The 72,089-nt window shown below is 46.0% G+C and overlaps 1 protein-coding gene across 1 annotated transcript; it reads right to left on the bottom strand.

Annotated features, from left to right (window-relative positions):
* Nucleotides 1-30,714: 30,714 nt before the first annotated feature.
* si:ch211-286o17.1 (hematopoietic progenitor cell antigen CD34) lies at nt 30,715-53,330 on the bottom strand. The gene is made up of 7 exons (XM_056301206.1): nt 53,303-53,330; nt 51,917-52,161; nt 36,365-36,457; nt 34,240-34,360; nt 33,827-33,879; nt 32,444-32,593; nt 30,715-30,903 (listed from the first exon to the last, which is right to left on the bottom strand). Exons 1-7 carry the CDS (start codon nt 53,328-53,330, stop codon nt 30,715-30,717), a joined length of 879 nt encoding a protein of 292 aa, XP_056157181.1.
* Between the last annotated feature and the right edge of the window lie 18,759 nt (nt 53,331-72,089).

The raw sequence follows: 72,089 nt of genomic DNA, 5'->3' as shown, positions 1-72,089 counted from the left end.
ACGTAATCGAATTTACCCGAGATCTCTCTCTGCCAGATCTCTCTCTGTCTCTCTCTAATCAGTACGCACTCAGCTCAGCGCAAAAAGTTCAAATATCTTCATTACGGATCTTCCCTCAAGTACTTCCAATATTTTCATGAATAAGATGTCAGCTTCTGGGGTGACTGAGGCAGACATGGACAATGAGGTCTGAGAAGCACAAAAAGCTCCAGTCATCATTCCTCCCCTAGTTTTTTGCTATTGTCATCCCTCCTTCCGCTGGATGTTCCTATTCATAAACTCCGTCCGCCTCTCTTTCACTCTTTCGAGCCCTCATCTTTCGGAACGCTCGTTCCCTGGCTGCAGTTTGCGTTTGCTCTTCTGCGCTTCAGAGCAGTTTGTTTCAGTTAACTGCATCACCTGACCATCTGAAGCTCTGTAAAGGCACATCGGACCCTTCGAAAACCAAAACAAAAGTTCTGTGGTACTTTGATACAGAACTGCAGCCCTGTACCGAATGCGCTGTTCTTTTTGTGACCATACATACTCTTTCCTTTTTAGCAGGAAACTCCACGGATGGAAATGTAACATCACAAATTCTAAGATTAACTGATGGAATGGCTCTGATTGCTAAAACAAAACAAAACAAAAATAAACACAAGTTGAAACGACTAAATCTAACAGAACCACTGGGATTCTGCAGGAGATGTGATCAGTACATCTGGTGGTATGCTTGGCAAAACAGGTTGTTGGCAACAAAGGTAGGTCACAGGTGAAGTCTGTGGATTGGTTCACTTCAGACTAGGTCATTTGCATTAGCTATAAATGTAAAATGTAAAATGGACATTGTGGCTATGTGTGTGTAGGTGTGTGCGTAATGGTTGGGGCTGGGTGTGTGTGTGTGTGTGTGTGTGTGTGTGTGCACGTGTAAAAGGGGTAGGTGGTTAATCCTCTTACAGATTAGAGGTCCTAATTTATCAGGAGTGAGAGGGGCAAAAACATTGAGGTGATGTTTTTTAACCACCACGCCATGCACCATCGCATTCACATTCACGCTAACAAAGGACAATATTTTTGACTGCAACTCCCCGAACATTTCTTTCATAAACCTGCTAAAAGTAGACACTATGATCCTATCAAGTTGGTCAATTTCATCAGTTATATATCAGTTAAGTTTCGATGTGGAGTTTTAAGATTAATATTGCCATTTTGCCATTAAGATAACAGAGGTTATAAGGGTGGCAGGACACTGACTTGACCCCTCGTCATATTCTTCATATATTTTATAATTCTGTTATCCTTTTTCAATGTTGTATTCTGTAAATGTTGTGTCTGTCCGTCTTGGGAGAGAGATCCCTCCTCTGTTGCTCTCCCAGAAGGTTTCTTCCTATTTTTTCCTCCCAGTTAAAGGTTTTTTTTAGGGAGTTGTTCCTTATCCGATGCAAGGGTCTAAGGACAGGATGTTGTACTGCTGTAAAGCCCACTGAGCCAAATTTGTAATTTGTGATACCGGGCTATACAAATAAAATTGACTTGACTTGGTTTGACTTAATTATGCTGCCAAAAATAAATCTAAACTATTCAAAGTTAAAGGTGGCATAGCATCACTTCAACACATATGCCTCGATTACAGATTACCGTATAGGGCGCACATTTGTCTGTGTAGTATAAATTCTCAATTATTGGCTTCTGGGTCTGCAGCTTCCCTGCAGACTAGCTTCTTATGAGTGATGAGAGCCCCTGACCAACTCTAGGGGTGCTGAAGAGCCCGGTGTTATCTCGGTTCATCAGCTGAAGGTATGATGGAGATAGCCTGAGATTGACACTGATGGGAGAGTTTGCTCATGCCGTCTCCTATATGAGAAACATAAGCACGTTGAATGACCAAAGCTACGAAAGATTCCTGTCCGCGTGCTTTCATTTTGAAAGACTTGAAATGGATTAGTTTACGATTTACGTGGGGGGGGGGGTTGAACAACACAAAATCTTTGATGCAGATGTATTCATCCAAGAGCAACAATAATCTTGGTCACTCTTGCTTCTTCTTTTTTTTTTATTATGAGGCGATAATTGGGTGGTTGACAGATATACCTAGAAAGAGAAACACCAAAACTTCCGATGCGACTTACAATGAGCAATACATGTTGATTTTAATTCAGTAGGCTGGCATATATCATACTAGATTTGTTTTTCCCCCATTATAGTTTTTTAGCTGTCTTGTTGCTAATGATACTCGCAAATGAACGCGGTTTTCCACTTGTCTATTAATACATCGTCATCTAACAGGGCAGGCAGTGCTCCAAGTTTAATTTTAGCACTGTCATTGCTCGGCACTGTGCCACCCCCCCACCCCACCCCATCCTGTAATCTCTGTGTAGGAGGGACCTGTTTTAAAAGGCAGTAGGTCGCTCGCCATTTTCTCTGCATGTTTATGCGAGCTACAGGTGATGCAGGCCCCTGCTGCAAACAAATGCATCAGTATATTCTCCCAGGCTCCCCTTTGAAGGTTTCTGTTTGCTGCATCAAGTCTTGGCCTTACTGCATCTGCTGAATTGCATGTAGTTCAGCTGAATAAGCGACTTTTTTTGGTGTGTTTTAGTTCGTGATAATAGTGTCATTGTGACATTTCCGCAAGACCTCTCAATAAAACAAGACAAAGCTCATTCAGCCCTACTACTAGCACACTGTGCCCCTCTGTTTGTTTGACTTGAGAGGCAGTGTCGTCGAGGCCTGCCGGAAGAATATGAAACAGCTATTGAGGCCATGTTTCCTTGTCTGTGAAAGTGGGTCACTTGTTTCACTGGTCAACCTGGGGCAGACCTGGTACAACATTATAATCCCAGAGGGCATACAACCTTCCCTCAATACCGCATAAACGTTTGTCGAAATGTGTCATCTCCAATATTGCTGCAACGCAAATCGCCCCTCGGGGATAATAAAAATAATAATCCTGTGGATAACCTGCTGTGGTGTGCCTTGATTGCCCAATCTTATATTCTGTTAGTGCATTCAATTTGAGAGCAACTCCTCGGGATTTTGCAATAGTCAAATTAGCGTTAAGAAATACTGTCAAGCCATTCTTGGCATGTTTTCAGTGTTATCTTCTGCTTGTTTCAAACCTGTCGTATTCGCATTCTCCTGAGAGTCTAGTTTCTATTCAGAACACCTGATTGAAGGTCTAAAGCCCCACCCATTCTCCCTATCTCCCTCTCTCTCTCTCTCTCTCTCTCTCTCTCTCTCTCTCTCTCTCTCTCTCTCTCTCTCTCCCTATCTATCTATCTGTATCGCTGTCATTCTTACTCTCCATTTCTCACCCTCTCCACTTCCTTGGCAGTTGTTTATCCACCTATGAGGTCACCCACTGTCTGTACAAATTCACCCACTGACAGTGCAAATTCACTTAGCAGGATGGAAGAGTTCCCTGCTGTGCGTGTCTAATTCTCACATAAAAAGCACCGAGAGACGAACAGGGATATGAAATACAGTGGGATCCTGTGTGTTTGTCTAAGAAGGCATCTTGCCCTCCTGCTCTCCAGAGGTACAAAGTGGTGGGGAGGTGCTCTGTCTTCCAGGACTTCGGTCAGCAGGAAGGTACAGCGGACCGACGGCCTCAGTGGCAACAACAAGCAGTGGCACCACAACAGGCGTGTCAGCCTCTGATTGTACTCCGGCAGGTGTAGATTACTTGCTCAGTTAAAGAGAGACCTGCTCAGAGGTCTGGTAAATAACTCTCTCACGGTCAAGCCCGGCTGTGGAGAAAACCCTTGTTTAGTACTATAACTCAATTTCAAGGGTCACTTTTTAGAGTCACTTGCATGGAGTTTATTTTTAATCAGCCATATTTTTAACGACAATGAAGTAACACGAACTAGGTGCTTCAAGATAGTTTGTAAAGCATTAAGCGTTATTGGAGAGATAAGGAATCCTTTGGATAATAAAGCCTTGGGAATGTGACGCTCAACAGCACCCCCTATGTTTGAGAAGTGGAGCTTGTTTACACCATTTCAAGTGCGCACCAACATATGTTATTACAGAGTTTCAAGACTGATTCTCACCACAAAGATCATTTGATACCAAAAACGAGATATAAGCAATGTCGCCATCACGTCGCTCACTCGCAGGCTTTTAATTAATAACAAAAGCAATAAAAAACGTAGATACTCTAATTAGAATTAGTTTCTTTTTTAGAATGTTCCTTTTACGTCTATTTCGATAAGGTCAGGAGTAAGTTGTGCAGGATAAGACTGTGAAATAAGGCCATGAGGTGTTCAAGTGATCGTGCCAATAAGAACTGCGTAACATCGTGCTCTCTCACAACAGGATTACGCACGGTCCATCTCTTGCGCAGCATCCTATTCCAAGCTCTTCCTTAACACGCCATACCCGCCGTTTCCATGCTTTGTTTACATCCGATTTTTTTCATCTTTTCATTTGCTCAGCGGGAATAAAGAGCACAAGTTTCTGTCCCCAGAGAGAGTATAACGTTATGTCGCCGTGACATATTATAACCCAACGCAGTGGAAACTCCCGCTGGATTTCATTCGGTTTGCAGCGCGTCTCGCACCCTCATGCTGACGCACTTTCATTTACCTGTTGTCATTTCCATGATGAGACAGTCTTCGCAACAAACTATCCACAGTCTTTTCATTCACAGATTCCCGTTTGATTTCTATTTCGGCGCAAATCAAATGCAGGACTTTTCCCTCACTTTTGTAAACACCCAGCTTTGACTCACCATCTCTCCTTTTCAAACCAAGAGAGCGCGATTATGAATTGTGGGTTTCTTTACGTAAACTACGTACGCTTAAGACGTGCTCTCAGCCCTATAATGACATACATTACTTACGTGTTTATATCCCGAAGCTGTTCCCCTTCTTTGGACACGCTCGCCGTCCACCCTCAGTCAGACCAGGTCCCGAGTGAATGGGGTGGGTGCTCAGTCACCTGTTCCCCTCCAGCCCATTCTTACGATTCCAAATCTTGAGGCGCTCCACTCATAATTACAGTAAATCTATCGATTTTTCCATAGCGCAACACGCAAACCCCGCCCCTGACACTCCCCCGGTTTCTGGTTGGACACCGGACTCTGAAGTCCTTCCCCACCGTCACAATCACATGTGGCTGACGCATGTTTACAAACATCGGTGAATCACATGGTAATGGTTGCCCTTTTTTTTTAAGCCGTAATCTTCCTCAGTTTGACGCAGCTTCCAATTGTTTGTTTTTCTTTTTCTTTTTCTTTCTCATTACAACATATCCTGTCTGCCGCGAGGAAAAATCATTTTACCGTATCCGGTAAATGTTTCTAAAACCTATATTAATTATGTGTAGTCCGGTTTTATGGTGTGACATCTTACATATCCGGTGATATCCAGCACTACAACAGCGTTACAAGATATCACTACGACTACAACTAGTGCAATAAATAGATGAGTACAATTATTATTATTTTTATTACTATTATTGTTGTTGTCGCTGTTATTGTTGTAATTACTGTTAATTATAATAATAATGTTGGACTGTATATGCAGTTTGGCCGATTAGCATGCAGAGGTCCAGTGATCACAGCAGATGGCGCTGCTACACAGGTGAAGGATATTTGTTTTATTTTATTTGTCTTGCTTAGTTGCCATGTCGTTTCTATTGACTTACGCCTTCAAGGTGCTTGAAAATATCAGTAGTCCATCCTTCTTCTTTTTTTTACGGGGGAGGGGGGATGTGTGTCACAATGCCCTTGCTTGTTTTCAGGATTGTTTCAGGGCTGAGCACACAAGCAAGCAGTGAGTTATTGAAAATGAAACAGAAACCGTCAGACATCCCCCCGTTGTACAATTTATCTCACTGCACAAAAGTCCAACAGCCCACCCACCCAACATCCAACCACACGCATACGGCAGCTTTTGTCTTTGTCCTCACCCCGCCCCCTCGCTCTCTCCATCTCTCTCTTGCTCTCTCTCCAGCTCTCTCTCCCCCTCTCTTTCAGCATCAAGCCATGGCAGATGCCTTGAACACATTGGGTAAAAAAAAAAGTAAAACAATTTAATAATAATAATAGTAATAATAATAAGCACAGGCTGGAATAAAGAGGAAGGCTTAAAGGCTGGATCAGCTTATCCAAAATTGAGAATGTGCTGGAAGCTCTGGGCCACCTTCATGACTTTCCACGCACTCTGACGCTGAGCCTTGGACTCGATTAGTGAGCTTTGTGTGAGAACTAAAGAGATATAGGTCATTAGCCCCTGCAGTCTAACAACAGCGATACATGTGATATTAACCAAAGTGAGAGCAATAAATGATTTCGCTGGGACAATTTGTAGTTAATGCATCAGCAATTCTAAACACGTGCATATACACACACATTCTCTCTCTCTCCCGCTCTCTCAAACACACGCACCCCCCCCCCCACACACACACACAGATGCACCCTTAAAAGAACAAGCGCATGTTAAAAGAAACGCTCAACAGTAGGGGAAGTGCTCAACAAATAAGGAGCAAAATAATCCAGTGAGTCAAGTCAATACTTTATAAGACAGTACAAGCCTGTTTCATGCCATAAGCAATCATCAGCCGTCAATAAAGCTACACGGGAAAGAACACACCATTAACCCCCTCGTCATGCACATCACTTGCACAACGTCCAATGGGGAAGGGAGAGGTGTCTACATTCAAAAATTCAAAAACACGCGACCGCTAACGGTCCAGTTTGGGGGGAGGGGGCGTCGATATTTGTCTATTGACATGATTTATTTATAATTACAAAATAGGTGCTTATATCTATGTCTGCAACTGCTGGCCAATTCATTCCTGTTATTCAATGGGGACATTTCTGTTAGGTTTTGTGGAAGACCCCAAGCGCACGACACCAGACAGAGATGGGGTTAGCCGAAACTGGCGTACTTTATTCCTTGCGCGTACAACAGTCAAACACAGGAAGGCAATAAGCGACAAGAAAACGGGAAGTCCAAGGGAAAAAACTCGCGGGTAATCCAAAACGGGAACACGGCAGGATACTTCCACGGGGAAACTTTGCAAGGGAAACCATAAACCAAGGGCTGGGGTGAGCTCGGAGAGAAAAGCACCGTAAGGGAAGAGTAGCCGCTACCGCGAGGAGGTTACGGCACGAACTGACAACGGGCGCTGGGAGACCACCAAACTTAAGCCCAGCCCTGACGGCTAAGCCCGGCCCTGGTGAGCTGATTGGCTGCCGGCGCGGGGTGGGCGGGCCACGGTGCGGGGTGGGCGAGCCGTAACAGTACCCCCACCTCCACGGGAGCCACCAGGCGACTTGCCCGGCTTGTCGGGATGGGAATGATGGAACTCAGTGAGCAGCCCAGGGTCCAGGATGAGCTGGCGGGAGACCCAGCTACGTTCCTCCGGACCGTAGCCTTCCCAGTCCACCAAATACTGGAACCCCCGTCCTCGGCGCCGGACGTCCAGCAGCCGGCGGACCTTCCACTGGGGGTGCTCATCCACGATCTCAGGGGGAGGCGGAGCTGGGGCCGGAGGCATCAGAGGACTGTGGGAGACAGGCTTAACCCGAGACACATGAAAAACGGGATGGATCTTCAAGGAAGCCGAAAGCTTCAGACTCACCGCCGCGGGGGCTGAGAACCTTCCTGATCTCAAAGGGCCCGACAAACTGGGGGTTCAGGCTCTTCGCGGTGGACTGAAGCGGGAGGTCCTTCGAGGACAGCCACACCCTTTGGCCTGGTTGGTACGTAGGCGCTGGGGACCGGCGTTGGTTGGCTCCCCGACTGGCGCGCTCAGCTGACCGGAGCAGAGCAGCTCTGGTCACCTCCCAGGCGCGACGACACCGGTTCAGATGGGCCTGCACGGAGGGAACTGCCACTTCCGACTCCTGCGCAGCAAAGAGAGGCGGCTGGTAGCCCAGGGACACCTCAAAAGGTGAGAGGCCGGTGGCAGAGCTGACCAGGGAGTTGATGGCATACTCGACCCAGGGGAGGAACCGGCTCCAGGAGCTGGGCTTCTTGGCGGCCACGCACCGGAGGGCAGACTCCATGCTCTGTTTCATCCTCTCCGTCTGCCCGTTAGTCTGTGGGTGATATCGAGAGGTGAGACTAACAGAGGCACCCAACCCCTTACAAAAGGCCCGCCATACCTGGGAGACGAACTGGGGCCCTCGGTCCGAGAGGACGTCCAGGGGAAGGCCGTGGAGACGGAACACGTGGCTCGTCAGGAGGTCCGCCGTCTCAAAAGCCGATGGGAGTTTGGGGAGGGCCACCAGGTGCACTCCCTTACTGAAGCGGTCCACCACTGTCAGGATCACAGTGTTACCCTGAGAGGGAGGCAGTCCGGAGACAAAATCCAACGCCACATGGGACCAGGGCCGGCTTGGAGTTGGGAGGGGCTGCAGCAGACCCGCGGGTGCCTGGTGAGAGGCATTGCTGCGAGCACAGACGGAGCAGGCCTTTACGAAGTCCCTGCCGTTGTTCCTCATGGTGGGCCACCAGAAACGCCGAGCCAGGAAAGTGAAGGTGCGGTGGATACCCGGGTGGCAAGCAAACTGACTGGCATGGCCCCACTGAAGAGCCCGGGACCGGACTGAGTCCGAGACGAACAGGCGGCGTGGAGGCACGTGGCTCGGGGCGGGATGGGAGCGCAACACCTGCCTGACCACGGTCTCGATGCCCCAGGTAACCACGCCAACCACCCTGGCCTGATGGGAGTCGGCTCCTCCGTAGCTGGCTCCCTCCTTGGGTGTTGTCAGGACAGGGAGTCTGCCTTCGTGTTGCGGGACCCGGGGCGATAAGTCAGCGTGAAGTCAAACCGACTGAGGAAGCTGGCCCACCGTGCCTGCCGACCATTGAGGCGCTTGGTTGCGCGGATGAACGTCAAGTTCTTATGATCAGTCCAGATGGTCAACGGCTGTCCCGCCCCCTCCAGCCGATGGCGCCACTCCTCCAGAGCAGCCACCACTGCCAGCAGCTCCCAGTTCCCGACATCGTAGTTCTCCTCGGCGGGGAGGAACCGGCGAGAGAAGAAGGCGCATGGATGGACCTTCTGGTCAGACGCTGACCGCTGGGAGAGGACAGCCCCCAACCCGGTGTCCGAAGCATCCACCTCCACAATGAACTGACTCTTGGGGCCGGGGTGGAGCAGGACCGGGGCGTTGGTGAACCTCTCCTTGAGGGACTGGAACACAGAGCGGGCAGCCGGGGACCAGATGAACGGCTGGGAGGGGGAGGTCAGCCTGGTGAGAAGTTCTGCCACGCGGCTGTAGTTCCTGATGAACCTCTGATAGAAGTTCGCAAACCCGAGGAAGGTCTGTAATTCCTTCCGTGATGTGGGATCGGGCCAGTCCACCACAGCCTGGATCTTGCGGGGGTCGGACCGGGTCTGTCCCCTCTCAACGACGAAGCCCAGGTAGTCAACGGAAGGGGAAGGGAACCAACACTTCTCTGCCTTGACGAAGAGCCGGTTACGGAGGAGACGTTCGAGTACCCGGCGGACATGCTGGACATGTTCCTCGAGGGTCCTGGAGAAGATGAGGATGTCATTGAGGTAGACCACCACAAACTCGTCGAGCATGTCGCGGAGAATGTCATTCATGAGAGCCTGGAATACCGTCGGGGCGTTGGTGAGGCCGAACGGCATGACCAGATACTCATAAGGACCCCGGGGCGTCTTAAAGGCTGTCTTCCACTCGTCCCCCTTCCGGATCCGGACCAAATGATAGACACACCGTAGGTCCAGCTTAGTGAAGACTGTAGCCTGGGTGAGGGGCTCAAGGGTGGAACTCATGAGAGGAAGGGGGTACTTGTTCTTGACGGTTATCTCATTGAGTTGGCGATAGTCAATGCATGGTCGGAGGCCCCCGTCCTTCTTCTTCACGAAAAAGAATCCAGCTGCCACCTGGGAGGACGAGGGCCGAATGAGCCCCGCTGCCAAGGACTCGGAGATGTACTCGTCCATCGCAGCTTTCTCGGGGATGGTCAGACTGTACAGACGACTGCTGGGAAGGGGTGCCCCAGAGTGGAGGTCGATAGCACAGTCATAAGGCAGATGAGGAGGAAGAGATTGGGCCCGGGTCTTGCTGAAAACCTCACCTAGCTCATGGTACTCAGGGGGAACAGAGGAGAGGTCGGGAGGCGGGGCACTAGGGGCACGTCGGGGGGATGGGCCGGGAGCAGCCTGGAGACATTGGGCATGACAGGAGGAGCTCCACTCCATGATGGTACCGGAGGCCCAGGCGATGTGTGGCTCATGCTGCACGAACCAGGGGCGCCCTAGAATCACAGGGACAAACGGGGACTGGATGATGTAGAACCGAAGTCTCTCCACATGGTATCCTGCCATGGTGAGAGAGACAGGGTGGGTGCGTTGGGTGACGCTGGCCAGGCAGCACTCGTCCAGCGCGAAGGCCTCCATGGGCTTCTGAGTCCAGGAAACACTCATCAGCCCCCGAGTCGAGGAGTGCACCCACCGTGAGCCGCTGGTCAGCCCAGGCCAGGGTAACGCTAACCAGATGGTTCTGTGGGGCAGGACGGGGGAACAGGAATGGCGGCTCACTAGGATCTCCCGGGGCCCCAGTGAGCCTAGTCTTTTGGCCGAGTGGGGCAACTGCTGATCAGATGTCCCTTCTGGCCACAGTAGAGGCATTGACCCGCCTTGAACCGGGCCTCCCGTTCGGCCGGACTAAGGCGCGTGCGCCTCAGCTGCATAGGTTCCTCCCCCGTCATGGTCTGGGGCGTGGGGGGAGAAACGGCCACAGGGAAAGTGGGGCAAGCAGGAGTAGGGGTCCTGTCAGGAGTGCTGGACGACTGGGGAATGGACGGGGATCCACGCAGGGCTCGCTCGCGCCTCCTCTCCCGGAGGCATCCGTCGATGCGGATGGCGAGCTTGATCAGGTCATCGAGGGAGGTGGGCTCCTCCCGGGTGGCTAGCTGTCCTTGACAGCCTCGCTGAGACCTCTCCGGAAGGTGACCCGAAGTGACTGGTCGTTCCAGCCGCTCTCAGCTGCGGCCAGCCTGAACTCCACTGAGTAGTCTGTGACACTGCCATTGCCCTGCTGGATACTGCTCAGCTGAGCACCAGGGTCCTGGCCACCGACTGGATGGTGGAAAACCTTCCGTAGTTCCACCACAAAGTCCTCGTAGGTGAGGCAGAAACTGGCCTTCATGGACCAGGAAGCAGTGGCCCACTGAGCTGCTCGGCCTGTGAGCAGGTTGGTCACGTAAGCGACACGGGCAGCATCAGACGTGAACATGCTGGGTTGGTGCAGGAAGACCAGCTCACACTGCATGATGAACATGGCACAGGTCTCAAAGTCGCCATCAAATGGTCGTGGGCTGGAGAGGCAGGGCTCCCAGGGAACTGGGTTGAGCCCCACAGGGTTAACTGGGGCAGCGGGCCCAGGGGGCGGGTTACCCACGACTCCAGGGGCAGGCTGGCCCGGCGGCTGGATGGTGAGAGCCGCCGTGATGGTCTGCAACTGCCGCAGGATCTCTGCTTGTTGGCTCGCCAACGCCGCCTGCTGGCTCATTAGGTTACCCACACAGGCCTGGAAGGGCTGGACCCGAGTCTGAAGATCCCTGACCGCAACAGAGGCCGCCTCTAGCTGCTGGGTGTGGGGGTTGGTCAGTTGGATCTGTCTGATGAGAGCCACTTGAACCGGACTGGTCGGTACGCTCTCTGTGTCGGCTGGGGTCGTCATGGTCAGTTCGTACTGTTAGGTTTTGTGGAAGACCCCAAGCGCACGACACCAGACAGAGATGGGGTTAGCCGAAACTGGCGTACTTTATTCCTTGCGCGTACAACAGTCAAACACAGGAAGGCAATAAGCGACAAGAAAACGGGAAGTCCAAGGGAAAAAACTCGCGGGTAATCCAAAACGGGAACACGGCAGGATACTTCTACGGGGAAACTTTGCAAGGGAAACCATAAACCAAGGGCTGGGATGAGCTCGGACAGAAAAGCACCGTAAGGGAAGAGTAGCCACTACTGCGAGGAGGTTACAGCATGAACTGACAACGGGCGCTGGGAGACCACCAAATTTAAGCCCAGCCCTGACGGCTAAACCCGGCCCTGATGAGCTGATTGGCTGCCGGCGCGGGGTGGGCGAGCCGTAACAATTTCTGGTTTGCAAATGATAAAATATTGTTCAGTTAGACATAGATTGCACATTTTACTACTGATTGAATATGCTTTGTTCTTTGAGAAGATTTTCCAAGTGGTTGAATAATTAATGTTTCTGCCCGCCAGTGATCACATATAGCGGCTTAAAGACGTTACATACTTTAAACTGTTGTTTCTAAAACTACACGTATGCATTAAACCTCTCTTTGAATGTTCCCTCTGTTAGACCGACGTATGTCTCTATTTTGCCGTTGCCATTTCTCGTCACCGTAGCTTGGTAGGTAACTCCTTTCATCTGGCATTTTCTTTCGAGGGGACATGAGTCGTTCACACGGCAGTTGCAGTTGGGGGTGTCCGATTGTGATGGTGTCATTAATTTGTTCATGATTCTTGTGTTGTGGGACGATATTGTTTGTTGAATGTTAGGCATTCAGCTGTAATTAATTTTGATTATATTCTTATTGAATATCTTCCTCAGTTGGTGGTCCGGGGTAAAGCACTTATCCAAAAGTTAAAAAAAAACTGCTTACCGATGTTTGTGGCCACGGTATCACTGTAGGGTGGGTTGTACCAGGTGATGTTTCGTCTTCTGCTACGTGCAGTTGAGCTTAAAATTGTAGCCGCTCTTTTGTAATGCAACTTGGTATGGGGGTGTAGCTTCATTGAAGATGGACTCATTAGAGGATCATTTTGAGAGTCTTCTGTTAATGCTTTCTGGGATGTTCTTCAAGATGGAGGGTGGCTGGTTGCTTTCTCTATGGACATACTGCAGCATGTTGTTGGGCTTAATGTACAGCTAGTATGTGCCATTCCTAAGGTCCATTGGGATGTCCAGAAAATCAATTTGTTTTTTGTTTGCTGCAATTGTGATTTTTAGCCCATTGTTTGAGAATATTTTTGCATACCGTTTTCTTAATTTGCTCGACTTCTCTTGATTTGTTGCTGCAAATTGCTAGCCCATCATCCCTATAGAGTTCGACATTGATGTTTCGATAACAAATATATTCCAAATAGTTCACACGTTAATATGTATATATGTATGTATGTATGTATGTGTGTGTGTGTCGGGGGGGGGGGTATTCAGATGTTCACAAATGAGACCTCGTGGTTATATCCAAGCCACTGCAAATACTGAATTAGTCTACTACTACTACTACTACTACTGCTACTTTCGGCTGCTCCCGTTAGGAGCCACCACGGCGGATCATCCGTTCCCATCTCTTCCGGTCCTCTGCATCCTCTTCTGCCACACCAGCCACCTGCATGTCATAGTGCCAACATCCAAAGTTCCGACTCTACCCCCCACACTCCTACCCTTCCTCCTCTCCCGCTGCCCCTGGACATATACTGAATTAGACAAATACGGAATTAATCTGCAAATAATAATTTAACAGTATTAACCACAACTTGAATGTATTACAAATATATAGAATGGCTGATAGAAATAAACAATTGTTAAATATATTCTGCGCTTGAAATAAATAATTATGCATTTTTTTGAAAATCACGAAATATCCGCTAATTTTAAGTATTAGTGTTTATAAGTTTTAATCAGGGTAAGCCAATCAGAAATTGATTTAATTTTCATCTTAAGTACGATGAGAATGAAAGGAAGGAAGGAGACAATACAGCACAGGTAACGCTTACAAAATGGAGTTTTGTTTTTGTTTGGTTTTTTTGGTTTGTTTGTCAAATACTTATGTCTGTTTAAAATAAAGTTTTAAAGTCTGAAAATGGAAAAACAACATTGATGTGAAATGGTCACGACAGTGTCCTGATTTGTATCGCAAGGTGTATTGGCCGATTGTTTGTCTCACAACAAGAAGGTCCTGGGTTCGATCCCCAGGCTGTCCCCGGTCCTTCCTGTGTGGAGTTTGCATGTTCTCCCCGTGTCTGTGTGTTTCCTCCAGGTGCTCCATGTTATGTCTGCACACATCGACAGTGCTGCATTTGATTTGGTGCTGTTCTATTGTGCTGGGATCGATTGGTGATGCCTGCGGGCTCTGGGTTGTTTGATCGGGTCTGCCTTTGATGCTGTGTCAGTCTAAATAAAGAATGCCACGGAGAGGTTGTGTCGAGCGACAGCGCTGTGTCCTGACGTGATTTCTAAATACAATATTGGCGACGAGGATGGCTGATATCTCTCTCCCACCACCTGCCCCCTTCCTGGCATTACCTGGCGAGCCTCTGGTACCATGGACTCGCTGGATACATAGTTTTGAAAATTACATCATCGCCTCAGGGCTCGACGACGTGAACCAGGCTATGAAGACGGCTCTGTTGCTACACTGCTTGGGAGCAGAGGGTCATTGTGTGCTCAGGACTCTGGGGAACGTCACAAACTTTGACGAAGCTGTGGGACTTATGAGCACCCATTTCGCTGCTCCACAGAGTGCCCTCCTTCGGCGATTTATATTCCGTCAGCGACACCAACTGCCTGGTGAGTCTGTGCGGCAGTACGTAGCTAATTTGCGAGGGCTAGCTAGCTCATGCAAGTTTGGCGCGCTTCAGGACGAGATGGTTCGCGACCAGCTAATCGAACACACCAACAACGCAAAGGTGCGTGAGACTCTCCTGCTGGAAAAAGACGATCTGCTGCTGTCCAGAGCAATTACCATCGCACTACATGTTGAGGGAGCAGCTGAGTGTGCTGCTATGCTAAATACACAGCAAGTGGCCACCTCCAGTCAAGCTGCCAACGACTCCTCCCTCTACTCACGGCTGCCCCGCGGGACGCAACCCAGCCAGAGCGAGGCGGGCGCCGACTCCACTGGGGACGTCTTGCAACTGCAACGACAGCGTTCTCGGCCCCGCCCTCAACAGTCCTGTGGTAACTGTGGGTCTCGGTCTCATGTTTCAAGGGCTCAGAACTGCCCTGCCTGTGGCCAGACATGCCGTAGCTGCGGTAAGCACAATCACTTTGCCAACGTCTGTCGATCTTCCCCGGCTGGGTCAGAGGGCCAAACCCCCCAGTCTTCAACCGCAGTCATTCACAAGGTGAGCTCTGGGCCAGTGTCATTCAAATCATGCACAGTCAACATTAATGATGTGTGCATCCCCCTGCTGTTGGACACCGGTGCAGGTGTGTCTCTCCTGAATGTTGATACCTACAGTCAATTTTTCGGTTCACTGCCACTGTCCGCACCCTCAGCTGTCCTCTGTGGGTATGGTGACTCCAAAATCGATCTGGTTGGCTCTCTCCAAGTGACTGTCCGCTATGGAACCAAGCTGGTGCCCAATGCAGTTTTTCATGTGTCACGCCGTGGGGCCAACCTGATGGGCCTGGACCTGTTCTCCGCTCTGGGGTTCTCCCTCTTAGACACAAGGGGGGCAGCAATCCTGACTGTTGCCACACCTTGGCAGCAGAAGTGGCCATCGCTGTTTATGGGGCTGGGCTGCCTCTCCGCCTTCGCCCATCAACCTCTCCTCAACCCTGCTGTGAAATCTGTCATCCAACCACTGCGCCGCATCCCGTTGGCTCTCCGTGATGGGGTCTCCGCCGAGCTGCAACAACTGCTGGAAGCTGGCATCATTGAACCAGTGGACGCGTCACCTTGGGTCTCAAACCTCGTGGTGGCTAAGAAGAAGTCGGGGGGCCTGCGTGTCTGCGTCGATCTACGTGCAGTAAATAAGGCAGTGGTCCCTGATAAGTATCCACTGCCCACCTCAGAAGAACTCACTGCTCAGTTCTATGGCTCTGAGGTGTTCTCCAAGCTCGACCTCAGACAGGGGTACTTACAGGTGCCCCTCCACCCCAGCAGCCGAAACCTCACAGCCTTTGTGGCACATGCAGGAGTGTTTCGCTACACCAGGATGCCTTTCGGTCTCAGCTCCGCCCCTAGCTGCTTCCAGAAAATCATGGTCTCCGTGCTGGCTGGCATACTGGGCGTGGCCATTTATCTGGACGATATAGTGGTACACGGGCCCACCAGTGAAATCCACGACAAGCGCCTCAACATGGTCTTCGCAGCCCTGTCCAAGCACAAGCTAACTCTCAATGCTGAGAAATGTGTCCTCTCTGTGCCAGCCATCGACTTCGTGGGGTTCCGGCTGTCAGCGAGCGGTGTAACTCCACTACAATCCAACGTGGACGCCATTCAGGCCATCCCTGAGCCCAGCTCGGCCGCCCAGGTCGCCTCCTTCCTGGGTATGACAAGTTACTACCTGAGGTTTCTTCCCCAGTACTCTGCGACCACAGCCCCCCTGCGCCAGCTGCTGCGTAAGGACGAGCCATGGGTGTGGTCAAAGGCATGCAGTGACGCTGTGCGTGATCTCAAGACTCAGCTGACTTCACCACCAGTGTTGGCTCACTTCGACATCTCCAGCTCCACCTTTGTGACCTGTGACGCATCAGCCACAGCGATAGGGGCTGTGCTGTCTCAAACCCAGAACGGTGTGGAGAAGCCCATCGCCTTCGCCTCCCGTGCCCTCAACCTGACTGAGCAGCGGTACTCCGTGGGTGAGCATGAGGCGTTAGCCTGTATCTGGGCTTGTGAAAGGTGGCACCTCTACCTCTATGGCCGCTCCTTCACCCTCAGGACAGATCACCAGGCCCTGACAGCGCTGCTGTCCACATCTGGGACAGGCCACAAACCCCTGAGGTTGCACCGCTGGTCTGACCGCCTCCGCCAGTACAACTTCAGCCTGCAGTTCACCCCAGGCAGAGACAATGTTGTCGCCGACCTGCTCTCTCGCTCTGTCTCCACCCCAGCTCCACAGACGGACACTGACTGTGTGGAAAAGGACATTGTCCAAATGCTACACACACCCCTCCAGGCCACTGTCTCTCTGCAGGAGCTGAGGGCAGCCTCCGAACAGGACCCTGTCCTCTCCCAGCTCCGCACCTACATCCAGAACGGCTGGCCTCACAAGGTCCCAGAGGAGCTGGCTGCATTTGCCCGAGTCAGACAGGAGCTCTCCTGCTGGAACGACACCTGCATGGCACGTGGGTTTTGCACAGTGGTCCCAGCTGCTCTCCGTGCACGTGATTTGAATACGGCGCATGAAGGCCACCTGGGCATTGTGAAACTGAAACAGCACTGCCGAGACCTGGTGTGGTGGCCGGGGATAGACAGAGATATTGAGGCTCCGGTGAAGGACTGTTCTGCCTGCCTTGTGAGTTGCAAGACTGGCCACCAGGCTCCCCCACCCCTGCAACCTCTCGCCTGGCCCTCTCAGCCCTGGGAACACCTGCAGTTGGACATTTGTGGTGAGATCCATGGAGTTCCCCACCACCAACGCTTCATGGTGGTCGCCTACAATCTACACTCAAAATGGCCTGAACTCACCACTTCCGGCACTGTGACCTCACAGATCATCATCAACTTCCTGGACTCTCTTTTCTCTCGCTGGGGCCTCCCAAAGACCATCACCATTGACAACGGCCCTCAGCTGGTCTCTGCTGAGTTCACTGCTTACCTTGAAAGCAAGGGCATCCGTCATATACGCACTGCGTACTACCACCCCCAGGCCAATGGCGGCGTTGAACGTTTTCACCAGTCACTGAAGAACGGCCTCAGAGCACACATGGCCCAAGGGTGCTCTTTCATGCAGGCCATCCGTCACACTCTGCTGCACTATCGGGCCACACAGCACTCGACCACAGGCGTCTCCCCAGCCTCTCTCATGCTAGGCCGGGAACTGTGCATGCCCCTTGACAGGCTCCGCCCCTCCACACCTCAGGCACCTCCCTCTGCAGCTCCGCCACACACAGCTGGTGACACAACCTTAGCCATTCCCTCAGCATGGCGAGACGCCCCGGGGCTTCATGCAGCTCCTACACGGGCCCCAGACATTCCTGGGCCTCAGCTTCCCCTGCCTTCTCCCTCCCCACCTCGGCCTGCCCAGCCTCAGGCCGCCCCGCGACCTGTTCGCACACGTTTACGCCCTGGCCACCTAGAGGACTTTGTGTCAACCTTTCATGTTTGAAATCCTGCCGGGGGGGGGGGGAATGTTATGTCTGCTCACATCGACAGTGCTGCATTTGATTTGGTGCTGTTCTATTGTGCTGGGATCGATTGGTGATGCCTGCGGGCTCTGGGTTGTTTGATCGGGTCTGCCTTTGATGCTGTGTCAGTCTAAATAAAGAATGCCACGGAGAGGTTGTGTCGAGCGACAGCACTGTGTCCTAACGTGATTTCTAAATACAATACTCCAGTTTCCCTCCATCATCAAAAAGACATGCTTGTTTTAGGGTCCGCGGTGGTGTAGCGGTCTAAGCATCGGCTTTGTGTCGATGCAGTTGCCCACTGGGGACTGGGGTTCGCGCCCAAGTCTCGTCAGATCCGACTATGGCCAGACTCGACGAAGCAGCAATAATTGGCAGAGTTGTGACCAAGTCACTGTTATGCAAGTCATAAGTAAGTCTCAAGTCTTAACCCTCAAGTCAAGTCCCAAGTCATGAGGGGCAAGTCTCAAGTCAAGTCCCAAGTCACCGAGCTCAGGTCAAGTCAATTCCCAAGTCCCTAATTTCAGGTGTCAAGTCTCAAATGTAGGGTGTTTTATACCGCAATTTAGCACATTTTTTTTTTAAAAATTCAGGTAATATTAAATTGTTTTATTACAATAGTACATAAATAAACCACAGATAATGTTAGAAATAATTGTTATTTTATTGCGTTCAAATTTGGACAACAGTTGGATTTTGTTTTACATTTAAGAAATAATAAAAGGCACACTCTAAATCACAAATGAGCGCACAACTCTTAATAACAATACAAAACATATTGATCATTCCAATACACAATAAACAAACACTCTCTGCTTGTCTAGTTCGACCTACAATTCATTGCACTTGCAAAATATCAAGTTGGCTAGGACTTTATCGCCTCCCTCCAAAGCCACTCCTCCAAAACACGCAAACACGCACTGCCTGACTAGCCTACTGCTGGAGGTAGATAGGTTGACAGGCAGGTAGGCCATCCAATCATTTTAACCGGACACCTTAAAATGATTGGATGGGTTTATAACGGTCCTGCGACTTCCACAGATTACTCTTTATTTTTTTAATTTAGTGTCAGAGCATTTTATTTATTGATTGCTGTCGGGATGTAAAGAGAATTGCAAAAAATATAACAAAAAGTGCTTCTGAAAAAAATCGCCTTCCCTACCTTTAATTATTTGACTCCCTAGATGAGTGGAATCAGGGGTGCTGTTGGTGTAATTCAATAAATACATGGGCTGTGTGTGACGAAAGGCGCCCCCTACTTATGTACGCTTATTAAGTACCGATGTACGTGACGATGTGTACTTAATAAGCGTACATTCAAATATATAGGGTTGCGTTTTTGGTCACAGCCATGGAGGTTTTAGAACCACTGGACTAGACACAAGGGAGTATTTCACAAAGCTGGCTAACTGAGTATGATGCCTGACATCTGCGCAAAGTAAACCCTGGAAACCCTTCAGATCTGGAACATGGATTGAAGTAAAAAGAGCTGTTCCGGGGTTCATTCTGCGCAGAAGTGAGGCTTGCCTAGGTAGCCAGCTTTGTGAAATAACCTACTACCCCATGGCTCTAATCTAAACCTATGCTTAGTAGGCTATGTTTCATATTGGGTGCAGTGCACGGTGTGTCATGCTCTGAGCATTATTTCAATTGCCATTGTGCCATACAAAAAGTGTTGTAATATAGGAAATTATAGGTATTAATTTTGGTTTCATGAAACAAGTAAATGTATTTATAAATGTTTATAATTCAATGAAGAAAAATCTTTCCAAAGACAGTATATAACTAGATTAATTTGAATCATGGAGATACTTTAATATTTGTTATTTATTTGTTTATTTGACAGGGACAATACACAATAACTGTATTGCACCAGAATTAGCTATAAACTAATTTGCATCTGTAGTCCCTCGGCAGGGGTCGTCGGTAGCACATAATTCGGAGCATCGAGTCTAAATGCTCAATTAAAAACAGTGTAAACATAATCACGATTGAATACCACTAGTTCAGTGCCCGTTCGGAATGGGCGGATTTTCTCGAGAACCGCATTATATTACGCATATTTAAAACTATATCATATCATATTATAGTATGATACGTGAAACCATGCACTGAAACAGTGTTTGATAGGCTAATTATCAAGGGGCAACAGGGGGTATGCTAACTCATTCCGGTGACTGCTACATCGCCCAGACATCGTTTGCCCACTGGGCCAACATAATTGAATATTCGCTGTTAGGTGTTCTGAAACAGAACAGTACGTTCAATTGTATTTCTGAGATGAGATTGGGACGATGTTTGGGCGATACAGCCTGGCTGGCGTATTCCTAACGGGCAGATTGGGTCTGTGTGTGTGTCTGACCACTCACACGCTACTGTACCTGTAGCCTGGCTAGCAAACAAACTTACTTCTCTTTGTGGCTTTTCAGATGACGCACAAAATTTGACGTTGTTGAAATCCCATCTGATAATTTTGCTGCACATGTTTTACAAACGGCAGTCCTTTTCTTCCCAACAACTTCGAAGTTCTTATAGCCGTAAATACTTATTTTTGGAATCGTTCCAGCAGCAGCTGCACTTGCCATGATTGCAAACTCTCCGCGCTCATGTTGAGTAGAGCTGCCGTTAGTTTTTGAGCAGCATGATGGTACCTCCAATTAGATTTGAGTATTTTTGTTTTCCCGCCCATCTAAACGTTTGATTGGCCCTACGCGATGCGTGTGCAAAGGTAATTGTGTGCGCGCTGGAAATGAAGAATGATTACAAAATAAAATACGAGAGAGGTGCATCCCGCATAAACATTGAGAAAACATTCAAACAATTCTCTCGAGTCATTCAGCTCAAGTCCAAGTCCAAGTCCAAGTCATAGATGTCAAGTCTCAAGTCAAGTCTCAAGTAATTTTCATTTTGGCAAGTCAAGTCGCAAGTCATCAAATTTGTGACTCGAGTCGCACTCGAGTCCAAGTCATGTGACTCAAGTCCACAACTCTGAAATTGGCAACACTGTCTTCGGGAGGGGGGCGGAGTCGGCTTTTGTTCGTCACATGAATGCAGTGGTTCGGCCTGGATTCGCATTGTCACGAAAGTGGTTAGGTGTCTCCTTCGAGACTGCCGGCGGGAGAGATGCAGTTGGCGAACGCATGCAGTACGAGGGTGGGTGTTTGAACTAAAATAGGGATCGATTGGCCACTAAATTGGGGAAAAAAATCAGAAATAAATTTAAGAAGAAAAAAAAAGACATGCTTGTTTTGTTTTGGGCCCCCCCCTTTTGTTTTTTTTCCTCCCCAGTTGTATCTGGCCAATTACCCCACTCTTCCGAGCCGTCCCCGTCGCTGCTCCACCCCCTCTGTCGTTCCGGGGAGGGCTGAAGTCTACCACATGTCCCTTCCGATACATGTGGCCAGCCGCTTCTTTTCACCTGGCGAAACTTCGCCAGGGGGACGTAGCACGTGGGAGGATCACGCTATTCCCCCTAGCTCCACCAGTTTCCCCCTCGCCTCCCGACAGGCGCCCCAACCGACCAGAGGAGGCGCTAATGCAGCGACCAAGACACATACCCACATCCGGCTTCCCAGCCGCAGACACACCCAGTTGTGTATGTAGGAGGTAACACGCGGATTCGCACCGACGATCCCCGTGTTGGTAGTCAACGGAATAGACCGCCACGTTACCCGGACACCCCAAGACATGCATGTTGGGGTTAATACTCCTGTATGTGCCCCTGAGCAAGGCATTAGGACGAAATAACTGGAGTTAGTCCCCAGGTGCTGCCCACTGCTCCTATACTATAGGATGTGTTAAATGCAGAAGACACATTTCATTGTAAGAATACAATTCATTGTATGAGTACAACGTTGAATAAAGTGGATTTAAAAAAAGAAAGAAAAAAGACTATATTACAAACAGGCGATAATTCCACTCCTGGAAAACATTGGGAGGCAGGGGGTTATGCTCTACTATAACACGTTTTATTAAATATTTACAAAACATGAAGGAAGTAAGATATGAATGGTTTGCAAAGTTCCATTCATTCATCTGTTTTTGTTGTTGTTGTTGTTTTTAGTTGTCTTGTATAATTATCAAATTGGCCCCTGATTCAGTGGAGCTGACACGTTGTGATTGGACAATATTCACACTCTGGAAAACTCGTCTGCTTTATAGTGTGCAGTTTTGTAACGTTTTGACAAGGACTTGCTGTTTGATCTTGAAAGGATATGTTGGTCTTTGTTTCTTTTTATGTGTTGGTTGGTCTGTGTAAGAGGATAGATATCTGGGAGTGGATTAAAGACTAATTACAGACAAGACTGGATTGTTGTTTCTCCATCCAGAATCCCAGGGCGGTTTTGGTTTAGGGTGTTTATAGATGTAAGCGCCTCCCATACTTCATACAGCTCATTCTCCTCTACTGACATCACCAAGCCACATCACCAATGGCCTCCTCTGAATGTTCGCTTTTTGTCCCTCTGTTCTGTCAAACTATGGCCTCTGTAATTCTTGGGTCCGCTTCTGCTCCGTCATTGTCAAAATGTCTATTTGCGTTTCAAGAGACAAGCATGGGCGAGAACTTGGCGCAAAGAATATAATAAAGTCAGTCAAATATGCAGCTCCATTCACTGTCCTCAACGATTATTTTCTCACCTAGCTACGTCTTAGAACGTCAGCAATTGATATTCACTGTTGAGAAGCAATATTCATCAAGTTCACTTCAAGCCTGTTTTAAAAACAAGATGATTTTATTTCTCAATTCCTTGGGTAGAGATTAAACCAAGAATGGTTTGCTTGCAGTAAATCACATTTTGGAGGATGTGATGTAGAATCAGTGGTTGCATAATCATAATAGGATGCAGCCATTCTTTGTGTTGAAAAGAGTCACAGCAGAGTGCAACTTGGCAGAACTTACAAATCCTCTCAGATGATAGACAAACTGCAAATGCAATCTGCCCAGAGATAAAATACGAACATATAGAATATTTATGTCAAAGCCAAATGTATGGGTGTGCACCTTACTGAACATCTATAACATCCCTGTTGTGGTTACACCGCCCCGAGCTGCCTCCCCGGCACGTTCAAGCCACTCCCCCAGCTCGGACGTGCCGGAAACATCCGAGCGCTCGGCTCGCGCTCTGAGACGAGCGCTGCACTGCACCAGGTGTTTGCCATCATCCATCAGGCACACCTGTGGCAATTAGGTAGCCTTCTACAAAGAGCCTCCCAGAACGTCTCTCAGTGCTTCGACGTACTGAACCCTGCGGTAAAGTTCTGACAAGCCCTCCAGCGTTCCTTGCTTTCTGTTTATTCCCCAGTGTCTTATCTTCGTGTCTCTGTTTCCTCCCAAGACTCTCCCTCCGCGATCTCCACGGCTCCCTCGTCCCCAGCGACCTTCACGTTTCTCCCCGGACATCTCCTGCGATCTCCCCCCTTGTCCCTCTACCTGGACCCCTCCTTTCGGACTCGACTTCCCGGATCTCGGACCTGGACTTTCTCGGACAACCCCTCTTGGATCACGGACTGGACTTTCTCGCCAGGTGCACGCACATTTCTTCAACACCTCCTGGTCATTTACATACCGCACCACACATTGGCTAAAAACACTCACACATAGTTATACACGCAAACCACGGGACACCACACAGTTTATTCACACATCCCACTAACAGAACGCCTTTTTTCACCATACATTTCCCTCCCACAATAAAACCCCCACTGGACCCCCGGTGCGAGCCTAACCTCCCCTGCCCCAAGGCCTTCGGTGGGGAGTTCGAGCTGTGAAGGGGTTTCCTTGGTCAGTGTGAGCTCCTTTTCAAACACCAGCCAGCTAGGTATAGGACAGGAGAGACCAAGGTAGCCCTTGTCATGTCCCTCCTCACCGGCAAAGCCCTCAGCTGGGCCATAGCGGCGGTAGGCCATACCGAGCAGCTCGCCTCGGACTATGGTGCCTTCCGCCGCGAGTTCAATCTGGTGTTCGACCACCCAGCTGACGGGCAGGACGCTGCCGGCCGCCTCCATTCCATCCAACAGGGAGCCAGGTCGGTGGCAGAGTATTCCCTGGAGGTAAGGATACTCGCGGCAGACAGTGGGTGGGATGACACTGCGCTCAAGAGCGCGTACAGGAGGGGGCTGAGCGAGCCCATCAAAGATCTTATCGTTCGGGACCGCCCTGCCTCCTTCAACGAGCTCGTCACCCTCGCCCTCCAGATGGACGAACGGCTGCGGGAGCGGCGCCAGGAACGCGCGCCCCGCGCTGGCCCCTCCCATAGACCAACCCCCGTCCGTCCTACCGGTGCCTTCCCTGGGTCAGCGTCCCGTGGGCTCTCTCCACCCTCACACTCCACCTCGCAACCCTGGGTGGCTTCTGGATCCAGGCCGGAGGAGGAGCCCATGCAGTTGGGTCGGTCACGGCTCCCGCTGGAAGTTAAGGAGCAGAGGATGCATGGCCACCTCTGCCTCTACTGCGGGAGGTCGGGCCACTATATCAAGGCCTGCCCGACTCGCCCAAAAAGACCCGGCTCACTAGTGAGGGGTGTCCTAGTGAGTCTGACGACCCTTCCTCAGCCCCAGCCCAAGAAGGAGCACAACCACCTCTTTCCGGTCACTCTCACCTGGGGTAACCGCTCACTGTCTGTTGGTGCACTCCTGGATTCGGGGGCGGACGAGTGTTTGATGGACACCTCGCTGGCCCGGCAGGCCGGCATTCCACTCGTCCCCCTAGACACACCCCTCACAGCCCAAGCCTAGATGGACGTTAACTAGGTAAAATCACACACAGCACTGCTTCCCTCACTCTTTCGGGTAATCACGTGGAAGCTATCCGTTTCTTGGTTTTGCACGCCCCCACAGCGCCCCTGGTGTTAGGAAGACCGTGGTTGGAACGGCACGATCCCTACATCTCTTGGTCTACTGGGCGGATTTTGGGTTGGAGCGTTGCGTGTCATGCCAACTGCCTTCGCTCCGCCCACTCCCCGTCCAGCGGCCTCAGACCCGTGCCTCCTCCCACGGATCTCACTGGTGTTCCTTCCATTTATCACGAATTAGCCCCTGTATTTAGTAAAGAAAGTGCACTTTCCCTCCCCCCTCACCGTCCCTATGATTGTGCCATAGATCTCTTTCCCGGGGCCGCCCTTCCCACCGGTCGGTTGTATAACCTCTCCGTCCCAGAGAAGGAGGCTATGCGCAATTATATCAGAGTCCCTGGCCTCAGGAATCATAAGGCCCTCGTCTTCCCCGGTGGCGGCGGGCTTCTTTTTTGTGGCAAAGGAGGGCAGCCTGAGGCCTTGCATAGATTATCGAATGTTAAATAATATCACGGTGAAAAATAAATACCCACTCCCCCTTATGAGTTCCACGTTCGAGCCACTCACTCACGCCACGGTGTTCACGAAGCTGGACTTGCGCAGCGCGTACCACCTGGTGCGCATCCGGGAAGGGGATGAATGGAAGACGGCCTTCAACACCCACCTAGGGCATTTCGAGTACCTCGTTATGCCCTTCGGCCTCACCAACGCCCCGGCCGTCTTCCAGGCATTGGTCAACGACGTGCTCCGGGACATGCTGAACACGTTCGCGGTGGTGTACCTGGATGACATACTCGTGTTCTCCAGGACTGAGGAGGAACACCACCAGCATGTCCGCCTGGTCCTCCAACGGCTGCTGGAGAACAGGCTCTTCGTGAAAGCCGAGAAGTGCGTGTTCCACTCCGCCTCCGTGGAGTTCCTTGGCCACATCGTGGAGAAGGGGCTCGTCCGCACTGACCCCAGGAAGACCCGAGCGGTGGAGGAGTGGGCACGGCCCACCAACAGGACGCAACTCCAGCGCTTCCTGGGGTTTGCAAACTTCTACCGGCGCTTCATCAGGGGGTTCAGCCGTGTGGCCGCCCCCCTCACTGCACTCACCTCCAACCTCCGCCCCTTCTCCTGGAACTCGGAGGCGGAAGCCGCCTTCTTGGCCCTGAAGAGGCTGTTCACAACGGCTCCGGTGCTCGCCCACCCGGACCCGTGCAGACAGTTCATCGTGGAGGTGGACGCATCGGAAACGGGTATCGGAGCCGTCCACTCCCAGCGGTCAGAGGAGGACCAGAAGATCCACCCGTGCGCCTTCTTCTCCCGGCGTTTCAGTCCTGCGGAGAAGAATTCTGACATCGGCAACAGGGAGTTGCTGGCCGTCCACGCCGCCCTAGAGGAGTGGAGACACTGGCTGGAGGGCGCAGGGCAGCCGTTCATCGTATGGTCCGATCACAAAAACCTGACCTACGTACGGACGGCTAAGAGGCTCAACCCCAGGCAGGCGCGCTGGGCTCTCTTCTTCAGCCGGTTCGACTTCACCCTCACCTACCGCCCGGGCACCAAGAACGTCAGGGCAGACGCCCTCTCCCGTCTGTTTCCCGAGGGGTCCCCTGACGCCCCAGACACCATCCTTCCCCCGGCCCGGGTGGTGGGCGCCGTCACCTGGGCCATCGAATCAGTGGTGAGAAGGGCCCAGCGCGCCCATCCCGACCCAGGCAATGGACCCCGGAACCGGCTATTTGTGCCTCCCTCTGTCCGGCCCCAGGTGCTGGAGTGGGGCCACTCCAGCCATCTTGCCTGCCACCCCGGTGTCTACCGAACGGCGGCCTTCATCCGCAGGGGTTTCTGGTGGCCCACATGGAGGCAGACACCAGAGAGTTCGTGGCAGCCTGCACCACCTGCGCCCGCAGCAAGGCTCCCCATCGCCCTCCAGCAGGTCTCCTGCGCCCCCTTCCTGTCCCCGGCCGACCTTGGTCCCACATTGCCTTGGACTTTGTAACTGGCCTCCCCGTGTCCCAAGGCAATGACACCATCCTGACCATTGTCGACCGGTTTTCCAAGGCCGTCCATTTTGTTGCCCTCACCAAACTCCCCTCTGCAGCCGAGACGGCGGACCTTCTCGTCTCCCACGTCGTCCGACCTCATGGGATTCCCCTGGACATTGTCTCTGACCGTGGTCCCCAGTTCACTTCGAAGGTATGGCAGGCCTTCTGTAAGGGGATTGGGGCCACGGTCAGCCTCGCCGCCGGGTATCACCCCCAGACCAATGGGCAGGCAGAGCGGGTCAATCAAGCCCTGGAGGCGGCTTTGCGTTGCGTTACCACCAGCAACCCCGCCTCCTGGAGCAAGTACCTGCCCTGGGTGGAGTACTCGCTCAACTCCATGGAGAGTTCGGCTACCGGTTTGTTCCCCTTCGAGTGTTCCCTGGGCTATCAACCCCCTCTGTTCCCCCATCAGGAGTTGGAGGTAGCGGTCCCGTCCACGAGGGCCCATCTCCGCCGATGCCGGCGCGTTTGGAAGACCGCCCGGGCCGCTATGTTGCAAGCTACAGAGCGGGCCCGGCGCAGCGCCAACCGGCGGAGTGTGCCGGCCCCAGCTTATCGACCTGGCCATAGGGTATGGCTCCTGGCCCGGGACCTGCCCCTCCCTACCCTCAACCGGAAGCTGGCTCCCCGCTACGTCGGTCCCTACACCATCGACCGCATCGTCAACCCTTCGGCGGTGCGTCTCCATCTCCCTACCTCACTCAAGATCCACCCCGTCTTCCATGTCTCGCGCCTCAAACCGGTAGCCACCAGCCCCCTGTCTCCCCCTGTCCAAGCTCCTCCACCCCCCAGGGTCCTCGACGGTGGTGACATGGTCTGGGATGTCGACCAGCTGCTCGCCGTACGCCGCCGGGGGCGTGGGTACCAATACCTGGTGGACTGGGTTGGCTATGGGCCCGAGGACCGCAGCTGGGTTCCCCGGTCCTACCTGGCCGACCCCGCACTCCTGGAGGAGTTCTATCGGGCCAACGCCATCGGACGGTCTCCCGTAGGAGGGGGGGTCCTGTTGTGGTTACACCGCCCCGAGCTGCCTCCCCGGCACGTTCAAGCCACTCCCCCAGCTCGGACGTGCCGGAAACATCCGAGCGCTCGGCTCGCGCTCTGAGACGAGCGCTGCACTGCACCAGGTGTTTGCCATCATCATCAGGCACACCTGTGGCAATTAGGCAGCCTTCTACAAAGAGCCTCCCAGAACGTCTCTCAGTGCTTCGACGTACTGAACCCTGCGGTAAAGTTCTGACAAGCCCTCCAGCGTTCCTTGCTTTCTGTTTATTCCCCAGTGTCTTATCTTCGTGTCTCTGTTTCCTCCCAAGACTCTCCCTCCGCGTCTCCCTCGTCCCCAGCGACCTTCACGTTTCTCCCCGGACATCTCCTGCGATCTCCCCCCTTGTCCCTCTACCTGGACCCCCTCCTTTCGGACTCGACTTCCCGGATCTCGGACCTGGACTTTCTCGGACAACCCCTCTTGGATCACGGACTGGACTTTCTCGCCAGGTGCACGCACATTTCTTCAACACCTCCTGGTCATTTACATACCGCACCACACATTGGCTAAAAACACTCACACATAGTTATACACGCAAACCACGGGACACCACACATAGTTTATTCACACATCCCACTAACAGAACGCCTTTTTTCACCATACATTTCCCTCCCACAATAAAAACCCCCCTTTGTAGACTTAGAAGTCATCTCGTGTCTGTCTGTCTTGGGTTTCGCCACACGGGTCAGGTTCTGGTGCGCGAGCATAACAATCCCGCCACGTAACCACATGCTGTACTATACTGATGTGAGCTATCTCTGTTCTGGGCTTACTTTTGATTCCAGTAACACAAACACCTCGAGTTGATTCCTCAACTAACTCTCTCTCTTTCTGTGCCTGTGAGTCAAATGTGAACATCAATAACTGCTTTGTAAAATGTCTTGATGCATAGTCAGGAATCCAGGTAAGAAAATCAAAGAAGGTTGAATCAGTTCACCTGGACACAACGTTTATTGACAGATACGTTTCATCACTCCACTAAGTGACATCTTCCGTCCAAACTGACTGTAGGTATCCCCACCCTTATAAACAATACAGTTGCACAACGACCGAAACCAATGACCAGTTGCATATGCACCCATATTTGTATATGAAACTGGTCGTCGGTTTCGGTCGTTGTGCAACTGTATTATTTATAAGGGGTGAGGGATACCTGCAGTCAGTTTAGATGGAAGATGTCACTTGGTGGCGTGATGAAACGTATCTGTCAATAAATGTTGATTCCAGATGAACTGATTCGACCTTCTTTTGATACCATGTGTAATTAATGCATAATCCTTTTGACTCATGCTCGTATGTTTGCAAAGCTTTTTTGTGTAAATCTCCCGTTAAGGTGAAAATGGAAAGATGGCAGACAGAAACTAAAATGGTTGACAACAGTCACAGTTTATGAGGCACACAAAGACATCACTAACAGAGAGAGCAGGTCTGTACACATGCAGGGTTTCATGAAAAGAAAAGATCAACAATCATTTAAAAGTGAACTAGAATACATGTTTAACATAGAAAATGTTTCATTGAAAACGTTTAAAAAAAGAAACCTCGGAAGAGAAAAGGCAAGTGGTCTTGGGAATGTTGAACATTGAATGTGTTTTGTAGCCACTTCACTGCAGTGCACCACGAGAGACACGGACCGTATTGACCTCCTAGCTTGTTTTTCGTATTTGTTCAGTAAAAACGAGACAAAAAAACAACAAAAAACTGCTGTTCAACATTGCCAGAGACACTAATGTAACAATCAGGCCACATATAAGAAACTGTACAAACGAAATGTTGCCATGACGAAAACCGCAACACAATTACCGGAGAGAAAAAAAAAAGACAAACATCAGGTCACCTATTTCCAGTCAACAGGCCTTGAGACTTAAAGAACACGATTCAATAGTTAATGCTAGGCTAGCAGTTTACATCCAACATTTAGGGATACAATGAAAGTTTGAATTTACATTCACAGAACCAAAATTGCTAAATTTCATTGTTATACACGAAATAAAAACCAAGGGACAAGCTAGCTGCATGCTCACAAGGCAGTTTGCAGGTATTTGTGTCTTTCAGTGAAGAATGAAAACAATCATAATCAAGTCAGCTGGATGGATTGATAAAGACGGATAATTTCAATGTTGCGTGGGCCTGAGCCATCATGCATTCAAATACAAATGGTCAGAGTATCCCCATAAGGCATTCCTTTATTGCCCATCTCACACCTTTTTAGCAATGCTTTTTCCAAAGTTTACACAAACAGCGAGGCTATATAAGCAAAACAGTAACTAGATCACAGAAAAAGTTAGTCAAGCAGTAAGGGTTGTCCTTTTTACACAGGTACAAAACTGATGTTCTTTTCAAATGCTTGTTTTTCATCGTTTTCATAGCAACACGCATTCCAACAATGGAGAATATTGTGCTTGTAATTATCAGGGATCGAAAGAAAATACCTGATGTTTGTGTTTTGGTGGTCCATTTTTCTGCAGTGATTGTTTTTACTTTGCACTTAACGCAGAGCTGTAAAGGAGCACCGGCAGCACATTGCTCTTCAGTCTTTATCCCAATTGCTGCATTCAGCCTCCTAATCTCTGCCAGGACACCAGCAAATACCAGCTAATCCCAAACTCTTCACATTAGAGGCACAATCGTTATCTTCATCGTTGTCGTCGATATCCAACAGCTATCAGGTAAGGGACAGAATGGGGGGAGATTCCTGTGGGATGTGCGGTGACAGTGTGTGGACAGTTTATGAGGCAGTGAAAGGGAGGCAGGGTTGAGGAGGTGTTAGGGGAACGGGGTGGGAGAGGGAAGAGAGGAAGGGCTGAGGTGTCAATGTTTCATTCACATCTCTGTGTCGGCCACAGGAATCTGGGTGGTAGAGTGACCATTGGTGGAGGGTGCGGGGTTCGTCCCGTTCTCCGGTGGAGATTCCCCATTGGTGGTGGGCTTGTCGAGGGGTTCCTGGGGTAGCGGGGCCACAGACACAAGGGTGTTGGCCTGGTTCTCCTCATCCACCTGAAAAGACTCAGCCTACAGAAAGGAAGCAGCCAAGAGCACTTAGGTTAAAGGTCTATTAGCACCAGATGGTGGATTTAGATTTACCACGCAAATATTATGTGACTATTCAAATTTGAGGAGGCGAACCAACACGTATGTGTCTGATTGGAAATGGATTTGTTTTTGTGGGCGTTTGTGCAAAATACAAATAACATTATTCATTAACATTTTTTATAGCCCTTGCAGCTGTGTGTACTCAGTGGGTCATAGGTGAATAAATGACTTTTTTGGAAGGAAGTTAAAGCAGGAAAGAAGTAAGATTATTGGTGGTGCTGAGAAAACGAAACTCTTCCTTTGTTTATAGATGGAGGATCCAATCTGAAACGATTTTTTTTCCTGCAAGTTGCGTGGTGTGTTGATAAAAGAGAGCCCTTGGGTTAGCATTTAAGGCCTACAACATAGGCGTGACTGACTGATTTCAAAAACAAGATAGCAAATGAGGGCATTTACACATTCTGTTCGCTTTACCATCACATGGGTGTGCCTTATGTGAAAGCTCTCTCAAAATGATGTCATGAGCTTTGCAAGAGAAGAAAGAAAGAACTAAAACCATCTGTGGACCCCTGGCAAGGGGCTCAAGTAGAAACAGGAGGGAGGACTCATGGATGCTTTGGGCGGTTGTACATGTGAGTCAAGCACTGGGCTTGAGGAAAGGAATGGAGCTTAGGATAACCACAACCTCAACCTCCATTCATGATCTTTTGCATAGTTATGTATTTACGGTACCAGTCAAAAGTTTGGACACATCTACTCACAGTTGGGTTTTCCTTTATTTTTACTAAATTAAACTCAAATACTAAATGACACAACTTGTCCATCCATCCATTATCAAAACCACTTATCCTACTCAGGGTTGCAGGAAGCTGGAGCCTATCCCAGCAGTCATTAGGCAGCAGGAGGGGAGACACCCTGTACAGGTCACCAGGCCATCACAGGGCAGCAACAACAACAACAACAATAATAATAATAATGAACGGGACTGAAAAGTTCCTTTCAGTGTACCCAAGGATACTGTACAGAATTAATTTAAAAGATACAAAAGGGGAAGGGGGGCCCAGATGAGGAGAGAGCTCAATTCATTGTGGAAAAATGAGGTTTATATACCACCGAAAGAGTAGATTTTGAGCTGAGACTTAAAACTGGAGGTAGATTCAACATTTCGTATGGGGTCTGGGAGGAGGTTCCCAAGTTTAGTGGCAGCTGCACTAAAGGACCGGGACCGGGGACAATGGGGAACACAACTTGTATTTCAAAATGTAATTCTTTTAAATTTCAAATTGTTTTGGAATGAAACTCAGAAATAGGCAATGACTTCACGATTTTGAAGAACATACATTCAGCCAGGTGCATCCAAACTTGTGACTGATACTGTGCCTATCACATGTGGTGTTCTGTCTGATTTCTTGGATTTTTTTGTGTTTTAAGGACATTTTCTTTGTAGCCCTGGACTGGCATGCTTGGTAACATTGATAACATTGACTTGGTTTACGATAACAGCGCTGCACACTCTCACCAGTCGGACACCCTTGGAGCTCTTGCGGTGAGTCTTCAGGTAGTATCCAGCTACAAGTAGTGCAGCCAGCAACAGGCCGGTCAACAGCAGGGAAACCAGTACCAACTTACTGCTCTTCCCCCAGCGAGGAACAGCATCTTCCAAGTCAATCTGGTGAGAACCAAATACAAAGGCATGATAAGGACAACAACCCCATAATTACAACAAATGGTTAAAATTTCAATTTGTGAGCAAATAGTTGTGTCTAATCAAGTCAAATCTTTTCATTAAATTGTATTAATCAACTAGTTTTTTTGTGTTTTTTGTTTTTTTGTTTTTTTGCTAAATTAGAGGCATTTAACAAGAGATACATGCATGCATGAAAACCAGAGTTGACTAGTCCCCTGTGGCGCAATCGTGATATTGAATTGAATACTCTGCTGGCAGAGAGTGTTTATATGAATGGTGGATGACTATACTGACTCTCATGGCTGACTGCGGCAAAACACAAACTCTTCAATCTGCAGAGACGTGCATAGAGAATGCGCAGGATCTAATCTGCCTCCAGGATGCTGTCATGACTCAATATTAACATTGGGCGTGTGCTGTATCATGATTGATGAATGGCTTTCTGCCAATCCGAACTATACAAAGATGCACTGTATGGCAGCACGGTGTGAAGACCAACACAAGATAGTGTAAAAAGGGGAGACAGAATGAGGAGACACCCATAAGCCCCAACCTATTCCCACAGGGAGGAATAAATAGATTGCAGCTGAATGAGTTGAATAGTTTGTGAGACATTTTAACACAGACAGCCATCCTGGCAGCTGAAGACATGTGGTAAACTCTGAACTCATGTCCCAAGCATGAGCAGTGTATTACTGTATACCTGGTTCATCTGCCTGTCTAGCTGATTGATGAGCTGATCATGAGCTCCCTGTTAGTCATGCTCAACGGATGAAACACATTATCATGGGATATGACATACACAGTAATCAGACCCTTCACAATATATGGTGTTCCTATGCTGCGTTCCATTTATCTTCACATAAAAGGGGATTAGTCATAAATCCTTATACTTCGCTTCACAATGCTCATTAATTTTGAGTCTTCTAAGATGCCTGTAGGTTGAAACATGAATATTTGTATCGTTACTGACTCTCTTGTCAGTCTCTTTGAATAAAAGTGTCAACAAATGTAAAGTGCCAGAAAATGTAAATGTAAAGAAAATATCAAGCCAGACAACAAGGCAAGAAGCAACTGCAAATGTGCCCAAAACGTGTTGAGCAGAGGGCATTATTCAATAAGGCTAAGATGAATTCAACAGTATTGAGTTTTTTCACTATGTATTCATTGTTTGCATTTGTTGTTGTCTTGTTTTTCGGTTTTCAGATACTATACCTTATCTTTGATGTTGTCGTTGCTGAACTTCTCAGCCATACCTGCTGCATCAGCTGCAAAAGAAAAAAGAAATGATTTAGATTTTTTTTTCTCTTTGCAAAATCATCTATAATTGAACTGTTGACTGGAGTGTGATTTATCGCTCATATTAAAAAGTGAATAAATATCGCACACTACTTGAGCACAAGCATACTGAAGAGCAAGGCAAAAGATGGGCCCAAAAACACACCAAAATTATTTGGAAAAATCTTATTTCTATGCCACTTTATACTGTATAATCTAAAAATACTGAATAACATCTTCAAGCACCATTGCATTCATCATTCTTGGCTGACTGATCTTTCTTAATCCTTAATCTTTATTTTTATTTTTTTTCACTCAGTCTTATTGATCATCTAATTTTACCTACTCACCCTCCACATACTGTCCAGACACAATGATTTCATTGGAGTTGTCCTCTTGGAAGACATCCAGCTTACAGTCCTCCCCACACAGCTCCTCCAGAACACTAGCAATCTTAGATCTGGTGTCTTCCTGTGTGTGTGTGTGTGTGTGTGTGTGTGTGTGTGTGTGTGTGTGTGTGTGTGTGTGTGTGTGTGTGTGTGTGTGTGTGTGTGTGTGTGTGTGTGTGTGTGTGTGTGTGTGTGTGTGTGGAGGGAAAGAAGATATCAATGAAATTACTATTCAGAGGCTAAAGTGCAAACAACTGTTGATAGGTGTGTCACTGCCTGCAGTGACACACCTATCAATATAACATTTCCCAGAGTTGGCTAGCTATGGATGCACAAAAAACAAACATTATGTAACTATCTACAAAGGATGATGTAACAAATTTCTTACATATTAACAAGAATATAGAAATGTACTTATTTCATTCATGTTTCTGATTCATTCTGGACTCTGATTTTTAACCTTAATCTAAGAAAAAAGCTGACGATAACAACCACAACATCATATCTTTATGCCTCTAATTTAGTCCAAGTCCATGCCCTTACCTCCCTTCTCTGTTGACTCATCACTAAACCTAATAACTGATATCATAGCCTTGTGTGGCTCTTCACCCTGTGTAATATGATCCAAGCAGACGGCTGCAGGAACTCCTGATCCCAGTTTTAAAAGCAGACAACTGGCTTTAAAGGCCCTGGGGAAAGTTACCACCATCCAGGCCTCATCTACATTTAACATCATGTAACAAGGCATGCATTGTCCTGCATCAGCACCAACATGGTGTAGGATGCACTGCAAAAAGACAGTGGATAGCATATATATATATATATATATATATATATATATATATATATATATATATATATATATATCATCACAGCCTGTTTAACCTATCTTTTCCCCCTTGCATGCAATATTTCAGCTCAGATCACAAGAAGGCCAGATGGTAAAATTGAGCCCTACCCTCTACTGCAATGCACTGCGACGATCCATTACTTAAGCAAAACAGACATTCAACCCAATAGTCCCTTCAGACTTTCAGCCCTCCAAACCTCTGCATGACTGTGATTCCTGTTAACCCCAAAGCCACTACCCTGAGACTTTGAGGAATCTGCTTGAGTCCATACACACACCCATACGCGCGCATGCACACACACACACACACACACACACACACACACACACACACACCACTCCCTCTATACATCACATTCTACAGCAGTTGCAAGCCCACCTTCGGTGTCAACCTTTTCAACACGTTCCCCTTCTCTGGCTTTCGTGATTCAAGAAATGCACTGACCGAGATACAACAGAAATCCCTTTGACTGTTTCCCCACCTGGGCAGAAGCTGGATAAGTAGGGCTGTCATTGTGTCATTGGCATCAGAGATGCAATAGCTCCCTCTTCTTATTTTAGGTGGAATTTCCAGTTTGTCTCACCAGTAGCAAGCTGAATAAAGCTATAGCAATTTGGTCATCTTAAATAAACCCTTTTTCTTTTTTTGGTGTGATTGAAGCTTTGCCTTATAGCTGGATGTATTTCGTATCTTATCTAACTGTGGCTCCCTCAGTCTCAGTTTGCATTACCCACTCTGAGGTGCTCCCCTCTCTGGATGTGTCTGAGCTGAAGGGTGTTGTGGGGGTTTCCTTAGCAGCAGGGCAGGAATGCATGAGAAGACCTCACTGAGTTCAGCTGAGGTTTAGCGACGAGTCTTTGTATTTTATATCTTTGTGCGTGCCTGTTTTTATGTAAGTGTCTGTGCTCCTGGACTGTATACTGTCCAGTTTGTGTGTGTGTGTGTGTGTGTGTGTGTGTGTGCGTGCGCGCGCGCGCGCGCGTGCACGTGCACATATGTATGCCCATGTATATGTGCCTAGTTTTCTTTCTGCAGGATCACTTGGCCACTGTAACCTCTTTCTATGACTACGACGCCCTCTAATGCATTGTAAATACCTGGAAAATGATATTCCCTAGCTGCTCCTACTTTGACCAGATTTTATTTTTTCTCTCGACAAGTGGATTTTTATTCTTGTGTTTTGCTCATTTAGAAGAACAGCACAGAAGAGCAAACCTCAGTGTTGTTGAACTTACGCAGTTGGAGGAGGATTTGAGTCTCAGGCTGACGGCATCTTTGTCCTGGACGGCCTCTTTGGTGACACAGATGACGTCAGCTTGTGGAATAGGCTGCAGAGAGAAGACACTTAAGTTGGCTGATCACCCCACTGCCACTAACTGATAGACCATATACGTAATTGTGTGTTTACAGGATCAACACCTCAATAGTAGAAATTACCCTTTGATTGAACAGAAAAAAAAACAATTTGGAAGATTTTTGACATCAACACCTAATTTACTATTAAGAAATATAGAATAGAATAGAATAGAATAGAATACTCTTTATTAGTCATTTTGTACATACATACAAATGAGATTTACTCTCTGCATTTAACCCATCCTATTGTATAGGAGCAGTGGGAAGCTGCAGCACCCGCGGACCAACTCCAGTTCTTCTTTCCATTGCCTTACTCAGGGGAACAGACAGGAGTATTAACCCTAACATGCATGTCTTCTTTTTTCTCAAAGATATTTTTATTGGATTTTGAACAACAAGCAATACTTACAAAGATTTTAAAACAAGTGCATGATATGTCAGCTTTACATGATATAAAAATTATATAGGAACATGACAACCGTATCCCCAATCACCCCCCCACCCCCACCCCACTAGCTCCATCTACAAGCTGGGATGTGCTATGTAAGAGGGTATATCTCATCCCTGAGTGAATCAGGAAAGTGCTGAAAGTCGAGTTTAGGATTTAGAAAAGAAAGAAAAATAGGTAAGTCAGTAAACAGAAGATGGGAGGTTTAGAAACTGGTAGACCTTCACAGGTTATATTACTGACATAAATCAACAAAAACAGAAAGCAGAAGAGAATGGGGCAATAATTCTTTACTTTGGCTGGAGATTCTTAAAGTATTCCAGGAAAGGTCCCCACACATTTTGAAACTCATCCTTGGAGTTACAGACTGAGCAGTGGCTCTTTTTGAGGTTTAAACAGGACATAATATCATTCAGCCACTGAGCGTGGGTGGGCGGGGCAGCATCCTTCCATCTCAGCAATACCACACGCCTGGCCAATAGAGAAGCGAAGGACAATATGTGGCGTTTGGATGGGGTCAGGTGTACGTCATCCTTGCCAGTGGTGCCAAACAGGGCGACCAGAGGGTTAGGTTCTAGTTTGAAAATGAGGGTTAGGGATAAGGTTTGGAAGACGTCTTCCCAGTATTTTTCAAGTCTAGGACATGCCCAGAACATGTGGATAAGGGAAGCCTCATCCCCCCTACATTTGTCACAGATGGGATTCGCATCCGGGTATATATGGGATAGTTTGACTTTGGACACATGGGCTCTGTGCACCTCCTTAAATTGTAACAGACAATGACGGGCACAGAGGGATGTTGAGTTAACCAGCCTAAAGATCGAGTTCCATCATCCGACAGTGAAAGAAAGGCTTAAGTCCTGCTCCCAGGCAGTTTTAATCTTGTCAAGAGGGGCAAGTCTTATACCCACGAGCTTGTCATATATTGTGGATATTAAACCTCTATGTGATGGGTGTAGACTAAGGAATGCATCAGCGGTGGTCGTATCAGGTGCCTCAGGGAAATTTGGTATCTGAGAGCGAACAAAGTGTTTAATTTGCAGATATCTGAAAAAAATCGTTATTTGGTAAATTGAACTTTCCAGAGAGTTGTTCAAATGAGGCAAAGATATTGTCTATAAAAAGATCTTTGAAGCTCTCCATACCCCTTCTGTGCCAGTCCTGAAATGCAGAATCAAGTAAGGAGGGTTGAAAGAGGTGGTTGGATGGATGAAATAGGACTAGAGAGATGAAAAACATGGAAACCAAAATGTTTTCTGAACTGAGCCCATATTCCCATGGTGTGTATGGTGACCGGATTATCAATTAATTTATTTGAGGGAAGAGGGAGTGAGGACCCAAGCAGCGCTGGGATGGAAAGGTTTTTGCCAAAGTTCAACTCCATTGCCACCCATGATAGACAGTCAGCTTGGTTATGAAGGTGCGACCAAAACGCAAGACAGCATATATTAGCCGCCCAGTAATAGAAGCGGAAATGGGCAGTGCCAAGCCTCCATCTCTTTTTGATTTTTGAAGATGGACTTTGTTCAGCCGAGGGTGCTTACCCTTCCATAACTGAATCTAATGAGTGAAAAAAGGATTTAGGGATGAAGGTTGGTATAGACTGAGAAAGACATAAAAATTTAGGGAGAATATTCATTTTGATTGAGTTAATTCGGCCACCAGGAATGTAGACAGGGGTGACCACTGCGTGAGGTACTGTGTCACATGTTTTAACAGGGTAAGGAAAGTCTCAAAAGACTTTAATTTTATGCGAACAGTTATAAGGAAAAATTGAAGACTATTCCCCTTTCGTAGCATGCAGCCAACGAGGTATTTGTTTTGTTTATCAGTATTTTACTTTGGTAAACCAGCGAGCTTATCATGAGGTGTCTATGTGCGCAGAGTGGTCATCAAAGGACTGTCAGATGAGTTGAAAGTATATTAACCACACACACACACACACACACACACACACACACACACACACACACACACACACACACACACACACACACACACACACACACACACACACACACATAAGAAGACACACAAAGTTTTAAAGCGAAATGATTTCTAAAGCCATAAGGAACTTGGACACTAAGTCAAGAGTGGTCTGAGAGGGCTTTTGTAAAGGTTTGCTAAAGACTTTTGCTGAATGATAGCTACTGTGTTGTGTAGTGAATGTTTGACCTTTTGCTCATGTAATTTATTTGAATCTTGCCATTTATAGACATTTAAAGTGCAAAAGTTAAAGCGTGAATACATTTCTCATAGAACTTATTTCAGTTTAAGTGTGTTTTGGAAATAATAACTGAAAGCTATTTGCCAAAGATATTGAAGTTTTCAAAGTCTTCTGATAAATTCTATATCGAAATATTTTGAGTTAGTTAAGCCTTTGTTTGCACATTTTCAGTTTTCTAAGTGTACTTTGAACTTGATTGAAATACTGTTATGGAAAATAGTTACATTTGAACTGTTTAAGGTTTAAAGTATTTGCATTTTGTTATAGAAAATAGTTAGATTTGAACTGTTTAAGTTTTAAAGTATTTTCATTTACATCTGAATAAGTGTTAAACATTGATGTAGAGATTTATTTACATTTCATTTATAAGCTGGGTCAATTTAAAGCTGTTTGAAATGTCAGAGGAAGGTGAGCCTACAATTCAGGTAAGGGACAGTGTTAGGGATAGTGTTGATTCTCAAGGCCAGTCTGAAGAAAGTCAAGCGGGTCGTGCTGAAGTCCTGCAAGAGGAAACACAGCAGCCAAGACGCGGTCAGAGAACCAGAACCCTTACTGAGAAGGGTAAAGAAATGCAAGCTGATAAAATCAATTCGCTTCAAAGAAGATTAAATTATATTTACAACAAATGGAGGTCACAAGTAAAATTTTCTAAGCTGCCATTATCATAATCAACAGAGCCCTTATCAGATGATCTACTTAATGATATCATTGGTGATGTCCAAGGTCTCTCTGCAGATGTCCAGCATGTTTATGATGAACTACGCAAAGTCTCAACTCCAGACCAGGATATGCGTCGAAGAGTGGATTGGTGTGTAGAGATTTCTAATTTCATTGTATCCAGAGCCTTAAGTGGACTGAATGGAAGGATTCTAGAAGAAGAGCAAGACTGGCCAGAAGCAGGCTCTCTCTTCAATTCAAGCACCTCTGAAACGGTCACTTCCATCTTGAAAGGTGCCTCAGAGCATCCAAGCAGGTCTTCTGTAAAGCGGCAAGAAGCTGCTGCTGCAAGCCAAGCTGTTCTGAAAGTGTTAGAAGAACAAGAAAGAGAACAATTGGAAATAGAGTGCCTAGAAGCAGATGCCAAAAGGAAGACAGCTGCGCAAGAGGCAGCAGTTGTAAAGCATCATTTAGAATGAGGTGAAACTAAGAATAGAGAGAGAGGAAGAGGAAGCCAAAATTAAAGCTCAAATGGAAGAAGAGCATGTAGCTCTACAAAGGACGCTTGAGGAAAAGAAGAGGAAGATACAGCATTTCGAGGCACTTAAAGATCTTAATGCAGCACAAGCGAAAATGCAGGTGTATGATCAAGGGATGGCCATAGAAGAAGAGCGTAAAGACATACTTCCTTCAGTCAATTTGTCAAATTTCTGACAAGAGAAGCAAAAATTGCCTGCAACCCTGTTACATCATTGCAGTCACTGAAGCAAAGTGAGGCTGAAAAACCAAAATGTCAGAGACATGAAAGTGTTGGTGTAAAGACACTATCTACAAGTTCCAACGAAGAGACTGTCATAGCATGCATATTCTGTAAGAAGACTGGGCATGCTTTGCACAAATGCAGGAAGTTCATGGAGAAAGTAGTCTCAGACAGAATCAAATGTGTTCACGCCAAAATCTCTGCTTTGGTTGTCTCCAGGCTGGTCACTACTCAAAGAGCTGCAACAGTAGGAGTGTTTGTGAAATGTGCCATAAGCGGCATCCTACCTGTCTGCATGAAGAGCGAGCCAAAAAGCAAAACACTACTGCAAGACATGCAAAATCAAAGACAAGAAAAGACAAATACAAGTCAAGAAATGTACAAGGAAAGACCTCAATCGACATGACACAAAAAAACGGCAGCTGCTACTTCAAATAGAGTAAAACTTGATGAAGCTAACAAGCAAACAGCTGCAATAATTCCTGACTGGCTTTTATCCACAATTCTGCCAGCGCAAGAAGTCCTTTTATACGCTTTGTTGGATTCTCAAAGCAATACAACCTTTGTTCTAAGAGAAGTAGCTGAAGCATTGGAAGCTAATAAAGAACAAGTCAAGCTAAAGCTCTCTACTATGACATCAAGAGCCACAGTAGTAAGCTCTCAGAGAGTAAGTGGCCTACAGGTCAGAGGCTTTTACTCCAGTAAGTAGATCTCCTTACCACCAGTCTACACGCATGAGTTTATCCAAGCCAAGAAGACTCACATACCAACTGATGAAACTGCAAAGGCCTGGTCCCATCTAGAGCACCTCCAGGAAGAGGTAGCACCTCTGCAGAACTGTGAAGTAGGTCTGCTCATTGGATACAACTGCTCTCAAGCCCTTCTACCAAGGGAGGTTGTATTTGGCAAAGAAAATCAGCCTTATGCACAGCGTACAGACCTTGGCTGGAGTATTGCTGGCCATAGCAATCCCTGTGTGGACTACGGCGATTCTATTGGAATCAGCAATCGCATAGTAGTGCGGCAAGTGACACCACGTGTGGAGCCTTCTGTTGATCTCAAAACTGAAGTATACTATGTGAACCGAACTAAGGTAAAAGAAATTACTCCCTCAGACATCATAAGAGTACTCAAATCAGACTTCCCAGAAAGAGCTGGAGAAGATGATCCTGTGTCTCAAGAGAATCTCAAGTTCCCGTCGAATTTGAGCGAAAACATCACATGAAGGGACAATGGTCACTATGAAATGCCATTACCGTTCAAAGAGGAAAGACCAAAACTACCTAGTACAGAACGCAAGGTGGGAGAAATCAAGGAAGATGATCCTGAACTTCGCAAGGTTCTTGTGTGGAACACTAAGGCAAAGGAAGACAGATCATTACTGGATCGCCTACAGAAATTCTCTGATTGGTCAAGGGGAGTAAGGGCAGTTGCCAGATTGAAACAAGTCAAGGAATACAAAGGTGTGAAGCAACGAATCACTGAAGTCTATCCAGGGTCAGGCGGTAGGGTGAGAAAAGTAAGATTGCTGGTTAGGGACACCACATCAAATGAAAAAGGAAAATCCACAACTAAAACAGTTTTCTTTGAAAGACCTGTACATAAAGTTGTTACTCTGATTGAGGCAGACTAAGGTGTTTCGCTTGAAATACCATTTATGACTAATTACAAAATATTTCAAAGGATTGAGTTTGCCTGTGTTAAGAAATCCTACATAAAGGTATGTGTAATTTGGTGGGAGTGTTATGCTACGTTCAGACCAAAGGCGGCGCGAATTTTTTGGGCGGCGCGAATGCGTGCAAAGTCAATGGGAGGAGGCGAATGGGCGGAATAATTCGCGGCGAAATTACGGGCGGCGCGAATTGGGCGAATCGAGCGACGAACGCGCCTTCGCGGAAGTTCAAAAATGTCCAACTCGGGCGAAGATTTCGCCAGGCGATAGCCAATCACCTTCAAGTAGGGTTAGAACCCGCCTTCATGTTGGGAAAGAATACACTCCCCCTACCCAGAATTCCGGTGAAATTCGCCAAGCTGGGCACGTCTCCGGTTTTAGTCTGGTCAGTTAAGGGCAAATATGGGGTCAAGGCTGCAAAAAGTCATTCACATTTGAGCCAATGTTTTTCTGTTAATTTAGGGTCCAATAAAGAAAAAAATGCAAGGAGCCCAAAATTTTAGGTGGGGGAAGTCTCTGAAATGGCCACGCCCACTTTTTAGGCCTGGAAATCAGTATCTCGGCTCCTGAATGTCGCAGAGAGCTGATCATGGGCTCAAAAGAAGCAGAAGTACCACATTTATATAAGCATTATGAACAAACATATACCCCAAAACCTTTACTTTTTCAGGTATTTACAAAAAACTAATTTTCACTGGTCACATACATGGCCACGCCCACTTTTTAGCCCTGGGACTATATCTCAGGCTCAGCTCTCGGAGTTTGCCCCGAGTTGATATTGGGCTCAAAAGATGTGGAAATAACTATTTATATTAGTGCTCTGAACAAATATACGGTATGCCCTAAAACCTTCACGTTTTGAGCTATTCATGAACATGTTCTTTTTTCCATTGAATTGATCAGCAGCATGCAATCAACTTTAGCCAAATCTGTGCAAGAAGGCTATACAGTTTGTTTGAGTAAAAGTGTTACATCTACTCATGGAGTGCTAGTATTCAAGTTGACTCTTTGTTATAAGAGGAGGAACCCAGTAACCACCAAAGAAACAAAGCAAACCATGTGAGGTCCAAAAAAATCTTTATTTTAACCTCACACATCCCATCAGACTGGATTCAAACACTTGCTGAGGCACTTGCAATAAATGAGACATTTCATCCCTCTGCCAGCACAAGAACATGAGGTACACTTATTAGATCTGCAACTACACACCCCTGTTACTTGAGACAATGTATCTCTTGTGGAAACTGTGCTCCACTTGACGAAGAGTTCCTCTCCTTCGGTAGTCCAACCCCATTCAATGACAGGGGGACAAGGGAGTTGCAGCAGGCTGTTTCCCCACAGCCATCCTGCCTGGAATGTAGCTCTCAACAGATGCTGTAGAAGCGCATCCTGACTTGGGGGTAGGTCTCTCAGCTCATTATTAACTGAGTGCTTGAACAGCTGGAATCTGAGCTCATCTATACTGACACAGTTGTACAGTCCAGTCTTGTTGTACCAGCTCATTACCCAGGGCTCAATAACTTCCATGCTTTCCTTAACTGTCTCGATACTAGGGCAGCAACTTAGTCCTCTCAAAGCAGCAGTGAGTTCTGTGGACTTACTGTGGTTTATCCAGGCTTTGTATTGAGCAGTCTTTGAGTGGCCAAAGAAGGCGCTCACAGAATCACAGCCACTAAAAGAATGGAACACAGGCATGGCATCGGCCACATCTCCACCAAGCTTCTTGTGTGCTTCTGTGATTGAGTAGAATTGGCGTTTGCCAGGAACTGCAAAGTCAACTATAAGTTGCAAGTCATTACATACTGATAGGAACTGTGTAGTGAACCCTAGTAGGATGACTACCACATCGGAGTCGACTGTTCTAACTGTAACTGACTTGATCCCCTTGTTTAGCATGTGCATCACATGGCAAACGATGCGGTTGTCAGCCTCCTCAAGCATATCTATGCTGTCATAAAGCTGGATCTCGAAGCTTTCGCCGAAGTTTGCAAGCACCTTTCTGCCGTAGGTGATGCTGAACTCCTTGTCCCAGTTCCACGCTTGTGCCTTAGCAATCCTGGCGAACATTAGATTCAGGGCTACTTTGTTGTCTACATTAGACAGAAAAGCTTCAAAGAATTGCTTAGATTCTGGCATGGTGTCATTCTCACTGAAAGCCATCTGTGAACTACCTGCTGATCCCCGGTTCTTCCTAGTCGCAGTCTTGATACTCATATTCTGGTAGAGGTCAGCCACAATGTCAATACGATTGGCTTTCTTCTCATGACCGATCCTGGCAATGCTGTTCAACACTTTGATTACAAAGTCTTGGAATGTCATGCCTTTGGTGAGAGACTTTGCCATGATTCGTACTTGCACAGACAAATCTATCACAAGTCCTTCTGAGGATGTAGATTGAACTTGTACACCGATGTCCTTAAGAATTTGAGACTTTTGGCTATGATAAATATCTCCATCCTTTGTTGACAAGGCGTCGGGTAAACCTGAAATTGAAATGAATAGTTAAGCTAAGTGTAACTCTTGGGCTTACTGTCAAATCAATTAACTTGAATGTGAAATTGAATCAATGAATATCACTGTATTAAAAATCTGGTAAGACTTAAGTAACATCTAAAATATTTGAATAACTGACTTTATATCAATTAGTTTCACCTGTGAATTCACCACCAAATAACTTCCTTGTCTCTTCTTCTCTTGATCTGCAGGCCTCCTTCAGCTTTGCAAAGGTTCCTTTGGGTGGCTTGATTGCAGGGCTAGCGAGTTGGACTTTTGCACATGAACTTGGGAGTTTCAGGGCATTTCGTGAGATGGTTGCATTGACATCCTTCTTACTTAATACAATTCGCTCCTGCACAAACTGGTCATGCTGAGTTTTGCCGACTGTAAAGACAAAACTGGAGTCTTTACTTATGACATCTGGGAAGGGAATGGATGAGTTCAACCTCATGAACTGAGCTTCATCGAACGGGTTGGTAAGGATACCCTGGTACACCTTGAGTGTGTGGCTTGAAAATTTTTCCTTGAAGGAATCCAGCATTTCTTTGTGCCCGTGTGATGGATCTTGACCTTCGACCTCATCTAGGTAGCGCTGGATTTCGGGTAGCGCAAGTTCGAGTTTCCTGAAGAACTCTTGATCTTCCCGATTGATGATATCGACATATCCAGTGTCAGACTTGATGACCTTTATGTTATGTTCCTGCTTTTGATCACATGCAATCTTTGAGAATGGGTTGTCTCTGGTGTTTACTGTGAAAGAGCCTGAAAGAAATTCCTTGAACAAGTATGGGTGTCTCCATTTGAGCTCTTTGAGATCCTGAAGAAACACTGATGCCCATCTGGCATAGTGTGTATGATCAAGTGCAAAGAAAAGAGGAATGAGCTGCTCAAGTGCACTGATCATCATGATGAAGTTTGCCTCTCGAAAGGATCTTATGAAGATAAGAACCTTCTTGATTGTGTCAACAACATTGTTCCAGTAGTGAAACATGGGGCTGTTTTCATTGGCCACCCAGTTACTCCAAGTCAAACTGTTGTCCTCTAGACGTTTTGCCTGAAATGCTTCATCTCTCTTCTTGGCCAGCACCACAGCCAGGAGTTGAATACAGTATCTAGCCTTCTTTATGGAATTCACATCGCAGACAGCAGTTGTCAGACCTGTGATATTCAGATTAGCTGAGGTTAAGATGGTATCAAGGCCAGTTCCTTTTATCAACTGCCCAACACAGACAAGAGAAACCTTCTCAAGGTGCAGCCCACCCATGAACGCGAAGTATGAATGAGAAAACTCTTCCCCCATGGCCCACTGTATCATCTTCTTGATGGCATAAAGGGGCTGATCGGATCCACCCACTGCAACCTGGCCTGGGTTAAGATATCTTGTGTATGATACTGCTATTCTCATGACATGGAGCTGAAGGTGTTCAGTGTTGCTAGCATGGTCAATCACTGGCAGGATGCAGTTGATTGTTTTGGGAACATCTGTCTGGTCACGTTCCTTTGAAGCATGGTGACAGGTCCAAGTAACAGGCTGTAATGCATCAGATCCAATGTTCTTCATAGCCACCATCAAAAACTCTTCTTCCTCTTCCATGCTTTTCTGAAACACAACTTTTAGCTCTGCGTCAACTTCTTCAACATTGATGGTCTGTAGAGGGCGACGAGACTCCTTAAAGACCTTCTGCTCCATTACGCTCAGATATTCCTCCAACACTGTTTCCAAGCCCGGTGTGTTAGGGTTAATGTCCCTGGAAAATCTTCTCTCCCTTGAGAGGCCTTCCCCTGCTACACGGGGAAACTGTAGACAAGTCATTGCCGTAGCATTGCAGTTCTTAGATGCTGTAGGCGATGAACTCTGCTCATTTATGTTGTCATCTGTAAATGTGGTAAATAACCCTTGTCTCAAGGCGTGGGGTAGCACCTTTCCCTGTGATCTTAGGAAGAGCTCTCTCATTGACAGGGAGATTTCGTCAATGCAGATAAGGGTGGAACAGTAGGAATGTGTCAGACCTAGTTCAAATGTTGTCTGTAACACATTCTTGCTTCTCGTCATTGCATAGAGCTTCAGGGTCAGATATCGATTCACAGGCTCTTCCACTGACCTGTGCCTCTTTTGGATGACAGAGCTTGACTGCTGTGAATCTTTCTTTGTATTTGGTCTGATCCTGGTGTTGAAACTTACGGTCTGGCACAGTTGTTCGAGATGCATCGGAAGATCTTCATATCGTGCGGTTCCATCACAAAGCAGTGACATCAGCATCTTCAGTTTGAAATTGCTTTTCATCCGTAGTCCTTCTGTAGACAAGTCTGAAAGTCGGGTGCTTTCACTGTCTCTTCGATTCTTTATTACTTCAGCCCGAACAGGTTTTGTGACTTTGCAAAGTGAATCTAAAAAGTCACTGTCACTGATTACATTGTCCAAACTACCCTTCTTAATAACCCTGTAATGTGCCCCTGTCTCTTTCTGCACTACATTTATGTCCAGACAGCTGTTCGAGAGTTTCTCAGCAAATCGTGTAGAGTGAGATTTGGGCCGGTCGAAGCCCAAATCTTCAACTTTCTGCAGATAAATATTCTCGAGTTGTGAAGATCAAAAACATTTTCTGAGCTGTCATCAATGAAGTTCCCTACTTCCTCCATGGCGATATATTCAGCATACTGGATCATGTCTGGGGAGTTCTGTGATGAAGTTCTTTCTTGCTTTATCCTGCAGCTCGCTGAACTGTATCTAGTAAGAAGAAATAATCAAATTATTAAAATATATATATATGGCCCGACTATAGCTCAACTTAAGAATTGAACTTAAAAGGGTATGTTGTGCTGGCTCACCTGTTACGGTATCTTGAGTGGCACTTCCTGTGATAGAATAACTCCCGTGATCTAACATCAGTTTCAAGTAATCTGAGTATTTTGCCATCATTCAGGACTTTGGCCATCATCTCTAGATTGTCTGTGAAATCCTTCACATGTTTTGCTGACTTTTCTTTTCCCGCAGCAGCTAACAATGGTTCTGATTTGTCCTTCTTCCGAGGGTTCTCAATGGCTGGCTCTTCACAATAGAAGCAAAGTTCGGCTCCAAACGCAAGACTAGGCCCAGCCTTTGCTCGTGTGTTTGCCCCAATAGTCTGGTGATCTGCAAGGTCCAGTTCTCTTTTCCGTTTACGATCCTTCGCACAATTGAAATGGCTGTTATTATAGCGATCATAGCAACTCTTGTGGATTTTATATCCATCCTGTAAAGTTTCTGCATTGACAGCTGACAGTCTCTGTGAAAGATTGATATCCGCATCATTGGTGATCAGTCCGGATTCCTCAAACAGTTTTACTTGGTGAAGCAGCTTAGGAGCTGTGACAGCAGTTATGTCCCTTCCACCAGATTCCTGTCATGAATTTAGAAATGAAATGTTGGACTCATTGCTGTCATAAACATTACATTACTGAAGGAATACGCATGAAAACTAACACTGTTGGACTCATTGATGTCATAAACATTATACTACTGAAGCACACACGTGAAAACTAACCTTGCAGACAATGCACAGGGTCTTGTTCCCTAGTTCCATAGTTAGGATGGGGGATCATCTGATCATGGAAAATCAGAACTAATTTAAACTTGATTTTTCTGTACACAAGTTTGTAACAGAGTGATGTTTCACTGGTATGGCACAATACATCCACCCTCCCACAAAAATAGCATGCAATAAACAATGTTATTTATTCTTCTGCATAGATACAAAATATAGTCCAATAAAAGTGTGTCCAAATATAGCATAATAAAAGTGTTGTTACTACAAATACTTTCACCCTTTCATACCAGCCAACTAAAAATGCCCAAAATTAACCAACATGTGTAGAGCAAGCAGACACACAAACACCAACTGTCCAAAAGTAGGTAATGCCTTAGCCAAATACTACAACTGTGCAACTGTGCTGTCGAGTGTATCGAGCAAGTCATGCTTGCAAGGCTAGTTAGGCCTACACATATGAGCTAAGGTGAAAATAATGTTTTACAAGGTAAACATACAAAAATAAAACAACACTGTTCCTTACCATCCATCCACGAGGTCAGGAACAAATTAACTCACTGATATGAAAGCCAGATGAGGCATGCATGTCATATTTTGGCAAATGTTTACAGTAAACTAGCTTTACTGAAACATGTGCACTTCTGCTTCCTTTCCTGTAGAATCAACCACTTGATAAACAAACAGCGCCAATTTGTAATTGTGGTCAGAGGCGGCATTACATCCCAAGTGATAAGAAGAACCACAGACAACTAAGATATTTTCTAAACTCATGATTCGTGTGTGCATTGTGCTTCATGCTTTATAACATAGGCAGCGAATGAGATTCATGTCAAATATAGCTTTTTACAACCTTCAGGAGCTGATACGTGAAACGTGACCAGTAAAAATTAGTTTTCTTAAAATATCTGAAAAAGTAAAGGTTTTGGGGTATATGTTTGTTCATAATGCTTATATAAATGTGGTGCTTCTGCTTCTTTTGAGCCCATGATCAGCTCTCTGCGACATTCAGGAGCCGAGATACTGATTTCCAGGCCTAAAAAGTGGGCGTGGCCATTTCAGAGACTTCCCCCACCTAAAATTTTGGGCTCCTTGCATTTTTTTCTTTATTGGACTCTAAATTAACAGAAAAACATAGGCTCAAATGTGAATGACTTTTTGCAGCCATTTTGCCTTAACTGACTAGTGTGGTGACCCACATCTATATATCGAGAGACATTCACCTAAGAGGACGGTGTACCTTTAAGGGAAGAGGCGAGGCGTCAGATAATGCACTTCCGCTTCCGGTTCACAGTCAGTTCAGTGTCGTTGTCGAACGTATGACATGCAAAGTTGGAGCTAGTAAACTACCTCGACTACGTCTACTCTCACGTCTCCTGTCTCGTTGTTTTCTAACTCCACACTAGACTATTTATGCCATGAACCCAAACCGAACGCCGACGCCGGTTTCGGCGGCGCAAGTGGATATAAAGCAGAGCCACCGCAACTGATCTCTGTCGCTCATCCATGATGATCACAAGTAAACACAAACTGCTCGTGTGTGGTATTTGTTGTGTGCGGTCTAGCAAACTTGCTAGCAGCGTTGGTGTAACTAGCTTGCTTGTTGTGACGTCAACACAGCGAATTCGCGTTCTGTTCGAACACACCTGGCGGAGCTGGCGGCCAAACTGGCGAACAAAGCGGCGCCAACTCTCGCCGCCTTTGGTCTGAACTTAGCTTTACTGTGACCATTGTATTACATGTAATTGTGATTTGTATTGAGACTTTTACTTTGACAGCCCATTTTGAAGTTGCGGGGCACATCATGTCGCGTTTCTTTCACGTAAATCATGAAGGGAAGAGCTCGGCAAGCAAGCGGCAAGCAAGGATACCATAAATGCGCCGGTGAGAGGATTATGCTGGTCACAAAAGACTTCAATTTTATGTGAACGGTTATAAGGAAGAATTGAAGACTGAATTGAAGGTGCGGTAGTTAATAGAAATGTCAGGCGGGGAGAGACGAAGAAAACACGGCTGATCACAACGACGCCATTTCATCATGCATGTCGTTTTGATGGTGGGAGCTGGGAGGTAACCGGAGTGCCCAGAGGAAACCCGCGCAGACACTGGGAGAACGCGCAAACGCCTCAAAGAAAGGACCTGGGGTGGCTTGGGGTTCCGACTCAGGACCTTCTTGCTGTGAGGCAACAGTGCTAACTACTGGGGCACCGTGCCGCCCATATCAATGTCATGTTTTCAATAGCTGGAAAATACATCCCTGTTGTCTTCTGCCCAAAATGTTCAATGTCTCTCATCTCCCTCAAAGAAGACTCATTTTGAAATAGCTAGTATTTAAACTTGTCTTGCAACAGAGTTTCATTTCAAAGAGAGTAAGTAAGTAAGTAAGTAACCTTTATTGTCACTGGACATAAGTGCCAGCGAAATTAACCATCAATCCGTCCGTACATATAACCTAACCTTGACCTTGACCTTTTGCAAAGTACCGCCCCAGAACGGTGCTTGTCCAATCCTACCTTAGCAACGGTCCGTCAAGCTTTCAAACACACAACAAAATGCTGAAACGGTGTGCCTATGGGGTCTGCAAATCGGATACTAGATATCTGAAAAGTTAGGAGGGGTGTAATTTTCTTTCCCTTCCCGAAACCCAGAACGCAAGAAGCGCAATGTCGGCAATAGATTTCGCAGTATAGCAGACCCCATCGCCAGCTTAATCCACCCAAAATCAACAAAAATACCTGTCTGCTCCAAGCTAAGCTTGCTACTAGCTATTATTGATAGCTAATACAGCTAACGTATTATTACTGTTACTTTTACCCACACAATGCACTGATTTCTTCCTTCATGTTTTGGTGTTTTCCGGCTACTTCCCCGATAGTTCTGAAATGCTTGACGGGCATAGCAACAGTAACTAAGGGGGGCGGGACTTTGCGAAAGGTCAATTATCCACCTTTTGGAAAATCACGTTTTCCCCCCAAAAATGACTGCAAGGTTAAGACATTTATTCCCTATCTTGAATTCCATCCATCCAATCCATTATCTGAACCACTTAACCTGCTGTCAGGGTCGCAGAGATGCTGGAGCCTATTCCAGCATTCATTGGGCAGCAGGCAGGGAGACACCCTGGACAGGCCGCCAGGCCATCACAAGGCACACACACACACACACACACACACACACACACACACACACACACACACACACACACACACACACACATTCATACCTAGGGACAATTTAGTATGGCCAATTCACCTGACTTACATGTCTTTGGACTGTGGGAGGAAACCGCAGCCTTCAGAGGAAACCCACGCAGACACGGGGAGAACATGCAACTCTACACAGAGGATGACCTGGGATGACCCACCAAGGTTAGACTACCCTGGGGCTCGAGCCCAGAACCTTCTTGCTGTGAGGCGACCGCGCTAACCACTGCACCACTGTGCAGCCCCCCCTATCTTGAATTAACAAATCTAAAAGGTGAGATACAAGGGACATAACCATCTCTGTTTTTTATATATTTCAATAAACAGTACCAGCATCTTTTTTGTATAGGTAGATTTAAAGTCTGTTTGAATGAAATGTGCACAATATATGCACATTATGAGTCCATGATGGACTCATATCTGACTGCAGGCACATCACCTCACCTCTGGGATGTTGACGGGTCCATCGCCCCTGGCGGGCAGAGGGGCCGCGGTCTGCGGGTCAACGACAAGGGGCCCTTCTGTCAGTACCTGAACGGTAAAGTCGGGGGCCTGGTTGTCCACTTCCTCTGAGTCTACCGCTCCTACTTCTTCTGCCACTGAGGATGGATGTACTCTTGTTTCGTCAGCCAGGTCTAGAAAGCCCAAAGTTGGAAAAACAACGATCTGGTCTTCTGATGTCTCTAGCTCTGAAAAGAAAGACAATTCAGCCTAAGTTGTAAGTACATGAGCATTTTGGTGCACCAGGCTTTGGTTATAGGAAATAGATGAGACTTTGTTCATTCATTTTTGGAGGCTGGAATCTATCTTAGCAGGGAGTTGTTGTGAACAGATCACCTGTCTAGCAGAGGACAATTACAGTCATCCACGCGAATGTACATCATATTTGCAGGCAATTTGCAGTCTCTTCTTCAAGAGGTAAGATTGCTAGCCACTATGCCACCGTGCCACCCCAGAGACTTTATATTTTGCTGGTGAAAATGATACTAAGTGTACATGGATTAAATTTATTTTGACCCAGCTCCATTATTTCTGAATACAAGTTAATACAAATAGTCACTTGCACTGTGTCATAAACTCTATGTCTCAACTTTGTCAAGGCTTAAAAGTCTTTCTTTAATCTGTTTCATTCCCTTAATCTTCTTAATCACTCCTTTGATTGATGCAAATTTAAGTGGTGAATTTAATTATTGATCACAACTTTCCCCTGGGATCAGCCAGCCAGTCGGTCCCATGATGTGAGGTGATCCCAGCATTTTCTGCACTTGTATAATTTGTATTCTAGTGATACCACATGGTATATTAGTAGTATAGCCTATCTGTAATGGAATTATTATTATTATTATTTTTATTTTCCCCCCTTTTTTCTCCCCAATTGTATCCGGCCAATTACCCATCCCGGTCGCTCCACCTCCTCTGCTGATCTGGGGAGGGCTGCAGACTACCACATGCCTCCTCCAATACATGCGGAGTCGCCAGCTGCTTCTTTTCACCTGACAGGAAGGAGTTTTGCAAGGGGGACGTAGTGTGTGGGAGGATCACCCTATTCCCTCCAGTTCCCCCTCCCCCACGAACAGGCGCCCCGACCGACCAGAGAAGGCGCTACTGCAGTGACCAAAACACATACCCACATACAGCTTCTCTCCCGCAGACATGGCCAATTGTGTCTGTAGGGACGCCCGACCAAGCCGGAGATAACATGGGGATTTGAACCAGAGATCCCCATGTTGGTAGGAAACAGAATAGACTGCTACACTACCTGGACACCCTGTAATGGAATTATTTTAAATTAAGTCAATATCAGATGAAGTCACATTAAATGTCTCTTACCATCAGCATTAGTTGTCACTGGAATCATATCCCCCCGAATAAATTCGTCTACTATCACAGCTGGCGTGGTCCCTGTAACGACTTCCTCCTCATTTGCTATGACACCAGCTGTGAAAAAAAAGCATAGAAAATGGATAAGAATTTGTCTGAGTAACATGAAATGATTGGCTTAAAAATTAAAGTGACAGTAGCTAAGTTTAGTATAATGCAACTGTAGATCCCATAGCTAAGATCTCATCAGTGAAATTACTATACAGGATAATACTGTATTGGAAGGTGGGAGGGTTTCCTCCAAATACTGTTTAAAATATATATTTCAGTTATTGTTGTAAGTCATTCCAGACTTGCCATGACCTCCGTTTGTGAATTTAACTGACATCACATGTGCAAACAAACTCCACTTAGTAACTAAAGATTATTAGGACAGATGGCAGTTTAACTGTGCCCCGTATTGTCTGCCTTCAGCCATCCCTCCAGGAGTCATTTCATTGACTCTGGATGTGCTCATGAGGGAAATGTTTGCACTGGGGTGGAGCAGCCACTTTCAAACAGGCAACTCCCACGGCCTCACCCTAAATCAATTAGTCCTCAGCACAGAGAAAGTGGGTGTAATTAATAACCCAATGGTGGGATGATTCCAAAGTGCAGCCTGAGCAAATAAACCCCCCTGCTGTCCAACCCATGGACCCAGCAGCCAAAAGCTCTGACCCTGTCTACACTCCCTTTGGGAAAAGTGATATGAGCTCCTCAGGGAGATGTGGGCTAATGGCAGATCTAATGTGAGATATCCAGCTCCCTATGGGCCAAATAGTCTCTGTATATTGTTTGTGTAATTCTAAGGGTTGTTTTTTTTTTAGCCTGTGTGGTGTGCCAGAAGGGCGGAGTTCATTGTGTAGAGCAAAATTTAAATAGTGCCAAGTAAGTTTTCAACCACAGCAAAACAACAAAGAACCCCGGCTGACTTTCAAAAACATTCCCGTGACTGCATTTAAACTTTTTGACACTCACTGTATCACCCAATGTGATTTAACCAACTCATATGGCATCAATAACCTGGCTGAATTAGCATGCAAGTCAAAGCAAACGCTGACAATGATTTGCTAATTGTTCTTGCCCTAGGTCTGCTGTGCAAGCAGCTGGGCCTGTTAGTGAACTTCTGGGACCTTTAACTGGAAATAAGTGCTCTATTCCTGTCATTTATGGCATTTAAGTCTTTGTACAAGCACAAGCATTCAGTCATTAAGGGGGAGGTCAATTCCTACATCTTCATGAACTAGCCAAGTAAGTCTTCATAAAGATTCTTTGGTGACATTCTTCAGTAATTCATGAAGAAGTAAATTGTGGTGTAGCTCATAGCTTAAACGGTCTGGGTTTCTTTTTCCCAGTGTGCCATCCTAACATCAATTATCATCCTAATGGATGAACTCGTGCAGTCTGTGTGAGCTCTCAGGTCAGATTACTTTGATGTGAGATTGATGTCTCCAGTGGACCCTGTCGTCAAAGGGCTACAGCAATGGATATAAACAACAGTAGATAACTGATACTCTCAGACCACCGCTTGGTCATGGACTCATCCACTTTGATTTATAATCTCTCTTACTCTCAGGATTTACAAAAGATCCCGTGGTTTCGGTGACTCACTGTTGGCTCCAATAGGATACCCAAAACGCAATGGATGTGAATAAGTCTGTGGGCACATAATAGTATGAGTGAAATTATTTTCCCATCTAGCCCATTAAACGGGTGAATGCCCTGATTAAATGTGCTCCTTAAAGGTGCTGGGTAATGATGCTATTGAATACATCACTTTTTCCAAAATGGTAAAACGTTGAATTATGTAAGATGCCATTATGCCATCTCCCATCAGGAAATCATGAGACATTTGGAAAGGGCTGCCTGATTTATTGGACCGCTAAATCAAAACACTGACAGAATAGTTTGCATCATTTATGCATCGGTCCCTTCTGTATTATTTCATCTGCACAGGTAATGGATAATAACCTGGATAACTTGCAGGGAAATTTTCATCTACTAAGCTCGTTTTAATTTTAAAAGATGCCGCCACAACCATATAGTCATTGCGCTAATGATCCATAGCTCTTTGGGGCAGATCCTGACTCAGGTTGAATAGCAAAGGAACTGATGCAGAAGCCAAACCAGAACGCCTTAGCAGGCATTCATTCATTCATTCATTCATTCATTCATTCATTCATTCATTCATTCATTCATTCTCTCTCTCTCTCTCTCTCTCTCTCTCTCTCTCTCTCTCTCTTCATCTTGGTTCTATGATGGAAGCTGAACTCTTTTTGTGCATGTAAAAGATTGACTATGTTTGATGATGTCATTGTTAAAGTTTGTTTTCTAATTAAATAAAGAGCTGTTGTAAATTCAATTCTCTCTCCCCCTCTCTCTCGCTCTCCCTCTCTCTCTTTCTCTTACTGAGGGTGTTTGTTTTTCTCTCTGTTCCCCCTTCTGTCTCAACCCCTCTTACTCCTCTCTCTCTCTCTCTCTCTCTCTCTCTCTCTCTCTCTCTCTCTCTCTCTCTCTCTCTCTCTCTCTCTCTCTCTCTCTCTCTCTCTCTCTCTCTCTCTCTCTCTCTCTCTCTCTCTCTCTCTCTCTCTCTCTCTCTCCCCATCTTTCCCCTTTCATGAAATAACAGCATTACCTCATCTTTGAAATATTCTCGTAGTGCTGTAGATCTCATTACATCTTCCTCTCTCCTTCTAATGTCACTGTTGTTGTTTTTTTTATTTCAGTCAGTTCTTCTCCATACATTCTTGTACTTCAGTCTGCTGCCCCCTGTTGAAATTCAAGTTTCACAAGTTTCCTCTATCTTAGTTTGATTCTTTTCTTGTTTCCTTTCTATCATAGATTGTCACCAGCTTTGATTTTCTCATTTAATGATTTACACTGATTATATCCTTGCAGCAGTGGTACCAACTGAAAAGGTGGAAAATACCAGACCACTGTTCCAAGTCTTTGATACATCTCAATATTCACATTGTTCATTTAAATAATTTAGAAGTCATTTCTATTTTTACTGATAAAGGGGGTGAGTGTAACAGGTAGTAAACACTCTTAGTTCCAGTTAAACGGTGGTATTTTTGGGTGAATAGTGTTACAGGTGGGACATGTTCTCCCCTCAGCCACACTCCACGGTCTCAGTCATAGTACGCTAGCTAGCTGCAAGGACTTGCGAGACTATACCACATGTCCACTGAGTTCCTTTAGTTAACTCCGTGTGACAAACAGGTGTTAAAAATGTGGAGCAAATCATTTTGTTATGCTGGCAGGTGGGTCAATAGTCTCAAGTGAGGTCTTGTGCTACGCTAAGGGTTAGCAACTGTCCATCACACCTGTCCGTGTGTGTTTGTATTACTATGCACACAACAACCTCAAAACTCAAGTTATTTAGTACAACTTCATGGTGGCAATATCTCTCAAACATCTTCTCATTGGCCCAAATCAACAGGAAAATACACTAGCCTCATGAGCCCTGTTGCTATTTCCCTTCTGGTGTTGAATTTAGAATGAAGGATAGCAAGGTCGTCTCCTACTTGAGTTCAATGGCAGTTTTGTGGTCGAACCTGAATACTCCGAGAAGGAAAACCTCTTCATCCTATTTTCGGCATGGTGTTTAAACAGTTTATAAATGAGGAGATTAGTATGGGTTTGGACTGGTAACAGGTCAAGGACTCCCTGACCATGTCTATCTTCAGACTTCTGCTCTCCAGCCTCGAACCTACCACTGCGGTTCCTCCACCATTTCTGGGTGGTCCTTGCATTTACAATGCAGGACAAGATGAGGTCCAAAATAGAAGAAATGGTGGGTTATGAATCAAGTTTGTTTTGTTTGTTTTTTCCCCCAATACAAATATTAGAAGTACTAGGGGTCTGTAATTGTTACAGATCTGCGACCACTTTCAGTCTTAATTTAGTAAGGAGAATGAGTACAGAATATACTGTGTGACTCCTCATCTTTGAAGCTGTAAATATTTTAAATATTAAAGGTATAAGGCTGGCAAAAGTATTTTAGGTTTTAAGAAACTGTGGGGTTTGGAGGCGGGGTGTGTTTCATGAGTAATAATTGATTTAATAATAGTGATGAGTTTGCACATTAATTTTAACAGAGAGAATCACAGAGGCGTTGTCATTCCTTGAATTCTGTTACACGACTTTTGCGCTTGCATGTAGCTAGCTTGTGCTAAGTTATGTGTTTTTAACAGGGATGTTAGGAAAATATTTTAACTTGCTGCTGAGAGAAGAAAGTACATTTTACTAGCATCACACTAATGATATCATGGCACCAGTAGTAGACTTGTAAAACCTGGCTGCCAGAGTTTCATAATGACCGACACGCTTGTTGAGCTTACAGTGTGAGTATACACAGCTTGTTGTGCAGCAAGACTGCCAATGCTGCCAATAAATTCTGTCCACATCATTCACCGTTTGACCAACCATCAGTCATATCCTAAACATAAACAAACCCTGCTGACCGGCACAGGCCCCATTCTCCATGAAAATCAAACCTCAATATACAATTTCCACCTTAACAATAAGATCTGAGAGACCACTTTTCTGGGGTTTTTTTTACTGTTTACACTATGAGAGCTGCATAGGGTCCAATGCGACTACAAATACAAAGTTCAAGGAAATGACAGCTTTATTGTGGTACTATCAGTCATCACTGCAGTAATCTTTTTCATTAGCAATCTGTGGAGGAGAGAGAAACTGTGAAAAAATGTTTCCAAGCTGAGGGACTTTGTGAGCTGTTTTGTTGTCATAACTCAGGCTTTTGTGTTGTAATTGATACACCGGGGATGTGTGGAGTTATCTGTGCTGCAGCTAACTGCATGAGGTCACAGTCACTTCTGCACTCTTCCTGGCAGGGTGACCTTTCAACCCGTCACCACCTCACTGCCCTCTGTGCACTCCACTCCCTCACTCCACAGGGGCCACAGCTAAAGCTAACTGCACTGATTTACTACGCCTCTCTGCTAATACATACATTACAGCCCTTAGATGTCTGTGCACCCCTCCTCAACCCCCAATATATACACACAAAGGACAATATACACACACCATAAACACACATACTACACACAGAGGACTATTTCGTCCCTCTTTTTGTTCTTCATTTCTGTCGCGTCGTTGCAATGACTGATGTAGCCACAGGTACAAGTCACTGTTCCTGTCTCACAATCACTGCACACACCACAAACCTTCTAACCATCCTGATCTGCCCCAACACCAGATGTTATTCAATTTGTGCCATGACTTCCCTGCTCTGACTATGATTTTCCCACCAGACTGCGTTTTGAGTGATGACTGCGGTCTGGATATCCTTTGCCCCTGCCCCCATCCCCCTCATCTCATGGGACTTCCGGGTGGAGGAATGTGGCAGACTTGGAAGGAGGAAAAGATGGCAGCCCCCCTGCTTTCTTCCAGTCACGCATAGCTAATCCCAGGGATCTACAGAGGTGAGATGTTAGCTTCAGGCCTCCACACCTCCCATGCAATGCAATGTAATGCAAAGCAACATGCCAAGAGCCATACCAGAGCAGCAACCTTGTTAATCACTGCACCTGAAAACTATGCTTTGTACTACTCCCTGAGAACAGATGATTGGGGAGATCTTCCTTTGACTCCTGGCTCCTAAACTGCAGAATCTACATGTACCTGAGAAAGTGAAAATCCAATGCTATTTGTTTTAGAGGGACAAATTCTGAAACACATCAGACACCATGTCATTTAAAACCTTTCAAAACTAACTAATCTTGAGGGTCGGGCGAGGAGTTATACATCATCCGTGCATACAGGCTGCAACTCACAACATCCGCAATCTTCAATCATGATTGGTGATTTTTGGGTGTCACTGTAATCACAATACCAAGAGTCAAACAAATGTGGATACAGGCAAACTCTCAAGAGAGATTTCCTTCAAAGCTATTCATGGTGAGCAGTCAGAATACAGCGGCAGAAATAGCTGTGTGAACAGAGGAGACTTTTTAGATCACTTGAAATCCGGCTCATTTCACATCTAAGCACACCTGGACAATCGCTGCAGAATGTGGGTGAAGATTTCAGAATGTCTGCTTCAGAAAAGTCACAAAAACTTTCAGATGTCAGGCTCTCTGATCACACCAAATGGAAGGACACTTTCCAAAGCTATTAGAAGAAATCCGACATTTCAGTCATGACTTTGTATGAAGCATGCAACATGCCTGACTCTTCTCTGCTTCTCGAGGGGAACATTTGTGTAGTGTTTGACCATATGATGCTGTTTGTGTAGAGAAGCCAGATACATACTCCAAATGCAGGTGTCTCATTAATCTTGCAAATCCAGAAACGAAAGTGACATCCTTGGTCAAACTCTTTCTCTGCGTTCCAAAAAAAGACCTTTGAATTGAGTGTGTGAAAGAATCCATCCAAGACAGCATCTGTAAACTTCTCTAAAGACATTATCACTTCCTTTTTTTGGGAAACAGGGATATGTATGTCTGGAATGTTCCTCACACATCCTCCAGCGGGATACGTGTGAATGCCAAGCTCTATGAGGAATGAGTGGGGGTGTGGGAGGGGGTCACAGGGTGGGTCTCTGTGTAAGTCTGCCCCTGAATATATGCCCAGCGCCCAATGCCCTCACCATGAGCACCTCTATCTTTTGTTCCACATCTGACATAACACCCTTCAGAGCCCCACCCTCTCCAACAGAGACAGCATTTTCACTTAAGATGGACATGCTGTTGTTTCAATGGTTGATCCCCATTGGTCAAACAGCTTTTTTTTTTCAACAGTACCATTGTAGGGTTTATAGGACTTCATGTCACTAACATCAGTCTGGCATGACTAACCCTGATGCATAGTATCAATTTAAATCATTAGTATTTATTCAAGCTCAGAAAAGGGGGTATCACTAGTAGAAAAGTGAGTTACCTTAAGTTTATGGAGAGTTTTGACCTGGCTAAAATCTCAAGCGTTTGTAAGCTCTTTTCAGACATTTATTTGTCTAACATTTTGATATATAAGGAGTGGTATCTTATGGTAGCACTATGCCGTTATCACAGTTATTGCAGTGCTATTGTGCATATAAAACAGTTATACATCACAGCTAAGTCCAAAAGCTGATCTCAACCCAAACATACTGCATATAAGTGGACTAAATATTGAAACTAATCAGAAAAAAACCCCCAGAAAAATCACAAAAGCAGAAAGCAGCTACTGTTTTTTTGTTTTACTTTTAGGGCAGCAACATGTGATATCCAATACACTATTGTTGCTTTGCTTTTCCAGTGACCTGTGTACTAAAATGTCCCTACCGTACAGTGAATGTGATAGTTCAGGACTGGTTGCTGAGGAATGTGACATCGGAGCCCAGTCCCTCAGGGTTAAACATCCTCTGCAACCCTAGCCTCTTTGAAACAGCAGACTCCTGACCCTGCTATCTTGACCCCATGCTTCTGTCACAGCGATTAATCGCAGAACTCGGCCCAATCGCCTCTCTTGGCAGAAAAGAAACCAGATCTCACAGTTTTAATCAAGCCTGTGAAAGCAGCACTAACTTCCATCCATTGCTGCCCCATTGCAGCAGCATTCCGCTAACCCTGAGGCTGCTGTGACTGGCTGCATAGTGCATGGTGCCTGTTTCTGGGGACCTCAATCAGGAAACATCACATCTGCTTCCAATTGTCTGTATTATATCACTCTCTGTGATTGTCCATTACAGTTCCACTGCCATGTACATTACCTTGACTTAGCCTGTCTGAGTTAACTGTACCCAGTACCACTGTCAGGGGATTCTCCTGCAGATTGAAACTGACCCAGACACGAATAACAATAAAAAGTGCAGAGTTGATTTTGTCCAGTGAAAATAAAAATTGCCACTGGACTAATTACTTGCATGCCCCCCCAGCAGCAGTATTGAAAAACAACCACACCCCAAACTTTAATTGGCCATTTAAAAGCTATGAGGGCATTTTGTCAAAGCACAAAGATTTGTTGGCTCCTTTTTAGAAATCCTTTGCTTGAATTGTACGTTTGTTACTGCAGGATACTAAAGCCCTCTGATACTCTGACTTCCCTGGCCCCAAAAATAGCTAATTTATGGATTGGCACTCAAAATTGGAAGTTTCTGGTTGTTTCGGTCGGGAACTAGTTTCGACTATAGAACTTCAAAGCTATATGTATAGGAAAACACATTGCGTAACCAGAATGTTCAAGTACTGTAATGGGATTAAGTTCACTGATAGAGCCTTTTGAAAGGAGCCGAGTGGATAAGCAGTCTACCTCTCATTAGGAGGGGCCTAAAATTGTTATCTCAAGTGAATGAGTGAGGAGCCTCTGAGATGGCAATGTCAATTTAAAGTTATTCTGTGTATGTGTGTGCCAGCACGCATGTGCATGCATGTGTGCATGTGTTTCTATGTAGACATTAATGCTCAACCTCCAGCTCACTTGACTCTGGAATTTAGCCTGGTTTTGAGCCCGACTCTATACTATTTACTCTTGAGATGAATGAGCACGCTGCTGTTTGATATTCTTTTACTATGTGGGTCTCCAGTACATCTGTTACTCTGGTGGACGCTACTACTAAAGCAATGATTCACATAATTACAGGTTCTGGGGTTAGCACTGAGGTTGGGCTGGGTTCTGCCTGCAAGTCAAGAACCTCCTAAAACCACTGCATGGCGCAGACCAAGCATGTGTGCTGAAAATGGTTTGTTTACAAGTACAGTCTGACAACGCATTAGCTTTAAACTTGACGAAAATTGAGCAAAAAGGACATAAAAAAACCCCAAGTTAGTTGTACTCTAATTATGTGCCCTTTTGCAAGTTTTACCAGGACTGCAAAAAGCCCTGACGAAACATCAACAAAACATTTCACATTGCTTATACTTCCTGCAACTTAACACTTATGAAGATACTGAATTCTCAGCTGCCCTCCTTGGTTAGTCTTGGTAGCGGTTATGGTCACTAACATCTGTGAATCCTGTGTGAGCTCATCCCAGTAGGCCTGTCTCTGTCTTACTGACATGATACGGCTCTGTTCATTGTTGGAAGAGCCAGGGCTTTACAGCAATGATGCAAATACTATCAGGCATATCTTACTCAGAGTGATGGATTTTGAAAGGTAAATATCGGTCTTACTCTGTTTCCCTTCTGCCCTCTTTTGTATTGATCTTAATTTTCTCTGTATCTGGTTACTACTCTACAACTACTAATTTTTTGACTTGCACATTTGTTACAAGGGCAGTGAGAAATGTGGACTGGGTTTTCTGTTTGCAACCTTTTTTTTTTTAGCAAAAAACTTAAAAGAATATTCAAAAAAGAAAAGAAAAGGAAAGTCACTTTAGTCAGATGTTTGACCACATGTTGCTTGCCACTAAGTGAGAATCTGTGCATCTCCACTAGTGTCAACAAAGAACACTTTGATTAAAAAAAAGTCATCTGCCTTCTGCTGCCTATGAGGTCATCAGCTACATATATGACCAATAAACATGGCATGAGGTTTGAATTAAGCGTTTAATCACCACCACTACAGAGGACACCGCATCCCGTAGAAATGTATGGGAAAGAGTACTAATCTGGACTCTATTATGACGATACTGGCAACAGCGATGGTATACTTCTAAGATGAATGATGCACCCACTGCATTTCATTCACCAGTGGATGAACTCATTAGGGAAAATAATGCATTGTTATCACAAAAGAAGTTCAACTGCAGCACCATGTGACCATCCCAAGTTGGTTTTGAATAATAGGCTGAAGGAAGAAGAGCACTCCAGACTCCCAATAAATATAGTTTTCCGTATCTTATTGAGTGATCTCATAATTGCTCCGTAACAACACTGAGTGATGTTAACTTTATCTTTGCACATAATTCAAATAGTTTAAATTCAAATAGTTTAATTCCCAACACCATGTCGAACCCCCCCCCCCCAAACACCCCTTGCCACCAACTTGATCAACTTCTACCACCCCTATAAACAGGCTCACCATGTACAGCATGCAAACTACACACCTCCTCCTCCTGCACACACACACGCACACACACACACACACACACACGTGTGCACGCACACACACACACACACACACACACACACACACACACACACACACACACACACACACACACACACACACACACACACCAACTGCACTCACGCTACCACCTGCTGAATTTGCATTCTTACATTTCTAGCAGTCTTGGAAGACCATAGTAGTGAGGTCAATGAAATAGCAAGCCTAACTACACATGGAGGGCTCCATGTGCTCTTGACGAGGGGCAGAATTTTAAAAGTGTATTTCCCGAAGGCAGAAAGAAAAGTTGCAGGATAAAGCAGAGTTGTCTATTTAGGCACCGTAACTTAAATCATAAGCTTTCAAAACTGCTCTGGGTACACACAAAATGTAAAACTCTTTGCCAAAAAATGATCTCTTTGTTTGCCTCCAGCACAACGGTTCAACCTCAACATTTCAAAAAGAGCAACAAAACAAAACAAAGGAAAACCTCAAATCTCTCTTTTCCACAATATTATCTAAAACTTTTTTTGTAAGCTCAAAATGTTTTTACATGTTCAGGGCTGAAGAAAAGTTACTCCTTCAGGTTTAGCGGGACATAGGGTTAAAATCTGTGCATTGAACCCCGATTACACTCAAGCAAGCAGTTCCGTCACCCCACCCTCTCATGACCCCCCTCTTTCCTGCAGATGGCCATGCTTTCTCCCAGAAGTTGACCCCTCAGCACAATAACAGCTTTTACCCACCATTGAAGAGCGAAGCGATGAGAAGCAAGGCGATAATCATCTTTTTGCGGGACTCATTCATTCTCTGTGTGGATGATGCTGCCATTTTCCTCCTGTATGTACACACGTCCGGCGGGTGTACGAGTGGGTGTGTGTGTGTGTGGGTGTGTGTGGGTGCGTGTGTGTGTGTGTGTGTGTGTGTATGTGTGATGTGTGTGTGTGTGTGTGTGTGTGTGTGTTTGTCTGTGTCTGTAAGAGGGACAGAGAGAGAGCAAGTACGTAGGCTGGGACCAAGTTTAGAGTTTCCTGTTGCCCAGAGCGGCACAGGGTGGATAAAGCACCGCCTGTGTTCTGTCAAATTTTATATACCTCCCTTCTCCCCCTTCTCTCTCCTCCCTTGCAGAAGCCCAACCCCACACCCCTTCTTTCACTGGTTACTCTAACCCTGGTCCCCCAACCCCCTCCCTTGTAGGAGATGCAAGGCAGATGGAGGGAAAAGGAGGAGAATGGGGTCTTGTTAGTATGCTGTATATGTTTGAAAAATGTTTCTTAAGCGCAGCATTCCCCTCATACCTTGCCACGCAGATGCTTACACTTCATACACTTCAGATGGGCGGTGTACATTGCGCATTTATAGAGCCCACTGTGATGGGCATGTGAAGGTTCTGATGAGCGTTTTAATTTTGGCTAAACGATTTGGGTGATCAGTGGTTGTTACATCGTCTTTCATTCACAATGAGTCATGCTTGAACTCTGATCCATGTCTGTACACTCTCTGGAGCGGCGCAGTAATCTTCCGCACAATGGAGGGCGGTGGACAATAGGCAGTGGCACAGTGGTCCTTAATAGGCTTATGGAGATAGCCTGTGGCAAGGAATATCTTACTATCCGAAACAAAGGTGTGATTCACTGTTATGCTAATGGCATTAATCCATTTCAGCAAACCTTTGCAGCAGACGTACCCCCACTACTGAGTAAAGCCATCAATCAACAAACAGCCACCACTCAGTACTGCCGGCAGGGAAGACACCGTCAGCTCTGCTGCAACCTTTCACACCTCCTCAGGCTCCACAAAGTACCCTTCCCCCTGTGATTACGGTTCCTCGGTTTACTTTTCTTAGGTCCTCTTCTATCTGTTCAAATGCACCGCTGTACATCTCACATCTGGAACCACTGGTGGTTTGCTAAATGAGTTGTTCAAAAAAAAAAAAAAGCTCCCACCCTACTTGACAAACAACAAAATGTGGCAACAACAACAACCATTCGCGAGAGGTTATAGTCAAATGGAGAATTTAGTAGACCTTGTAACAAGCTTGAGAAATCGGCCATGTAATCCGATACCAGTCCCATTACCCATGGTCCCCTGTCCCTGTTTTGGCCCCCTCCTTTCCCCCATAACCCCCATTTCCTCTCTATTTCCCCCTTCCCCCTAACCAGAGCCCGATCAGTAACATTCAGTTAAAGCAGCGGGGTGCTGAAGTGGGCCATTGGCCCCTCACTGTTCTTTGAGATGAGCCCTGCCAAAGGCCTGAGAAGGAGACCAGTGCTGTGGCCATTACATCCACCGCAGCTGGAAAACAGCAGTCTTGTCACCCCCGTTAAACATTCATTAGACTGTTAGCAAGTTTAGTCGTTTTGCTGCTTGAGTCCATATGAATCACAGCTTCTGTTTAGGTGGCTGTAAAGGCACGGACTAGATTTCACCCTAAAAGTGGGCAGCGAAACAAAATCTTTGCAAGCTCATTCTTCCCCCTCTCTTTCTACCACTTTTACTCCCACGCAATGGATTTTTTTTTCTTCTATCATTTAGGTTTCATGCAGTGTTAGTTTAGGAATGTTTCACCTTGGCCTGTATTCTCACTGTGCGCATAAGGTTAAGGTTGTTAATTTAAGGTGTGATCAGCTCCACTAAATCTCTTGAGATCTGTCCTCATTCTCTATCCTCCACCATCCACTTTCACGCTAAAATGCTGGTATTTTTTTTTCCAGTTTCAAATCCTGGGATTACACTGCCACATTGAGTCCAGCTTTTTTGTTAGAGGCTTTTTTTCTTATATACAAAGCAAATATCTGCATTTTACAAGTTACGTTAGATCTCATCGTGTACGTCACCTCCATATCGACGCCCCATTTTTTTTCAAAGTGCATGAGATTATTCTGATGTGTTGCTAGTTTTTGTATATTGGTTGTATTTACAAGACAACTGTATGTTTCGATGGTGCTATCACACCAGCTCTGTACTGCAGCTACAGTGGAGCCAAATAGAGAAGAATAACTAGGCAGAATTAGCAAAGTGCTTCACTGCATATGCAAGTGCAACACATCTATGCAAAGCAATGTGAGCTATGCATTTTCATTGGTGGTGTGTTTTCCTGATTTGTCAAAGACAATGCATCAAACGTGCGTCTGCTGGGATTCGAAGACACCCTTAACCTTAACCTGCTGCTTCATATAGATGAACAAGAGACAAGACCTGTGATGGCCTGGCGGCCTGTCTAGGGTGTCTCCTTGCCTGCCGGCGCCCAGTGACTGCCGGGATAGGCTACAGCATCCCCATGACCTGACTTCAGATAAGCGGCTTGGATAATGGATATAGTCTTTTTATCTGTGAAGCGCTTTGAGATCTGTCTCTGCACATGAGCGCTATACAAATTCAATTTATTATTATTATTATTATTATTATTAACACTGACATGATGCCAAGAAAATGCCTGAGCAGATTGCTATCCCATAGCTGGAGCTATTTTCAAACATTTGAAGTTACTGTTCATTTTACATTAAAGGCGATCCCAGTAAAAACCTGTGATCTTTGTTCAGACGTGAAATTCTCTCGTATTGGTGTTATCTTGCTGTTAAGTGGTCGTGGCCTGCTCAAGAGCAGTACTTGTAGTTTGGCTAATAGGTTGTGTGGTTGGCTTTACTGTTATTTTATACGACTTCCTTATTTCCCCAGATTTGTTTAATTTGTTTCGTCTTCAGTTTGGTACTATTTATCAGTCTGTCACATAATGCCTCCCGCATACCAAGACCTCAGTTGCCATTTTCCTCTGTCATGTCTGCATCCGCCCCCTAATTTCCTCGATCTCTCTTCAGCTATTTAAACAGGATATTCTTGTTTCATAAAGTTGGCTCGCGCTTTCATGGGTATCGCGTGAGCAGCCCATTAAGTCAAGTTCCTCGAATGTGTCAGCATGGTTTGTTTAAATAAAACCGATTCTTTTTCTGACTCTGTGAATTTCTATGTCACGGCGGCTGGTCCCAGCGCGGGAGACCAGCGCGGACAGCAAGTGCATTCCTCCCAAGGTCTTCCTCAATGCCAATCTGGAATGCATTTCTACCCCTTGGCATCATTCCCGTGATTTAGAGCTTATAGGCTTGGTTTTGCATGGCTTTATTTGTTTACAGTATATTTACTGCTCGGCACATCTGTTGCCGCTTAGGGAGTTAGAAAACACGGCCTCTCTTCCTTTTAGTCATGACGCTGTTTCTTCAGTAACAGTACATTGCAACGGCCATATATCTGTTGGTGTTGTGTATTATTTCTGACAGCAGCGAGTGTTTTGGTTGAAGCATGTGCATGTATCTTTTTTTAAGTGTGAGGCTCTATGGCTTGTGTCGAATGTATATACCTCGGAGCTTGTGATTTAAATAGTGGATGAAATGGATAATGGAGGGACTTTTTGTGGCATAGGTGGCGGCTGGGTTCGATTTCAAAAAAGGGTAACTTTGCAAGTTTCTCACGAGGAGTCCCTTCTAGATTCACCCTGTATTTTGAAGACAGACCACAAAAATCTTGAGCCATTGCCAGACATTTTGGGAATACAGTTTCTATTTCACATAAACATGCACCCATGCTCTCACACCTAGGCACTCTGTCTCACACACACACACACACACGCACACACATGCACACGCACACGCACACACAAACACGCACACACACACACACGCACACGCACACGCACACACAAACACACACACACACTCACACCAAACATATATACACAAAAATGCAATCCGTACACATGCAAACACACATGAACGCCTGTCTCTGATCTTTAAGGCAGTGAGAAGTGAAAATTATTTTCTTCCTAATGCTCTGAGGGTGGACTAGAAATGAACAGCAGTGCCACTACAATCCTTAAAGGCCCAATCCGTCCTTTATTTGGCCATATATAATAGAGTTTGAGTTGCAGATTGTAGTTGGAGGGCCTGGCGGCCTGTCCAGGGTGTCTCCGCACCTGCCACTCAGTGACTGCTGGGATAGGCTCCAGCATCCCCATGACCCTGAGAGCAGGATAAGCAGTTTGGATAATGAATGAATAGATGGATGGAGTTGTAGATTGAGGATAAGCATTTTGTGTCTATCTCAACTGATTGTAATTGAATATACGAGTCTTTTCTCCTCCAATGTTTGCAAACACTGCTGATATGAACAAACATTTTATAGCATCAGAAAACATGGGAAACCTAGATTTAGTTGATGTTTGCCATGAGCCCTTGCATTAAGGGACCTGTCAATCAGTTTGGGCGTGACAGCTAGTTCCAATCCTGTGTTTTGGGCTTTGTGTTTGTGTTGGGCTACCCTTTTGTTTATTTTGATTGTATCTTTGGATCAGTGTATGAACTACAGGGCCTGATTTATGGCAAGAAAAAAGAAAGAAAGCCACTTTATTTTGTCATTGTACCTCACAATGAATTGTGTTCTCTACGTTTAACCCATCCTATTCTATAGGAGCAGTGGGCAGCTGCAGCACCTGGGGACCAACTCCAGTTCTTCTTTCCATTGCCTTGCGCAGGGGCACAGACAGGAGTATTAACTCTAACATGCATGTCTTTTTGATGGTGAGAGGAAACCAGAGTACCCGGAGGAAAGCCACGCAGACACGGGGAGAACATGCAACCTCCACACAGAAAGGACCTGGGACGGCCTGGGGTTTGAACCCAGGACCTTCTTGCTGTGAGGCAACAGTGCTAACCACTGGGCCACTGTGCTCAAATGTGTTCAAACTATGGTAGGTTAATATCCCTAATTAGGCACTGCCTTATCAGAGTTGTAGGATTAGGTAATTGAGATCATTAGGTTTGGACAAAGGCAATTATTACACATTAGATGTATGACTTTTCTCAGTTATTCCAATTTGTCGCCTTATGATACTTGATGATAAAGGGGTGTACGTTTTACTTGTTGCTTTTCAATGCCCTAAGCGAGTCAAAATTCACCAATGAAAGTATAGAATGTGTTCACCTCCTTGGCATAAGGTCACTGGCGTTTTACCCTCCATCATTTTGGTCAATAATATTTAAAATCCTATATCAGAAAGTTTAATCAGTTAATCTGGATCCAGCGTTTATTGACAGATACGTTTCATCACTCATCTAAGTGACCTGTTCAGTCTAAACTGACTGCAGGTATCCCCACCTTTATAAAAAAATACAGTGGCATAACAACTGAAAACAACGATCAGTTTCATATGCAAATTATTGAGACCATTAAGTACAGTTACAATGGCCATGTGTACCATTCACAGAGGACTGGGAATAGTTGTAATCACAGCGTTGTAAAATGAAGACAGATGTGTGGATTATTGAGCATGCATTAAGACTTTTAAAATCATAATTTGCCACTTTAGGATCAGGCTTTGCTCACAAATCAGTACCTTCAATAGACCACCGAACAGAGACATGAATTTTCCATCTAAATAAGGGATTTTAGTTACGTTGCCTTGCCAGACCGATGGGAAAACAAATAGAGGTATTATTGCCTCAAACTATGTCGGACGCCAACATTCACTTTATCTTGCTTAGGACTTAGTATGGATTACTGTAATTGTTAAGGTGTGTTTGAACTTGAACCAGTTTTGGAGTCATAATAAAGAAAATGTAAAAAAATCGTTAGCATTAATGAGTTTGGCCTCAGCATCTAAGCCTGTCTCCTGCTCTGCCTGATCTGAAAGGAGGGTGGTGGTGGTTGTAGGCAGAGAAACAGCAGTACGTCCACACTTAGTTTGTTAGCAAATACAGTGCATCCGGAAAGTATTCACACCCCTTCACTTTCCCCACGTTTGGTTATGTTACAGCCTTATGCCAAAATGGATTAAATTCCTTTTTTTTCTCATCAATCTACATACAATACCCCATAATGACAAAGTGAAAACGGTTTTGTAGAAATTTTTGCAAATTTATTAAAAATAAAAAACTGAAATATTGCATGCACATAAGTATTCACACCCTTTACTCAGTACTTGGTTGAGGCACTCTTGGCAACAATTACAGCCTCAAGTCTTCTTGGGTATGAAGCTACAAGCTTGGCACACCTATATTTGGGGTATTTCTCCCATTCTTCTCTGCAGATCCTCTCGAGCTCTGTAAGGTTAGATGGGGAGCGTCGCTGCACAGCTATTTTCAGGTCTTTCCAGAGATGTTCAATGGGGTTCAAGTCTGGGCTCTGGCTGAGCCACTCAAGGACATTCACAGACTTGTCCCGAAGCCACTCCTTCGTTGTCTTGGCTGTGTGCTTAGGGTCGTTGTCGTGTTGAAAGATAAACCTTCTCCCCAGTCCTCGGTCCTGAGCGCTCTGGAGCAGGTTTTCATCAAGGATCTCTCTGTACTTTGCTCCATTCATCTTTCCCTCGATCCTGACTAGTCTCCCAGTTCCTGCCGCTGAAGAACATCCCCACAGCATGATGCTGCCACCACCATGCTTCACTGTAGGGATGGTATTAGCAAGGTGATGAGAGGTGCCTGGTTTCCTCCAGATGTGACGTTTGGCATTCAGGCCAAAGACTTCAATCTTGGTTTCATCAGACCAGAGAATCTGTTTCTCATGGTCTGAGAGTCCTTTAGGTGCTTTCTGGCAAACTCCAAGCGGGCTGTCGTGTGCCTTTTACTGAGCAGAGGCTTCTGTCTGGCCACTCTACCATAAAGGCCTGATTGGTGGAGTGCTGCAGAGATGGTTGTCCTTCTGGAAGGTTCTCCCATCTCCACAGAGGAACGCTGGAGCTCTGTCAGAGTGACCATCGGGTTCTTGGTCACCTCCCTGACGAAGGCCCTTCTTCCCCGATTGCTCAGTTTGGCTGGGTGACCAGCTCTAGGAAGAGTTCTGGTGGATCCAAACTTCTTCCATTTACGAATGATGGAGACCACTGTGCTCTTCGGGACCTTCAGAGCTGTAGAATTTTTTTTGTACCCTTCCCCAGATCTGTGCCTCAATACAATCCTGTCTCAGAGGTCCACAGACAATTCCTTTGACTTCATAGCTTGGTTTCTGCTCTGACATGCACTGTCAACAGTGGGACCTTATATATACAGGTGTGTGCCTTTCCAAATCATGTCCAATCAATTGAATTTACTACAGGTGGACTCCAATCAAGATGTAGAAACATCTCAAGGATGATCAGTGGAAACAGGATGAAGCTGAGCTCAATTTTGAGTGTCATAGCAAAGGGTGTGAATACTTATGTACATGCAATATTCCAGTTTTTTATTATTAATAAATTTGCAAAGATTTCTACAAAACCTTTTTCGCTTTGTCATTATGGGGTATTGTATGTAGATTGATGAAAAAAAAGGAATTTAATCCATTTTGGAATAAGGCTGTAACATAACAAAATGTGGGGAAAGTGAAGGGGTGTGAATACTTTCCGGATGCACTGTATATAGATATTTTGAATTAGATCATGTTGATAACATGCAAAGAGAATTCACCCTACAATATTTCCAATATCTCAGTTTGACATATTGGGCACCAGAAATTGCCATAGGCAAAAAAAATAAAAATAAATTATGGACCTGGAAGTAATCTGGAAACCCTGAAAGGAAGTTGTCTGCCGTAGGCCCACACTTGGGTGGCCTATGGCAGACAACTAACGGCTCACAAATTTAAGGATGTTTCTATGGACCCATTTCTGAGAGCACTTGGTATTTTCTTATGTTAGTCCTGAACGTTTTTGTCCAAAATTGTGGCACGCAATGGAAATCAACTGCTTCTTTTTGTTTATGTTCTTGCCCCTCAAAGTGTAAATTCCGAAAAATGTTA

This window comes from Lampris incognitus, chromosome 2 (assembly GCF_029633865.1).
Source record: "Lampris incognitus isolate fLamInc1 chromosome 2, fLamInc1.hap2, whole genome shotgun sequence".
Classification (NCBI taxonomy): domain Eukaryota; kingdom Metazoa; phylum Chordata; class Actinopteri; order Lampriformes; family Lampridae; genus Lampris; species Lampris incognitus.
Note: the sequence above shows the minus strand (reverse complement) of the source record. Positions and strands in the feature narration are given on the sequence as shown.

Coding starts and splice junctions, on each gene's coding strand:
- si:ch211-286o17.1 (XM_056301206.1), bottom strand. CDS start 53,330: ATGATTCCAGTGACAACTAATGCTGATG. Junction 52,162..53,302: donor AGTGACAACTAATGCTGATG/GTAAGAGACATT, acceptor CTTTCTTTTCAG/AGCTAGAGACATCAGAAGAC. Junction 33,880..34,239: donor GTCTGGACAGTATGTGGAGG/GTGAGTAGGTAA, acceptor TTTCTTTTGCAG/CTGATGCAGCAGGTATGGCT.